This window comes from Oncorhynchus nerka, linkage group LG13 (assembly GCF_034236695.1).
Source record: "Oncorhynchus nerka isolate Pitt River linkage group LG13, Oner_Uvic_2.0, whole genome shotgun sequence".
Lineage (NCBI taxonomy): Eukaryota > Metazoa > Chordata > Actinopteri > Salmoniformes > Salmonidae > Oncorhynchus > Oncorhynchus nerka.
In genome coordinates, this window is record NC_088408.1 from 64915300 (window position 1) to 64987388 (window position 72089).

General features: G+C 43.8%; 2 protein-coding genes across 3 annotated transcripts; both read left to right on the forward strand.

Moving 5' to 3' along the window:
* Positions 1-1721: 1721 nt before the first annotated feature.
* LOC115139864 (folylpolyglutamate synthase, mitochondrial-like) lies at positions 1722-10506 on the forward strand. Of its 2 annotated transcripts, none has more exons than XM_029677708.2 (15): positions 1722-1860; positions 2944-3075; positions 3308-3361; positions 3502-3566; positions 3986-4100; positions 6442-6519; positions 6630-6691; positions 6800-6902; positions 7026-7103; positions 7212-7359; positions 7509-7592; positions 7722-7872; positions 8166-8241; positions 8410-8476; positions 8654-10506. In XM_029677708.2, exons 1-15 carry the CDS (start codon positions 1849-1851, stop codon positions 9034-9036), a joined length of 1608 nt encoding a protein of 535 aa, XP_029533568.1. In that variant the 5' UTR covers positions 1722-1848; the 3' UTR covers positions 9037-10506. The 2 variants fall into 2 exon arrangements, with proteins under 2 accessions (XP_029533568.1, XP_029533567.1); XM_029677707.2 differs by lacking the exon at positions 1722-1860 and adding an exon at positions 1906-2221.
* A 6649-nt stretch (positions 10507-17155) lies between these two features.
* On the forward strand, positions 17156-57950 carry LOC115139860 (protein crumbs homolog 1-like). The gene is made up of 13 exons (XM_029677695.2): positions 17156-17407; positions 22877-23563; positions 23799-23994; positions 24641-24780; positions 26143-26328; positions 26485-26598; positions 51872-52870; positions 53092-53651; positions 53805-53970; positions 54135-54996; positions 55115-55231; positions 55497-55623; positions 55896-57950. The coding sequence occupies exons 1-13, from the start codon at positions 17338-17340 to the stop codon at positions 56115-56117; spliced, it is 4446 nt and encodes a 1481-aa protein (XP_029533555.1). The 5' UTR covers positions 17156-17337; the 3' UTR covers positions 56118-57950.
* The last annotated feature ends 14139 nt before the right edge of the window (positions 57951-72089 follow it).

The window sequence follows — 72089 nt, forward strand, 5'->3', positions numbered from 1 at the left end:
TAACATTTTTGGGTTCTAGTCAGGATTCTAGCAGCCGTATTTAGCACTAACTGAAGTTTATTTAGTGCTTTATCCGGGTAGCCGGAAAGTAGAGCATTGCAGTAGTCTAACCTAGAAGTAACAAAAGCATGGATAAATTTTTCTGCATCATTTTTGGACAGAAAGTTTCAGATTTGTGCAATGTTACGTAGCTGGAAAAAAGCTGCCCTTGAAACAGTCTTGATATGTTCGTCAAAAGAGAGATCAGGGTCCAGAGTAACGCCGATTAATGGGGTGAGACAAGGGCGGATCCCGAAGGGGCCCGGGTCGGGTCCTAATGGTTTGCGCTACAAAGTTAAAATCTATGAAAAGCTACGACTCACGAACACGAGTGACTACTTCAAGCATTTGTTGGATGCATTTTCTGTTTGTTTTGGTTGTGTTTGAGATTATTTTGTGAATTAATCATGAATAATGATGAGTGAGAAAGTTACAGATGCACAAATATCTACCCCCAAGATATTTTTTGGGGGGTATGATATTTGTGCGTCTGTAACTTTCTCACTCATCATTTCACGTTTCATTCAGGATTATCCGCAATCATAGAAACATATACTCTTCTTTACAATAAAAGTGACTCCAAAATGACACAATACACGATTTACCATTAATTTCTATTGGGCACAAAATAATCTGAATCACGACCAAAACAAACAGCAAATGCATCTAACAAATGTGTAGAGTCACAAGTTTGATGTAATCATTGCGTGATATGAATATGAGACTAAATATTTAACTTTTTACAACTTTATGTCACGGTCGTCCTCCTCTTCATCTGAAGAGGAGAGGCGAGAAGGATCGGAGGACCAAAATGCAGCGTGATATGTGTTCATGTTGAATTTTTAATTAAAGAAAGAACTGAACACTGAAACACTATACAAAAACAGTAAACAAAATAACAACCGTGAAGCTAATGCGAGCTGCGCTGAAACAAGCCATCAACATAGACAATCACCCACAAACAAACAGTGCAACCCAGGCTACCTAAGTATGATTCTCAATCAGAGACAACTAATGACACCTGCCTCTGATTGAGAACCATACTAGGCCAAAACATAGAAATACCCAAATCATAGAAAAACAAACATAGACTGCCCACCCAACTCACGCCCTGACCATACTAAATAAATACAAAACAAAGGAATTAAAGGTCAGAACGTGACACTTTAATACACATACAAGGGAATTTGTCTCAATACTTTTGGTTCCCTAAAATGGGGGGACTACGTACAAAGAGTGCTGTCATTTTTAAACAGTTCACCCAATATGGATAAAAATACCCTTCAATTAAATATCACAGTCTGTACTTTAACCTCATAGTCGTTGTATAATTTCAAAGTCCTGGAGTACAGAGCCAAAACAACCAAACATGTGTCACTGTCCCAATTCTTTTGGAGCTCACTGTAAATAAAAACAAATCAGGTTTTTGCTTTGGCTGACTTCATTTTATTATTGGCATTTGTCAATACAACTTCTACTTGTAGCCCTGGTTGTCATGAAAAGAAAATAGTAATTCAAACTTGAACTTCTCAAATATGATGGTCAACCTGGTGTGTTTGAATACTTAGTTCTATCAAGCTTTGTGGGTTAATCACCACCTTACTAAAAAAATCTATCAATAAATTCACCAATAATTGACTTGGCAGAGACTACCACACCATTGCATAATGCCTCGTGCTGCTGCTGACTGCAAGTTTCCTAATCAAGTCTGTCATGGTTCGCTACTCTCTGGTCACAATGTAATTCTTACTGCACACTAAGGACCAGGCAGGACTACACTTCTCAACCTCATCTACTGGGCTTTTCATAATGGATTATGAGGTACGTGGATTGTATCTTACTTACTTTTCTACAAAAGCCTGGGTGACTGAAGGTGCGCTTTCTGTAAGCCCCTTTGACATCACACTTTACGAGGCTGCAAATCGTATGCCAACAATTGGCATGCTGCATGCTGAAAAAGTTGAGAACCTGGCCACTCCACTCCACTCCAGTATTGATGTCTCGGGCCCAAGTGGCATGCCAGTTACACTCACAATGTTGCAGGGACTATAGCAGTCGTCTACTTCATGGCTTCAAGTTCAGCTTCTACTGGGATTTGATGTAGCAGATAGCCTTATTATACAGCTGCTGACATAACACCATGGAAATATCTGTCGCCTTGAGGAGAACTAAAGGTTTTTATGTGCGTATTGTATATTTTGTGAAAAAAATATCAGACAGAGATATATTGTCAGATAATGTGTGAAAGGTAACAGATTTTAGTAGTAGACAATTGATTATTGATTCAAATCGGTCACTTTTTAGTTGCCAGTTCGGTAAATTATTGTACACAGTGAATAGGTTGTTGACATTCACTGCATGCCAGTTGTATCTGGTTCTGATTGGTTGCTACAGTTCCATAGCTGCTGCATTCGAACACATGTTGTGAGACATTCTGCCATTAACTGATAGATCACTCCTTTCTTTATAATTTCTTTCAAATCTTATGAATATGTTATCACATAACAATATGTACTTATTGGTGTGTGTGTGTGTTTGTGGATGCATGTGTGTGTGGTTTGGTTTATTATCCTTGTGTGGACCAGGAGTCCTCACAAGGATAGTAAAGCAAGGAACTTTCAGACAAGTGGGGACATTTCATCGGCCCCCACAAGGAAAAGGGCTATTTTAGGCTTATGGGTTAGGTTTAGGGTTGGGGTTACAGCTAGGGTTAGGGGTTTAGGATTAAGGTTGGGTTTAGGATTAAGGTTAGGCTTAGGTTAGGTTAAGGATTATGGGTTAAGGGTTAAGGTTTAGGTTTAGGTTTAGATTTAAGAATTTGGGAAAATAGGATTTTGAATTGGAATACATTTTTGTGTCCCCACAAGGATAATAAAACAAATGTGTGTGTGTGTGTGCGTGCAGGAAGCAGTGTGTGCTCTGAACACCTTGCAGACCAATGTGAGTGTGTTGGATCAGGTGCAGAGGGAGCGGAGTGAGCTACCTGAGCTGCAGCTCCAGGCCATGCGGGGCTTCCTCCATCGTACAGGCCTCACAGTGAGTGACCAACAGACACACTGAAACCAGCATCTAGACTGCCATCACACAATCTGCACACTCTCAAATATATATATATATATATTTATATATTCTGAGCATCATTACATGCTAATCTCTATTTCCTCACTGGCGACTCCTGTTACTTGATCTGTTGACTGCCTCTCTTGGCCCGTTGACTTATGAGACATAGGGGCCGCTCTCACTACTCCACGGCTGGATGTTGTTTTAGGTAGACAAGCTGGACCACCTCAATATAATCCATGTGACAGGCACCAAGGGCAAGGTAAACATGGTATTTATTGTGTGAAAAAATGACAAGGCTTTTCTCAAATATTATTTTGACATGTGTATGAAGTACAATAATACATGAAATACAACAGAAGTAATGTAAGACTTGCTTACTCTCTCTTTCTGCTCTTTCAGGGATCAACATGTGCCTTTACTGAGAGAATCCTCAGGGACTATGGCTTTCGGACTGGGTTTTACAGGTATAGTATATAACTGAAGTAGACAGGTGTTGGTGTGTTCTCCCTCAGTATGTGCGTTCAAGCTTATGTTTCGTTTGTAGTTTTTTTAACCTGTTGCATCGGGAAGTTCAGTGTCAGGGTTTTTGCACATGGAGAAGCACTGGTATCCCTATACTGAACTTTGACTTGTTACGTCTTTGCCCAATTAATTATTAACCTGTGTTGTTACAAGTGTGCCTGCTTTGAAGTGCTCAAATTATGAAGAAAGCTTAACTGTACTATTGGGAAAATATGGCCAAAATATGACCTGTTGGCTTGCTTGTACAATGCTATGTGAACATTCTTATCACACACACACAATATTATGTCACCTAACATACAGTCAGAGATGTGGTGGCACTCCTACTGTGAACATTATGAATGTCATCTGTTCCTTACAGCTCACCACACCTGGTACAGGTCAGAGAGAGAATACGCATCAATGGACAACCAATCAGCAAAGAGCTCTTCACCAAATACTTCTGGGAGGTGTTTTCCCAGTTAGATGCTACAAAGGTACAGTATGTCTTCATATAGACTCTCAGATAAAAGGTAACGAATTGTACTTAAAGGGGTACAAACACTTGTCATTGTAGTTGTATCCTGTAAGGTGGATCCATTGTAACATTAGTTATACAGTAGGTAGAGATGAAGTCGGAAGTTTACATACACCTTAGCCAAGTACATTTAAACTCATTTTTCACAATTCCTGACATTTAATCCCAGTAAAAAATTCCCTGTATTAGGTCAGTTAGGATCACCACTTTATTTGAAGAATGTGAAATGTCACAATAATAGTAGAGAGAATTATTTATTTCAGCTTTTATTTCTTTCATCACATTCCCAGTGGGTCAGAAGTTTACATACAGTGCCTTGCGAAAGTATTCGGCCTCCTTGAACTTTGCGACCTTTTACCACATTTCAGGCTTCAAACATAAAGATATAAAACTGTATATTTTTGTGAAGAATCAACAACAAGTGGGACACAATCATGAAGTGGAACGACATTTATTGGATATTTCAAACTTTTTTAACAAATCAAAAACTGAATATTGGTTCAGAAATAATATCCTATTGGTGAGCCAACTGGTAAATGCAGAGGGTCTTTTACTCAGTTATAAAGAATTCTTATCACTTTACAAGGTCCCTGTAACACCTAAAGATTTTGCAATTGTTTTAGATGCCATTCCCTCAGGTGTTGCTATGTTATTCAGGAACATGTCAAGACCTGACCCTCAGAGCCTACCTTCTATTGACCCTGTTGACTCATCAGTAGGAAAGATTTGTTTCTCTTTTGGTCCATTCAACAACAGAGCGATACGATCCTTGTTTCAGCAGGATGTTGTACCTATACCTTATGTCATGCCTTACTGGAATGGATTTATTGATAATATCTGTTGGAAAAAAGTTTGGATGTTGCCACAAACATACCTACTTGTTAACAAAATTAAGGAAGTTTCCTTTAAAATTATTCATAAATACTATCCTGCCAACCACTATATGAAGAAGTTTAAGGAAAACATCAACTCAAATTGCTCCTTTTGTAATGACCACCCAGAAACAGTTGTGCATCTTTTTTGGGATTGTATGCATGTAAGAAAACTGTGGCAAGACATCAGTAGGTTTATAATTGAACACATTTATGAAGATTTTACACTATTGTGGAGAGATGTACTGTTTGGATTCTTTACATACAATAGAAATAAGCGGAATCATTTTTATGTAATTAATTTCATTATTCTTTTGGCCAAATTTCATATACACAAATGTAAATTTACAAACAGAAAACCACATTTTCGTATCCTACAAAAAGAAATTGAACTGTATTTTAAGACGGTTAAATGCTCTACTAACAAAAAAGCTGTTAGAATTGTAAGTATATGTATGTCCCTTAAGGTCCTTGTGTAATTGTAATGTGATATTGTACCCCCTAGCTCGATTGTCTATTGTTTGTAATCTATGTATGCTTGTGTTCCCTCATGTGCTTTATGTATTGATTTGTTGTTAATAAAAAAAAATTAAAAAAAATAAAATAAAATAAAAAAAAGCTTTGGTGATGGAGACGAATCGTGTAAGTAGTAGGTACTAAAGTGCCCAAAGAGATGCGTAATTTTATGTTGCTAGTAGATGATAAAATAAGATAGCCAGCTATCTAAGTGTGTACCGGGCCATGCAAAACGAACTGGCCCACTCCGATCTAGCATGGTGTTTGGGGATTGAATAAGATAACTAGTTGGCTAACATTAGCAAGCGACAACAACTCCATCAACACTGCACGTTTTGCAGAAATTAATGGTCAAATATCAATCGGATTAATGTAATTGTTTATTTCTATGTATGTACTGTATATATGTTGTATATATTTTTCCTGCAATTAGTATGATCTGTTACAAACGTCAATTTGTACAATTTGTTATGAATTTGTAAGTGCTTAAGATCCCGATCAATCTCTTTGGACCGCTTAAGCTGGTACAACACCTCTGGTACAACACTTCTGGTACAACACCTCTGGTACAACACTTCTGGTACAACACCTCTGGTACAACACTTCTGGTACAACACTTCTGGTACAACACCTCTGGTACAACACTTCCATATTCAAAATATTGGGTGCAAAAATGTAATTATACTAGATTATTCGCACATGAACAGTACATACTGTATCTCTGAAGGTATCTCTGAAGGTACATGATGTGTATTTTGATCTTTTTGTACCCCAGGGAACAATAATGTACCCTAACCATACCCTTTCTTTCTGAGAGTGTAGTGTTGAAGAATGAACCTTGATGTAGCCCACCAGCCTCAAAGAAACTCTGACCCTTCCCTGTAATGACTGTGTCTCTGCACTGATCCTCAGGACTCCCATGGAGTTAACATGCCGGCCTATTTCCGCTTCCTCACCATCCTAGCGTTCCATGTCTTCCTACAGGAGAGGGTAACATTCACATACCCTGTCACATGTACAGTTTGTTTACAAATGTACTAATAACCAAATCAAGGGTGAACATTGTGAACCATTCTGAGCAGTATCTCTTCATACGACAGGTTGATTTAGCTGTTATTGAGGTTGGGATTGGAGGAGCCTATGACTGTACGAACATCATTAGGTAATTGTGCTGCATATCATAGAGGATGTACTATCAAAGTCAAACATATGATTGATTAGTTACAGAATCTGTTATCACTTCTTTTTCTTTCTGACATTTGACGTACAGGAAGCCGTGGGTTTGTGGGATATCCTCCTTAGGAATTGATCATACAAGTATACTAGGAAACACCATAGAGGAGATCGCCTGGCAGAAAGCAGGCATATTTAAGGTGAGAGTAATGCATGTTGTGTTGGTGAGGTCAACCTACTATATACACTGTGTACAGTACTTACTATCTATAGTCTGTCTGAAGGGGGTGAATGTAGTTGAATAAAGTATTATTCCTCCCCAGCCAGGGGTGCCCGTGTTCACTGTCAAGCAGCCAGATAGGCCCATGACTGTTCTACAGGACAGAGCCAAAGAGATAGGGGTGAGTGACTGGGGCCTTTTCTCCTCCTGAATGTGGATGGATTTGCTATGTGTTTGTTTGAACGTGCTCATATTTCAGATGCTTTTTCTGACCCCCTGTGTTGTGTAGTGTCCTCTGTGGGTTTGTCCAGATCTGGAGCAGTATGAGTCTGGGGCTGGCCCTCTGAGTCTGGGCCTGGCTGGACAACAGCAGCGCTGCAACGCATCACTCGCCCTGCAGCTCAGCAAGACCTGGCTACAGCGCTACAGACAGTCTGGTGTGTGTGTGTGTGTGTGTTATATTATAACTCACAAAGAAGGACAATGTTATTCTAGCTAGTATAGGAAGATATTGCTCAAGATAACAGTACACATTCCAATCGTGATGAGGTTCAGTAAGTTACTGTGGGACTCTACTGACTTTCAGATGATCAGCTTGCTGCCCCGATAGTGGAGAACAGGCTGGTCTCCCAGGCAACAGCCTTTAAGCCCAGCCCCATCATGGTCAAAGGTCGGTAGCATACTCTCACCCATGAAACATCCAGATAATTAAACACCTGTGCCTGAAAGCACAACATGAAAAAGGATCTGTCTCACACTTCCCTTACTTCTCCACTCATCTCCCTCCCTCTGTCTCCAGGCTTGGAGGTGACAGAGTGGCCTGGAAGAACTCAGACTCTGAGACATGGTCCTGTCACCTACTACCTGGACGGAGCCCACACCACGGGCAGCATGCAGGCCTGTGTACACTGGTTCAGCCAGGAGATCCAGCAGGAAGAGAGTAGCAACAGGTTAGTCTCTGCCTGGCCTCTAGGGGGCCCACAGACTTCTCTACAGTGGCCTTAGTTGGTCAAATGATTGTGGAAAACTGTAGGCCTATATGACTGAGAAATAGTAGCATGCACGCAAACATCAGCACACACCATCTCAGAATTTATGTGAGATTTGACACTCATATAGATTCGATACTACATTTTGTGTCAAATTTACTGTCCATTCATTTCACGGTCAGATTTGACTATGTCATTCTTTGATAGACAGCATCTCTGAGTAGGCCTACTCACTGTGTGTGTGTGTGTGACAGGGGCCCTGTGATCCGAGTACTGCTGTTCAACACCACAGGAGAGAGGGACTCTGCTGCCATGCTCAAACTCCTAGAGGTGAGTACTACAGGTCTGGGATCAGATACACAGACACTGCTGTCTGCTGCTCTATTCTGTAGCTCTGGCCAGAATCCAACTTTTGTACAGCACCTAAAGAAGCACAAACAGATCAAACCCTGAAATAGAATAAATGTCTAACATCGTCTCCCTTTGTTGTCCCTGCAGCCATGCCAGTTTGATTTTGCTGTGTTTTGTCCCAACATCACTGAAACTATTACAGAAAACAATGCAGGTGAGTTTACTTTTATGTTTGGGGTTTTAACAGACAGCTGCAAAGAAATATGAAACATGATTACATAACTTGGCTGTGTAAAAAAAATGCTACCACATTCATTGTCCAGCTGTGAGAAATGTATGAGAGGTGTGTGTGCAGTCCTTCACTTTCTTTGCTTGCTCTGCTCTTTTTCAGATCAGCAGAATTTCAATGTATCTGTGGAGAACATGCTGACCCGTTGCCTTGACAACCAGATCAGCTGGCAGAGCCTGAGCGGGACAGAGACTAAGCAGGGGTCTGAGTCTGAGCTGCTGATAAAGGACAGGCTCCCCTTGCTGGCCAAGACCAGGACCCACACCATGGTCTTCCCATGCATCCTCAGCGCCCTCCAGTGGATCAGCCAGGGAAGGGACGCTGTGCTGGCTACTGCAGGGAGCCCTTATCTCCCAGTACAGCCCAGTGTCACGGCAAAAGCAGAACCATTGAGAGAGGCAGCCCAGGTCTCTGTCCTGGTTACAGGTAGTCTACACCTAGTAGGAGGGGTGCTGAAATACCTGGACCCCTCGTTAGCCTCCTAATTAACTATTGGCCCAACAATTGGCCCATCAGTCTGGCTTGGATTTTTGTAGGACATTGAGATACGCTCAATGTTTGACAGGTATTATATTTGAGGTGTTTACAGCTTAGGGTCTTCTTGAATAGATGTGTGCTTCTTGTCCAGTGTGGTGCACTCAATTTGCTCTGTCCTCAGTGCAGGAGCCCTGGGCTTTCATACTACGAAGTTGTGCTGTACTGTGTCAGCAAGTCAAGTTGAATGATTTTCTCAGGGTCATTGAATTACGATTGTTTTGAATTGTATTTTCTCTTTGAATTATCGCTTTGACTAATGTACATAATGAAAATCAAAGCATGTATGAATTTGTACATAGTTGTGAATGAAGACTTTAACAGTACCAGTCAAAAGTTTGGACACCTTCTCATTCAAGGGTTTTTATTTATTTTTACTGTTTTCTACATAATAGTGAAGCCATCAAAACAATGAAAGAACAGATATAGAGTTATGTAGTAACCAAAAAAACATTAAACAAATCAAAATATATTTTGGATTCTTCAAAGTAGCCACCCTTTGCCTTGTTGACAGCTTTGCACACTCTTGGCATTCTCTCAACCAGCTTCATGAGGAATGCTTTTCCAACAGTCTTGAAGGAGTTCCCACATATACTGAGCACTTGTTGGCTGCTTTTTCTTCACTCTGCAGTCCAACTCATCCCAAAACATCTCATTTGGGTTGAGGTCGGCCGATTGTGGAGGTCAGGTCATCTGATGCAGCACCATCACTCTCCTTGGTCAAATAGCCCTTACACAGCCTGGAGGTGTGTTGCATCATTGTTCTGTTGAAAAACAAATGGTAGTCCCACTAAGTGCAAACCAGATGGGATGGCGTAGCACTGCAGAATGCTGTGGTAGCCATGCTGGTTAAGTGTGCCTTGAATTCTAAATAAATCACTGACAGTGTCACCAGCAAGGCACTCCCACATCATCACACCTCCTCCTCCATGCTTCACGGTGGGAACCACACATGTAGAGATCATCCATTCACCTACTACGCGTCTCACAAAGACACGGCGGTTAGAACATAAAAATGCAAATTTGGACTCAACAGACCAAAGGACAGATTTCCACCAGTCTAATGTCCATTGCTTGTGTTTCTTGGCCCAAGCAAGTCTCTCCTTACTGGTATCCTTTAATAGTGATTTCTTTGCAGCAATACGACCATGAAGGCCTGAATCACGCAGTCTCCTCTGAACAGTTGTTGTTGAGATCTGTCTGTTACTTGAACTCTGAGAAGCATTTATTTGGGCTGCAATTTCTGAGGCTGGTAACTCTAGGGCTGCCAGCATCTCAAATATAAAATGTATTTGTTTAACACTTTTTTGGTTAGTATATGATTCCATATGTGTTATTTCATAGTTTTGATGTATTTTTCTATTTTCTATTATTCTACAATGTTGAAAATAGTAAAAAATAAATAAAAAACCCTTGAATGAGTAGATGTGTCCAATCTTTTGACAGGTACTGTATACAAACTAGCCTAGCATTGACTGTTCATAGATACAGACTGCCACATATTCACTGACCTTTTTCCAGAGTTGCACTGAAACAGAACAACATGCCTGTGTGTCTCTGTCTGCATGCCACCTCAGTGAATGAATTCCCGGTAATGTCTTAGGTAAGCTTACAGACAAACACAATCTTAAAAGCTAAATGGACTGCAATATTTTGCCATTAGCATTACCTTCAAAATATAATGAGATGAAGTTTGCTCAAATTCCCTTATCCTGGATGAATCCTTTCATTACTTCAGCATCTGAGGGGGTTAGCACGATGGCCAAGTCTGGGAGAGAAGGGGTTGAAAGTGGGACGTTTGTGTGGGTTCAGGGCCTCGCTCCTGCTTATTAGCCTCTCATCAAGATGACCAGAGACAGAAGGTCATAAGAGAGGAGCCCTACAATCTGCTTCAACTTTAAAGGGACCACATGACTGGAGGCATTTAATGAAACTGTTCTACAAATTAGTAAACATTTTTATGCTAAGCTCAGAGATTTAGCCATACTCTCAGGTGCATTGGATATTGCTGCTGGACTGAACGTTTCAGTAGATTGAAAGCCTTTGTGACAACCACATCGAGAAAAAAAAAACATAATTTACACCAAACAAACAATGAAGCTAAAAAGATGGCCCAACAGGCTGTTATATTGAACATAAATTACAATACATTTAGTCAATAGGAAAATAGAGGCAACAGACGAATTCTGAAGTTTTGATGAGGATACTATCTGGTGCTAGCAAATTGACAGAGGACTCCTTTTCCCCTTCAATGGAATACTGCAGCACCGCTGCTGTTTAAGAAGATTGTACTACTTAGAATCCGATTACAGCAGGTACTCCCAGGACAGGTCCTTGTCTAAAGCCCTGGTAGTGGCAGTGAGTGAACTGCAACGCTGCACTTATACTGTATCAGAGGCTCATTACTCTGTGAGGTGGCAGCACTGCAACTACTGCAGTGACTTAGGAGACAATGGAAAGTTGGTTTTAATGCAGATTTCTTTTTTAATTCAGTGCTGTGGACGCAGTCAGATGAATATGAGGCAACAAAGGTAACTGGTGGATTATCTGTCCATTGGAGTCTGAATGCCCTCCAGTCCTCTGCTCTACCCACATTTAAAATGTGAGTCAAAACTGTGAGCCCAGTAGAGCTGTGGGTCACAAGGCATTGTCAAATAGTTTAGGGTCAGGCTTGAATTGAAGTTCAGCAGCTTCACTAAGGTTGTGCTCAGAGTGCATCTCCAACAAATCAAATTGCAATTGTTTACATGGGCCAATACAACTCATGTAGACTTTACTGTGAAATGCTTGCTTACAAGCTCTTTCGAATAATGCAGAGTTTCCAAATGAAAACAAAAATAGTAGAGGGGAATAAAATAAATAAACAAGAATGGACCTACAGTGTGCTCGGAAAGTATTCAGACACCTTGACTTTTTCCACATTTTGTTACATTACAGCCTTATTCTAAAATGGATGAAGTAGTTTTCCCCCCTCATCACTCTACACGCAATACCCCATAAAGACAAAGCAAAAAACGTCTTTTCTTTTTTTCTTTTTATGTTTGCAAATGTATTAACAATAAACAACTGAAATATCACATTTACATAAGTATTCAGAACCTTTACTCAGTACTTTGTTGAAGCACCTTTGGCAGCTATTACAGCCTCGAGTCTTCGTTGGTATGACGCTACAAGCTTGGCACACCTGTATTTGGGGAGTTTCTCCCATTCTTCTCCGCAGATCCCCTCAAGCTCTGTCTGGCTGCACAACTATTTTTAGGTCTCTCCAGAGATGTTTGATCAGGTTCAAGTGCGGGCTTTGGCTGGGTCACTCAAGAACTTTCAGAGACTTTCCCGAAGCCACTCCTGCTTTGTCTTGGCTGTGTGCTTAGGGTCGTTGTCCTGTTGGAAGGTGAACCTTTGCCCCAGTTTGAGGTCCTGAGTGCTCTGGAGCAGGTTTTCATCAAGGATCACTCTGTACTTTGCTCCGTTCATCTTTCCCTCAATCCTGACTAGTCTCTCAGTCCCTACCCCTGAAAAACATCCCCACAGCATGATGCTGCCACCACCATGCTTCACCGTGGGGATGGTGCCTGGTTTCCTCCATACATGATGCTTGGCATTCAGATCAAAAAGTTCAATCTTGGTTTCATCAGACCAGAGAATCTTGTTTCTCATGGTCTGAGAATCCTTTAGGTGCCTTTTGGCAAACTCCAAGCGGGCTGTCATGTGATTGTACTGAGGAGTGGTTTCCATCTGGCCACTTTACCATAAAAGCCTGATTGATGGAGTGCTGCAGCGATGGTTGTCCTTCTGGAAGGTTCTCCCATCTCCACAGAAGAACTCTGCAGCTCTGTCAGAGTGACCATCGGGTTTTTGGTCACCTCCCTGACCAAGGTCCTTCTCCCTAATTTGCTCAGTTTGGCCGGGTGGCCAGCTCTTTGAAGAGTCTTGGTGGTTCCAAACTTCCATTTACGAATGATAGAGGCCACTGTTTCTTTGGATTCATTCAATGCTGCAGAATTGTTTTGGTACCCTTCCCCAGACACAATCCTGTCTCGGAGGTCTACGGACAATTCTTTCGACCTCATAGCTTTGTTTTTGGACTGTAGGGATGCAGCCAGCCAATATGCTCTCGATGATGCAGCTAAAACTTTTTGAGGATCCGGGGGCCCATGCTAAATCTTTTTAGCCTCCTGAGGGGGAAGAGGTGCTTCTGTGCCCTCTTCATGACTGTGCGGATGTGTGTGGACCATGTTAAGTCCTTAGTGATGTGGCGCCAAGGAACTTGAAGCTCTCGACCCGCTCCACTACAGCCCTGGCGATGTGGATGGGGACGTGCTCTCCCCTCTTTCTCCTGTAGTCGACGATCAGCTCCTTGGTCTTACTGAAGTTGAGGGAGAGGTTGTTGTCCTAGCACCACAATGCTATGTCTCTGACCTCCTGCTTGTAGGCTGACTCATCGCCGTCGGTGACCAGCACTGTGTCGTCAGCGAACTTGGTCACGCAATTGTGGGTGAACAGGGAGTACAGGAGGGGACTAAGCAAACACTCGAGGAAGTCCAGGATCCAGTTGCAGAGGTAGGGGTACAGTCCCAGGGTCCCTAGCTTGGTGATGAGCTTGGAGGGCGCTATGCTGTTGAACGCTGAGCTGTAGTCTATGAACAGCATTCTCACATAGTTATTTCCCCTCTTGTCCAGGTGGGAGAGGGCAGTGTGAAGTGCAATTGAGATTGCGTAATCTGTGGATTTGTTTGGGCTGTACGCAAATTGGAGTGGGTCTAGGGGGTCTGGGATAATGGTGTTGATGTGTGTCCTAACCAGCTTTTCAAAGCACTTCATAATTACATATGTGAGAGCTAAAAGGCAATAGTCATTTAGGCATATTACCATGGCGCTCTTGGGAACAGGGACAATGGTGGTCAGTTTGAAACATTTTAGGATTACAGACTGGGACACGGAGAGAGGTTACATGATCTGGAGAAACAGGGGTTTTCACGCAAGGCATGGTTTTATATTCCTCGAAGCGAGCATTAAAGGCATTTAGCTTGTTTGGGAGATCTGCATCGCTGCTCAACTCATGGCTGGGTTTCCCTTTGTAATCCATCATTGTCTGCTATCCCTGCATATACATATTACGAACGTCGGTGTAATAGGATTCCACCTTCCTCCTAACTTGTCCTTTTGCATGTTTGATGTCTCGTCGTCGCTCGTAGCGGAGGGCTTTCTTGTATGCGTCCATGTCCGTGTCCCGTTCCTTGTAAGCTTTAGCTCTAGCTTTTAGCCCAGTGTGCATTTTGCCTGTAATCCATGATTTTTGATTTGGATACGTTCGTATAGACATTTTGGGGATGATGTCATCTATGCACTTATTGATGAAGCTCATGACTGTCCTGGATAAATCCCGGAACATATCCCAGTCTGAATTTGAAGGCATTCAGTTGTACAACTGACTAGGTATCCCCCTTTCCCTTACTAGCAAAACCGTTTTATAGCTTCGCGTGTGCTTCATCTGACCACTTCCATATTGAGCGCATCACTGATACTTCCATGTGTGTGTGCATACTGTATGTGTGTGTGTGTGTGTGTGTGTGTGTGTGTGTGTGTGTGTGTGTGTGTGTGTGTGTGTGTGTGTGTGTGTGTGTGTGTGTGTGTGCAGGTGTGTGTTTTAGGGAAGAAAGTGCAGAGTGTGTGTGTTGGAGCAGGCAGATAAAGCTCCAGTCTGGGCCTTTATAAGAAGTCTCGTAAATCCTGCGGGTCCCCCCAATCTGTGGGCCGTGTCGGATGACATTTGGCCTGTGAAAGCTCAGCCCCAGAGAGGCCATCGCTCTGTCACTAAGGCTCACTCATGCATGCTTTGATTCCGTCTCAGTGGTAGCAGTAGTAAAGGTGTTAATAGATGCACATTCAGTATGCTGAGAAAGACTGCCTTAAACCCCTATTATCTGCCAATGACAGAATTAGCATTAGCGGCTGCTCATCGCCCCACACCCCTGTAAATGACACACCGTTAAAACCTGCTCGTTATAGCTGCAAGCCAGCACCCAGACACAGGCCTACCTACCTGTTGATTCCTTTTATCATAGTGCCAGTGCCACCCATGTGAAGGGCCAGCCTCTAGATAGAGAGGAAGCAGTCATTGGTTCACCACATTTCCATACAATGCTGCTGTAAAGTGTGTGGTTCAATGGGCTTCCTGTTACAATGGTAATCGAAAAGGCACAGAGGGGATGTCGTGGCATGTCATGTCACATGGCATGTGTGTGTTTTATTCATGGTCTTATGGTCATGTTTGTTTGCCCACAGACTACTTAGCTTAAAGGCTCTTAAAGCCTCTCCTAGATCACTGGCCCAGCATGGCCCGTATGGTATATCACTGGTAAGCTGGAAACTCCATAGTGGGCAGACAGATTTGTTGTGCTGTTAGCACTAATCTGGGTAGTATTTTTGTTTTATGGCATAGGATAACTGCCCTTATCATCGCAATCCTCCATTCCCGGAGCGCCCCGGATTTGTTGTCATAACTTTTCCATAGTACATCACTTCTCTGTAGTAGATATTGTTTCACTACTTTATTATGTCTGATTTTTGCAAGCTAAACGCTAATAAGCTCCTGCCTTATCAGTCGGATAATTCGCTTTTTATGTTAATCCATAACATCGTGTTGACCCTATGTATGACCAATTTTCATAGACTTTGAATAATAACCTAATCAACTTCATATAATTATTCTGAACATGTTTCCCGGGATTTCACCAGTTTCATAAAAATGTGTCTTTTTACTCACACTGGTGAAGATAACCTCATCAATCATGTCTGCCCACAGACCGTGGACCACTTATAACAAACAACAGTTTGTCTGGGGTTGTGCCTATGTCTGAGGACAACCCACCCAGACACAGCTTTAAATCTGATCAGGGTCCTACAATAACATACATCCTCTTAGATAGACAAAGCATCTCCTTTATCTCTCTGAAGATGGCTGAAGATTAAAAATAAGTAACAGAGGCAATGTGAAAGAAAATATTCAAAACGCTCCAATTGCCATAACAACTATAAAGACACATCGTTTTTCAAAGATCAAAATGGATGATCAGTGAAGGGATCTTGTAATTGTTTCCACCATAGAACATCCATTCTAACAGATCAAATATATATTCAAGTACTTGTCTTCTCTTGTTTTCTTCATCTGCCTGTGCTGGCTATTGAGTTGGCCCGAACATCTGACTAACTGCGACAGCCTTTAGGTCCTTCTCTCTCTTTTGTCTTGGTGCTTAATGAAAGTTGCACCTGGGATCCTGCCAGGCAGGAATGTTGAGAGGTGCTCTGCTCAGCACTGACCCCGTCTGTCACTCTGCCACTCCCAGGCTCACAGACTGCAGGTAGGGTTTGTGTGTGGCTGTGTGGGTGGATGGAGATAGACTTATCTCTGACCTGAACAGATGCGTGTTTAATTAAACTCTGTGTCGTTCCAATCCCAGCATGCTGTGGCTAAGCCAGGCCCGGGCTCAGGACTCTGTTCTGAGGGGTGGAGGGCGGAGAGGTGACCCAGCTGCCACGGGGGGCTCTGCTGTCCCGCTAGGTGTTAGAGTGCTCCAGGATAAGCCCTCCACTCACAAAGGACCCGGCTAGCCGTTGATGGACCTTGCGTACACTCATTAAACCTGGACTGGACCTCTCACCACCACTCCTGGGACTGTTGTAAGGCAGTAGGGTAGAGTGATATCAAGGTCTGGCTTAAAATGTTTATAAGAGAGAAAACTCAAATACATTTGAGAGAAAACTCTTGTAAAGTGAGTTCAGTTTCATGGTCTATTTTTGACACATATCAGCAGTTGTTGGTACCCACTGATATATAACTATTTCGATATTGTTTCAGAAAGTTAAATACCATCAAGTAAGAGATGATGAATGAAGAGAAAGATGAACATCAACATTATTAAGTGAGAGGGATAGAGGAAGGAGGGATGTAGTAGAAAGAGAGGGCACTAGAGAGACAGACAGTCCGTGTCAGTGAATCCAAGCCATGTTTTCCTGGCTGCTCTCTGCAGGGGAGATTACTCGGCCTTACTCCAGCCAGGCAAACTCTGTCCCCAGAGAGCTCAGTACTGACTACTGACCAAGCATGGAGGTCCTGCAGCACACTTCCAGCTAACTTCAGAGCAGAGAGCTGATCGGCTGGACCAGTATGCTGGGAGGGGATCCTGTGGAGGAGTGACAGGCAGCAGTTCTCAGGCTGGACGCTGTGTGAGACAGTGGGTCCCTTCACCGCCATGGAGTTTGGGAGGTTTCATTCAAAGTACCAAAAACCTTTGTTGCTCATCATGATGACGTTCAAACTGGGTAGGACTCACTGTCTAGGTGTATCAATGTAGGTTATAAAAGGAACAGAAAACCTGTGTGTGAACTTACATGTGTGAGTATTGATGTGGAAAGTAGTAACGTGAAAATGTGTGTACACCATGTGTGTGTGTGTGTGTGTGTGTGTGTGTGCGTGTGTGTGTGTGTGTGCGTGTGTGTGTGTGTGTGCGTGTGTGCGCATGTGCGTGTGTGCGTGTGTGTGTGTGTGTGCGCGTGTGCGTGTGTGTGTGTGTGAGTGTAGGGGCGATGTGGACAGAGCTGTAATAGGGCATTAGCAAGGCGGGAGGATGTTACAGGAGGACAAGTGGTGGTAGCCAGCTGGCAGACAGGTTGTTGTAGTTGGTGATAATCTGAACATCTCTGAGTGCAGTATCCCTTCAATAAGTTATTGATTATTTAATGATACGGCTGGTCCTATTTAGAAATTCATTTTAAAGAACCAAGAGAGACCTGCCCGAAGTAGGCACCAATCAAACATTTGTTACACATCATACATAACAAAAACAATGGAAACGTATGATATGTCACTGTAATTGACCATCTATTACTAATGTAATACAATAATATAATTGGCTTGAGCACTTATCATGAAGTCATTCATAGATCATAATGAACTATCATAGTGAGATAAATGGCTTGTGATATTATTCCCTGATAACCTATGACAGGAGCAGTTAAGACTTGTAAAGAGAAGAAAACAGTAGGGGATGTGGGGTGTGGTGTCATGGGGTACAGTATGTTTGGGTGGGGGATGTGGGGTGTGGTGTCATGGGGTACAGTATGTTTGGGGGATATATGTGGGGGATATTTTGAACCCCACCTAATGGTGCGTTGACCCATTTTTCCCGCGGCCCTCTGGGAAGTGTCTGAACCTCGTTAAATTGGAAAGACTGACAGGACGGGGTGGCTAGGGTGGATCACATGCAGAGGCCATTGTTTCCCATCACCATGGTGACGGGCTAAGAGTCTGGCCGTAACAGCTTTTTGTCTTAACTTTGAACGGAGGGCCAAGTGTTCTGAGAACTGTGAAAACGAACACAGTACTTTTAGATTGCATGGCTGATGGAAAAAACAACTGCAATATTGGATCAACCATTGTTGATAGAAAATACTGGATATACTATACTATCAATAATAATACGTTAAACCCACATGAAACACAGACATTTACATCTCTGACTAACATCACAGGATAACTATGACTAAACGTGTCAGAATGTGTGCTTTTTAAAGCCAAGTGAGTCACCGCAGTTTAGCCTTTGAGTATGAATACAATTTTGGACAAAGCACAACACTGGCATGGTATGACTGACAGTCCCCTGTGGAGATAAAATAGAATTCCTATGACATTCTTTCACCTTTATTTAACTAGGCAAGTCAATTAAGAACAAATTCTTATTTTGAATGACAGCCTAGGAACAGGGCGTTAACTGACTTGTTCAGGAGCAGAACAACAAAGTTGTACCTTGTCAGCTCAGGGATTTGAACTTGCAACCTTTTGGTTATTAGTCCAATGCTCGAACCACTAGGCTACCCTGCCTCCCCACATGAGTCACGTCATGCCACAAAGTGTGGGTCTCATTTGACTTGGAGTATATGTAAAGATTATGTTTTGGGTAACTTTAGTTTGGTAACTGTTATCATAGGGCAGAGGAAACAAATTATCCTTATTAAGGACAAACATTAAGCATAACAACTATTAATCATCTCCTATCTACCTCGCTGCTTTCTTCCAAACTGTTAGAGGGATGCTCGGACATACTGTTTCATGGCACAGGAAGCAGGAGTGACATCAGCACAGTGGAATGTTTCAGGGATGAGTGGTCTGGCTGCAGCAGGATAGACCAGTCAGAGACCCCCACTGTCTCAGCCAATCACCACGCTGCTGATATGGGGTTCAGGTAGTACCAGCTGTTAGTGTACGCAGTGCATTATAGTGGGTATACAGCACAGTGCATATTAACAGTTTAGGTAGGTACCATGTCTGGACAGAAGTGTCTCTGGGTCTTGGAAATCACAATACTGTATAAATCCTATGTATTATGATGGTTTGGAGGATGAGAGTGTTTACATGTATCCATATTTAACACGAATATTAAGGAAACAGAAAACCTGGTCCTTTACACCATGAGTTAAGGGAAGCTTGTGGGTTGATGGGTTGACAGTAGGAGGAAACTGATGAAACTGCGGGTTGCAACGGATGTTCCAGTGTATCTGGGGGTGTCAGGGGATTAGTGAAGAACATACAGTATATCACAAAAGTGAGTACACCCCTCACATTTTTGTAAATATTTGAGTGTCTTTTCATGTGACAACACTGAAGAAATGACACTTTGCTACAATGTAAAGTAGTGAGTGTACAGCTTGTATAACAGTGTAAATGTGCTGTCCCCTCAAAATAACTCAACACACAGCCATTAATGTCTAAACCGCTGGCAACAAAAGTGAGTACACCCCTAAGTGAAAATGTCCAAATTGGGCCTAATTAGCCATTTTCCCTCCCTGGTGTCATGTGACTCGTTAGTGTTACAAGGTCTCGGGTGTGAATGGGGAGCAGGTGTGTTAAATTTGGTGTCATCGATCTCACACTCCCTCATACTGACTGGTCACTGGAAGTTCAACATGGCACCTCATGGCAAAGAACTCTCTGAGGATCTGAAAAACATAATTGTTGCTCTACTTAAAGATGACCTGGGCTATAAGAAGATTGCCAAGACCCTGAAACTGAGCTGCAGCACAGTGGCCAAGACCATACAGCAGTTTAACTGGACAGGTTCCACTCAGAACAGGCCTCGCCATGGTCGACCAAAGAAGATGAGTGCACGTGCTCAGCGTCATATCCTCATATCCAGAGGTTGTCTTTGGGAAATAGACGTATGAGTGCTGCCAGCATTGCTGCAGAGGTTGAAGGGGTGGGGGGTCAGCCTGTCAGTGCTCAGACCATACGCCGTACACTGCATCAAATTGGTCTGCATGGCTGTCCTCCCAGAAGGAAGCCTCTTCTCAAGATGATGCACAAGAAAGCCCGCAAACAGTTTGCTGAAGACAAGCAGACTAAGGACATGGATTACTGGAACCATGTCCTGTGGTCTGATGAGACCAAGATACACTTATTTGGTTCAGATGGTGTCAAGCGTGTGTGGCGGCAACCAGGTGAGGAGTACAAAGACAAGTGTGTCTTGCCTACAGTCAAGCATGGTGGTGGGAGTGTCATGGTCTGGGGCTGCATGAGTGCTGCCGGCATTGGGGAGCTATAGTTCATTGAGGGAACCATGAATGCCAACATGTACTGTGACATACTGAAGCAGAACATGATCCCCTCCCTTCGGAGACTGGGCCGCAGGGCAGTATTCCAACAGGATAACGACCCCAAACACACCTCCAAGACGACCACTGCCTTGCTAAAGAAGCTGAGGGTAAAGGTGATGGACTGGCCAAGCATGTCTCCAGACCTAAACCCTATTGAGCATCTGTGGGGCTTCCTCAAAATGGAAGGTGGAGAAGTGCAAGGTCTCTAACATCCACCAGCTCCATGATGTCGTCATGGAGGAGTGTCATTTCTTCAGTGTTGTCACATGAAAAGATATACTCAAACATTTACAAAAATGTGAGGGGTGTACTCACTTTTGTGATATACTGTATATGGTGTTTGGAACATACACTAGATATTATAGCAGGGGAAGAAGACTGTGGCTCACAACAAGTGGATGGTGACACACAGCAACCAGTACTGTAGATCTATTGAGTGGAAATGAATGATCAGTGGTCACGAACACTTGTCACGGAGAGCAACAGCCAGAGTGTGCAGGCTTTTGCCAACAATCAGACTCCTGATTCAGCGAATCTAGGTAATGATCAGTTGATTCATTGAATCAAGTGCTGGACTGGATCAAAAGCCTGCCCATCCTACAGATCCCGAGCACTATGGGTGGTCACATTATATTAGGGAAACAGGTGTGAGGTGGAGGTATTAGGGGTGTGACAGGAGGGTTATAGAGGTGTTAAAGGGCCGGGGGCATGGCAGTAATAGGTACAGTGGGTGCTACAGTGGATAGAGGGACAATGTGACCATCCCTTTAAGATAAGCTGTGAGTGAGTCAAGTAAGTAAACAACACACATGTGTTGAGGAGACATATAGTAAAAATCCCTGCTAACACTTTGTTAAATACTGTATAAACTATAGACGTAATAGGAACATGTATTCAAGTATGAAGGCCTTCCACAGTTTTATCCCCCTCATATTCAAATATTTTAGCACTGTACGCTTATTATTTCTACTTATGACAAAAGGAATATTCTTCAACAACTATAGCAGAAAATGTAACCAGCGTCAAACAGTCTGTGATTATTAAACTACCTGTTGCGGTGTGTATTAAGATGACCCAGGGGGTCAAGTTTAGGTTAGATTAGTAGTGTTCACGGTGAAGGGAACTTTCATTGATGAAGCCTCAGGTGACAACTGCTCACACAGTGAGTGTGCAATACGTTTACTCCTAACACCATCTGCTGTGTTCACTTTAAGTCCAGACTAGAGAGAGAGGGAAGCGTTTTTTAAAAGAACGTTTCATTAAGAAAGTGCTCTGTAAGTGCCTCAGAAGCAGAGACAAAGGGAGAGGTCAAAGGTATCTGGTGTATTGGCCTACTAATGGTCTCATAGGAAATAATTGGTAATCTCACTGGTAATACTTCACCAGGGTAATGGACTGGTAATACTTCACCAGGGTAATGGACTGGTAATACTTCACCAGGGCAATGGACTGGTAATACATCACCAGGACAATGGACTGGTAATACATCACCAGGGCAATGGACTGGTAATACTTCACCAGGGTAATGGACTGGTAATACATCACCAGGGTAATGGACTGGTAATACTTCACCAGGGTAATGGACTGGTAATACATCACCAGGACAATGGACTGGTAATACATCATCAGGGCAATGGACTGGTAATACTTCACCAGGGTAATGGGCTGGTAATGCATCACCAGGGTAATGGACTGGTAATGCATCACAAGGGTAATGGACTGGTAATACATCACCAGGGTAATGGACTGGTAATACATCACCAGGGTAATGGACTGGTAATACTTCACCAGGGTAATGGACTGGTAATACATCACCAGGGTAATAGGCTGGTAACACATTACCAGGGTAATAGACTGGTAATACATCACCAGGGTAATGGACTGGTAATACATCACCAGGACAATGGACTGGTAATGCATCACCAGGGTAATGGACTGGTAATACTTCACCAGGGTAATGGACTGGTAATACTTCACCAGGGTAATGGACTGGTAATACTTCACCAGGGTAATGGACTGGTAATACTTCACCAGCGATTTTATCACCACAGTTTTCATGAAGTTAAAGTTTGAGATTGCTTTCATATTTTGAGCTTTCTCATTCATGATAAATACTGAGTTTATTTTCTTTCTTGCCTACAGGTATACTGTGCACAGCAGAAGCAGACAAGTGTCTGTCGGGCCCGTGTCAGAATGGCGGTACGTGTCTCGACCAAATGGGCAACTACACGTGTCTCTGTCCCAGATGGCCAGTCCGCTATATGGGCAAGGACTGTAGGGAGCTGTATGACCCCTGTGTCCACGATGCGCCATGCGCCAACTGTACCAGCACACTGGGCACAGAGGTCTACACCTGCCACTGCCCCGACAACTTCGCAGGGACCAACTGCACACTCAACATCAAGTGTGAGAGCAACCCATGTAAGGGTGTCAGGTCCCATTGTGTGGACAGGGTGGATAGCTACACCTGCCACTGTCCCCCTGGCTATGGAGGAGATCACTGCCAGGCGAGGGACTGCACTGAGGAGCCGTGCCACAACGGTGCCACCTGTGTTGACACATCGGATGGGTACCAGTGCCAGTGCGTCCCAGGCTTCCAGGGCAGGGACTGTGAGGAGAACTTGGATGACTGTAAGTCACTCCCTTGTCAGAACGGAGCCATCTGTAAAGATGACGTCAATGGATACCAGTGCTTTTGTGTGCCTGGTTTCCAAGGCTACCACTGCGACCTGGACATTAACGAGTGTGTGTCGCGGCCGTGCAAGAACAATGGGACCTGTGTCAATGAGGTGGACCGCTATGAGTGCAAATGTCTGCTAGGGTTCAAAGGTGAGACAGTCTCTCTGTTTGGGTCAGTGCCACGTATCCTGCTGTCTTTAGAGTGTGAGGGAATTACCCTCTCTCTTTAACTCAGTGTCTTTAGTTCAGAGTTCACTACTTTGCCAACCTCATATAGACACTACAAAGTTTTAATCCACCATGTTCAATGTTTCTCTCTAAGCTCTGTAGTTGTTCTCATAGTGAAACCCATCATATATGAACCTGTGTCTGCGTTGTGTGGCAGGGGTGAACTGTGAAGTGGAGATCGATGAGTGTGAGGAGCAGCCCTGCCAGCATGGAGCCACCTGCCACGACCGTGTGGGCCTGTACACCTGTGAGTGTGTTTCCGGGTACGAGGGCCGTGACTGTGAGCTGGACATTGATGAGTGTGCCAGCGGGCCGTGTCTCAACGAGGGAAACTGTACAGACCTGGTGAACAGGTAAGGTGTCTCCAACTCTCTCTCCTCTCATTGGCTGAATCAGCTGCTTAACCCCAATGTGTCAGTGAGCAGCATGTCAGCCGAGGGATTCCTTCCCGACAGTAAAGTTTAACAGGGCAAGGATAAGGATTACACCGCTTATTCGGATGGTAATTAATCATGCGGTTGGGAAGTGGGGAAAACCTGATAGAGAGCTTCATCAGACCTGGGTGGTGTATCTTGTTAATACAGAGATACGTTAGATTGAACCAATTACATTTGTTCATAAAAAAATACCACATAGGTGGCCTAAAGTGGTCTAGTGGTCTAAGCTTCTTTGAATCCGACCCACTGCTAGTTCACCACCGTCTCTCCTCTATCTTTCCTCTCTACCTCTGTCCTATCCAATAAAACTAAAAACATCAAGAGTGGGACTGCCCCACAACAACAACACAAAATGTGTGAAGGTGGAATTCCACTTTCCATAAGAAAAAATGCCTGTAGATCAGAAATGATTCAATGTTGGAAACCTCACAGTTAAGACTGTTTAATGTTTCTACTGACTGCACTGAGGTCCCAGTGCGTTTTCATGCTTCAAAGATGTCCCAGTCTCACTGAAATGAGTAGGATATAAGGAGCCTCTCTAAGTCTCCTCCTCCTCACTCAGCTATGAGTGTGACTGCAACGGGACAGGCTTCACAGGAGAGCAATGTGAAGTGGACATCTCAGAGTGTGCTTCGGACCCCTGCCAGAATGGAGCCACCTGCCTAGAGGGGGTCAACCAATATGACTGTGTCTGCTGGACAGGTACACACACACACACACACACACACGCACACACACACACACACGCACACACACACACTTCTCACCAAATGAGGGAGTAACAGTCAGCTGTCTGTCATACAGTATCTGCCAAGCCTTCTCTGCACCACAGGAAGTATTACACACGCAGCAAAGGAGGCTGGTGGGAGGAGCTATAGGAGGACAGGCTTACTGTAAAGACTGGAATGGAATGAATGAAGTGGTGTCAAACACAACAAACAAAATATAGAAACCCCATGTTTGACCCTGTTCCATTCATTCCATTTCAGCCATTACAATGAGCCTGTCCTCCTATAGCTCCTCCCACCAGCCTCCTCTGACACGCAGTGATTGTTGTACAAGAATATTTGATACGCTGTCTGGCATAAAAACAGAGAGAGAGTGAGAACATCCTAGGTGTCAGGAGTATTTTGAAAAGAAAAGCTGCAGGCGTTTCCATGTAGCCTTTTACAGGCAGGCAAAACCCTTATCTTGGTAAGATTTGGTTCGTGGAGTTTCCCAGACGTAAATCACAGAGATAAAGGGTCAAAGGTATGATACAAGCCTGTATGAGACATAGCGAGAGACCTATTGAGAGACCTGTAAAGTGTAGTACTGACCGTGGTGTTACACCACACTGCCATCTAGTGTAGAACTGGTGCAGCTGCAGGGCCATGAGCAATAGGAAAACAAAGATGATCATCAGTACAGAGGATGGAGAGCACATTATCAACACCACCGTTCAAAAATGTTGGGGTCACTTAGAAATGTCCTTGTTTTTGAAAGAAAAGCAATTTTTTTGTCCATTAAAATAACATCAAATTGATCAGAAATACAGTGTAGACATTATTAATTTTGTAAATGGCTATTGTGGCTGGAAACGTCCGATTTTTTTATGGAATATCTACATAGACGTACAGAAGCCCATTATCAGCAACCATCACATTGTGTTAGCTAATCCGAGTTTATCATTTTAAAAGGCAGATTTATCATATCACAAATAACTCACCCCCCCTGTTATAATAAAGGTGTGTGTGTTGCAGGTTATGAAGGGAAGTACTGTTTAAAATAATGGTGTGTGTGTTGCAGGTTATGAAGGAAAGAACTGTTTAAAATAATGGTGTGTGTTTTGCAGGTTATGAAGGGAAGAACTGTTTAAAATAATGGTGTGTGTTTTGCAGGTTATGAAGGAAAGAACTGTTTAAAATAATGGTGTGTGTTTTGCAGGTTATGAAGGAAAGAACTGTTTAAAATAATGGTGTGTGTGTTGCAGCTTATGAAGGGAAGAACTGTTTAAAATAATGGTGTGTGTGTTGCAGGTTATGAAGGGAAGAACTGTTTAAAATAATGGTGTGTGTGTTGCAGGTTATGAAGGGAAGAACTGTCAGGTGGATATTGATGAGTGTGAGCTGCAGCCCTGTGAGAACGGAGGAGAGTGTTTCCAGCGCTCAGAGCTGCTGCACTACGGGGTGCTGTCTGGACTGGATGACAGGGAGTTCAACTATGAGGAAGCAGCTGGGTTCCTCTGCCACTGTCAGCCTGGGTTTGCTGGTAAGGCAAAGCACTGAAATTCATAGTTGGTGACCTCCCACCCCACTTTAAGTATAGGATCTGATTGAATAGGAATCCTCTGTAATTGCAGTCGATGTTCATTTGACTTGAGGGTAAGTAATGGAGTAAGTACGTAATGTGTCCTGTCTCTTGCAGGTGAGAGCTGTGAAGAGAATATAGACGAGTGTGAGTCTGCTCCATGTCAGAACGGAGGGAGCTGTGAGGACCTGGTCAACTCATACCAGTGTGACTGTCCACCTGGGTTCACAGGTAAGACTGTCTGTCTATTTCACTGCTCTTAATATACTGTATATCAGAAGATACAATAGATAGAAGAAATCAATCCCATGCAGTGATATACAAAATATCTCTTTGGATTCACTTGCCTAGCAGTGAGCAAAACAATAATAGGTTAATCCTGCCCCTGCTGATCATTCCAGCTTGTACTGGTCTGCTTGGACATTAGACATCAGTCAAAACAGAGATAAGGAAAAGCAAAGGAAAAGTAAAGGTGGGCTGGAAAACCACCCATGAATAACTCTGAATAACAGATATATTAACTCTGAATAACAGAGTTATTAACTATGAATAACAACTGAAAATGAACGCTGCTGCTACTCTCTGTTTATCATATATGCATAGTCACATTAACTATACATTCATGTACATACTACCTCAATTGGGCCTACCAACCAGTGCTCCCGCACAGTGGCTAACCAGGCTATCTGCATTGTGTCCCACCACCCGCCAACCCCTCTTTTACGCTACTGCTACTCTCTGTTCATCATATATGCATAGTCACTTTAACCATATCTACATGTACATACTACCTCAATCAGCCTTACTAACCGGTGTCTGTTTGTAGCCTCGCTACTTTTATAGCCTCGCTACTGTATATAGCCTGTCTTTTTACTGTTGTTTTATTTCTTTACCTACCTATTGTTCACCTAATACCTTTTTTGCATTATTGGTTAGAGCCTGTAAGTAAGCATGTCACTGTAAGCTGTTGTATTCAGCGGCACGTGACAAATACACTTGGATTTGATTTGATTTGAGAGTATATCTCCAGTTCTTTGGGTGAGTCTCTGTGCACAGTGGCTTTGACAGAGAGGGTAGGTGTCCATACGGAGGGGCATGACAGTAGAAGAACAACAAAGACCATAAAACCTGGTGCCATATGTCCGTCGTTGCGGCTGGGTATTTAACAGGGGGTCTTTCCTCTAGTTTTACCAGGGGGAGAGAGAGATTACCACAAAGCCGCTTAAGTCCCATGAACCACTAATTAATAAAAGCGAGCTTGAAAGACCCTCTCATCACAAAAACAAAACCTGTTATCAATTCAAACATAAGGTATTGCGATACTCTTCGTCCTAGGCTATTTGCACAGTAAGCATACTTCCGTATACTGTAACCAGGCACCCGTCAAAATAGAGGGGAATAACACATAGGTGCACAACAAGATCATATGACTACATATTCTCTGGGAGTTCTCTTCGCACGTACAGATAGAGTACCCAGAAACTGGTTAAGCTAATTCAATTGAGCCCCCCCTCAACCCAGCCACCTTTGACCCCCCATTTCAACCTATGTCATACTGAGGTTACTCCAGCATAGTCAAGCTCAGTACAGCCCCTCTGCTCAGAAGCCCATCTCCTGTGATTAGAATGCCGTCTGCCACTAGCCGGCATCCATAACATCGATCAGGAGTGACTGCAGCCCAACATTCCTGTTGTCAGCAGTGACAGGAGCCAGCTGGGTGGTAGGCTTAGAGCCCTGGCTGGGCCTGGCTGCCGAGGGGAGGCTGTATGCAGGCATGAGGGAGGGAGGGAGAGAAGTAGGGTGGGCTTGGGCTCGACTATTCACTTCTGCCTGCCTGGTACAAGTGTACGGACTGTGTGTACGTGTGTGTGTGCATGTGTGAGAGAGAGGGTGCACAAGTTTGATCTCATCCATGGGACCTGTTTGGCTATATGTGTATATTTACGGCTCTGGGAGAATAAGGGGGCTACTGCTACTACTGTTGCTAGCTGAATGGTGTGAGCCATGGGGACTGACAGGTAACACTCAAAACGTACTGTGGAGAGAAGGGCTGCTAGGACAGGCTGTGTGTTTATGTGGGGGAGGTAGAGGGCTGGAGGAGGGCAGAAGGAGATGTTCTTGTTTTTAACTTGTGGAGAGAGGAGTTTTAGAGGATTTTGCTGATGTGTAAACTTTCATTGCTTACTAAGCATATTGTAGTCCCATTGATTTACTATATACCGTGAATAATCTAGCAACATACTTCAAAGCATTTGTTTTTTTAATACAATTTGACTGTGAACAGAGAGAAGTAGAAACTGGGCTCTCATCCATACCGATATTTAAACTTTCATCAGTCATTTCCTCATTAGTAAAAGGTATAGTCTAGTCAAGTGCTTCCTGGAGAGCCGCGTGCTTGCCAGTGTACTTCCATATCTGATTAACTCATTTGGTTTGGTTAGGGAGACTCTGATAACTCATTTGGTTTGGTTAGGGAGACTCTGATAACTCATTTGGTTTGGTTCGGGAGTCTCTGATAACTCATTTGGTTTGGTTAGGGAGACTGATAACTCATTTGGTTTGGTTAGGGAGACTGATAACTCATTTGGTTTGGTTAGGGAGACTGATAACTCATTTGGTTTGGTTAGGGAGACTCTGATAACTCATTTGGTTTGGTTAGGGAGTCTCTGATAACTCATTTGGTTTGGTTAGGGAGACTCTGATAACTCATTTGGTTTGGTTAGGGAGACTCTGATAACTCATTTGGTTTGGTTAGGGAGCCTCTGATAACTCATTTGGTTTGGTTAGGGAGATTCTGATAACTCATTTGGTTTGGTTAGGGAGAATCTGATAACTCATTTGGTTTGGTTAGGGAGACTCTGACAACTCATTTGGTTTGGTTAGGGAGCCTCTGATAACTCATTTGGTTTGGTTAGGGAGATTCTGATAACTCATTTGGTTTGGTTAGGGAGCCTCTGATAACGCATTTGGTTTGGTTAGGGAGATTCTGATAACTCATTTGGTTTGGTTAGGGAGCCTCTGATAACTCATTTGGTTTGGTTAGGGAGACTCTGATAACTCATTTGGTTTGGTTAGGGAGACTCTGATGACTCATTTGGTTTGGTTAGGGAGATTCTGATAACTCATTTGGTTTGGTTAGGGAGACTCTGATAAATAATTTGGTTTGGTTAGGGAGACTGATAACTCATTTGGTTTGGTTAGGGAGTCTCTGCTAACTCATTTGGTTTGGTTAGGGAGACTCTGATAACTCATTTGGTTTGGTTAGGGAGACTGATAACTCATTTGGTTTGGTTAGGGAGACTCTGATAACTCATTTGGTTTGGTTAGGGAGACTGATAACTCATTTGGTTTGGTTAGGGAGACTGATAACTCATTTGGTTTGGTTAGGGAGACTGATAACTCATTTGGTTTGGTTGGGGAGACTCTGATTAACTCATTTGGTTTGGTTAGGGAGACCCTGATTAACTCATTGGTTTGGTTAGGGAGACTCTGATTAACTCACTGGTTTGGTATGGGAGACTCTGATAACTCATTTGGTTTGGTTCGGGAAACTCTGATAACTCATTTGGTTTGGTTAGGGAGAATCTGATAACTCATTTGGTTTGGTTAGGGAGACTCTGATAACTCATTTGGTTTGGTTAGGGAGACTCTGATAACTCATTTGGTTTGGTTAGGGAGACTGATAACTCATTTGGTTTGGTTAGGGAGACTGATAACTCATTTGGTTTGGTTAGGGAGACTGATAACTCATTTGGTTTGGTTAGGGAGACTCTGATAACTCATTTGGTTTGGTTAGGGAGACTGATAACTCATTTGGTTTGGTTAGGGAGATTCTGATAACTCATTGGTTTGGTTAGGGAGACTCTGATAACTCATTGGTTTGGTTAGGGAGACTCTGATAACTCATTTGGTTTGGTTAGGGAGACTGATAACTCATTTGGTTTGGTTAGGGAGACTCTGATAACTCATTGGTTTGGTTAGGGAGATTCTGATAACTCATTGGTTTGGTTAGGGAGATTCTGATAACTCATTTGGTTTGGTTAGGGAGACTCTGATAACTCATTTGGTTTGGTTAGGGAGACTCTGATAACTCATTTGGTTTGGTTAGGGAGCCTCTGATAACTCATTTGGTTTGGTTAGGGAGATTCTGATAACTCATTTGGTTTGGTTAGGGAGAATCTGATAACTCATTTGGTTTGGTTAGGGAGACTCTGATAACTCATTTGGTTTGGTTAGGGAGCCTCTGATAACTCATTTGGTTTGGTTAGGGAGATTCTGATAACTCATTTGGTTTGGTTAGGGAGCCTCTGATAACTCATTTGGTTTGGTTAGGGAGATTCTGATAACTCATTTGGTTTGGTTAGGGAGCCTCTGATAACTCATTTGGTTTGGTTAGGGAGACTCTGATAACTCATTTGGTTTGGTTAGGGAGACTCTGATAAATCATTTGGTTTGGTTAGGGAGACTGATAACTCATTTGGTTTGGTTAGGGAGTCTCTGATAACTCATTTGGTTTGGTTAGGGAGACTGATAAATCATTTAGTTTGGTTGGTTAGGGAGACTGATAACTCATTTGGTTTGGTTAGGGAGACTCTGATAACTCATTTGGTTTGGTTAGGGAGACTCTGATAAATAATTTGGTTTGGTTAGGGAGACTGATAACTCATTTGGTTTGGTTAGGGAGTCTCTGATAACTCATTTGGTTTGGTTAGGGAGACTCTGATAACTCATTTGGTTTGGTTAGGGAGCCTCTGATAACTCATTTGGTTTGGTTAGGGAGATTCTGATAACTCATTTGGTTTGGTTAGGGAGACTGATAACTCATTTGGTTTGGTTAGGGAGTCTCTGCTAACTCATTTGGTTTGGTTAGGGAGACTCTGATAACTCATTTGGTTTGGTTAGGGAGACTGATAACTCATTTGGTTTGGTTAGGGAGACTCTGATAACTCATTTGGTTTGGTTAGGGAGACTGATAACTCATTTGGTTTGGTTAGGGAGACTGATAACTCATTTGGTTTGGTTAGGGAGACTCTGATAACTCATTCGGTTTGGTTAGGGAGACTGATAACTCATTTGGTTTGGTTAGGGAGACTGATAACTCATTTGGTTTGGTTAGGGAGACCCTGATTAACTCATTGGTTTGGTTAGGGAGACTCTGATTAACTCACTGGTTTGGTATGGGAGACTCTGATAACTCATTTGGTTTGGTTCGGGAAACTCTGATAACTCATTTGGTTTGGTTAGGGAGAATCTGATAACTCATTTGGTTTGGTTAGGGAGACTCTGATAACTCATTTGGTTTGGTTAGGGAGACTCTGATAACTCATTTGGTTTGGTTAGGGAGACTCTGATAACTCATTTGGTTTGGTTAGGGAGACTGATAACTCATTTGGTTTGGTTAGGGAGACTGATAACTCATTTGGTTTGGTTAGGGAGACTCTGATAACTCATTCGGTTTGGTTAGGGAGACTGATAACTCATTTGGTTTGGTTAGGGAGACTGATAACTCATTTGGTTTGGTTAGGGAGACTGATAACTCATTTGGTTTGGTTAGGGAGATTCTGATAACTCATTTGGTTTGGTTAGGGAGACTGATAACTCATTTGGTTTGGTTAGGGAGACTCTGATAACTCATTGGTTTGGTTAGGGAGATTCTGATAACTCATTGGTTTGGTTAGGGAGATTCTGATAACTCATTTGGTTTGGTTAGGGAGACTCTGATAACTCATTTGGTTTGGTTAGGGAGACTCTGATAACTCATTCGGTTTGGTTAGGGAGACTGATTACTCATTTGGTTTGGTTAGGGAGACTGATAACTCATTTGGTTTGGTTAGGGAGACTCTGATAACTCATTTGGTTTGGTTAGGGAGACTCTGATGACTCATTTGGTTTGGTTAGGGAGATTCTGATAACTCATTTGGTTTGGTTAGGGAGACTCTGATAAATAATTTGGTTTGGTTAGCGAGACTGATAACTCATTTGGTTTGGTTAGGGAGTCTCTGCTAACTCATTTGGTTTGGTTAGGGAGACTCTGATAACTCATTTGGTTTGGTTAGGGAGAATCTGATAACTAATTTGGTTTGGTTAGGGAGACTCTGATAACTCATTTGGTTTGGTTAGGGAGACTCTGATAACTCATTTGGTTTGGTTAGGGAGACTGATAACTCATTTGGTTTGGTTAGGGAGACTGATAACTCATTTGGTTTGGTTAGGGAGACTGATAACTCATTTGGTTTGGTTAGGGAGACTCTGATAACTCATTCGGTTTGGTTAGGGAGACTGATAACTCATTTGGTTTGGTTAGGGAGACTGATAACTCATTTGGTTTGGTTAGGGAGACTGATAACTCATTTGGTTTGGTTAGGGAGATTCTGATAACTCATTGGTTTGGTTAGGGAGACTCTGATAACTCATTTGGTTTGGTTAGGGAGACTGATAACTCATTTGGTTTGGTTAGGGAGACTCTGATAACTCATTGGTTTGGTTAGGGAGATTCTGATAACTCATTTGGTTTGGTGAGGGAGACTCTGATAACTCATTTGGTTTGGTTAGGGAGACTCTGATAACTCATTTGGTTTGGTTAGGGAGCCTCTGATAACTCATTTGGTTTGGTTAGGGAGATTCTGATAACTCATTTGGTTTGGTTAGGGAGAATCTGATAACTCATTTGGTTTGGTTAGGGAGACTCTGATAACTCATTTGGTTTGGTTAGGGAGCCTTTGATAACTCATTTGGTTTGGTTAGGGAGATTCTGATAACTCATTTGGTTTGGTTAGGGAGTCTCTGATAACTCATTTGGTTTGGTTAGGGAGACTCTGATAACTCATTTGGTTTGGTTAGGGAGACTCTGATAACTCATTTGGTTTGGTTAGGGAGACTGATAACTCATTTGGTTTGGTTAGGGAGACTCTGACTGATAACTCATTTGGTTTGTTTAGACTAAATCATTTGGTTTGGTTAGGGAGACTGATAACTCATTTGGTTTGGTTAGGGAGAATCTGATAACTCATTTGGTTTGGTTAGGGAGACTCTGATAACTCATTTGGTTTGGTTAGGGAGAGCCTCTGATAACTCATTTGGTTTGGTTAGGGAGACTGATAACTCATTTGGTTTGGTTAGGGAGACTCTGATAACTCATTTGGTTTGGTTAGGGAGACTCTGATAACTCATTTGGTTTGGTTAGGGAGACTCTGATAACTCATTTGGTTTGGTTAGGGAGACTCTGATAACTCATTTGGTTTGGTTAGGGAGACTCTGATAACTCATTTGGTTTGGTTAGGGAGACTGATAACTCATAACTTTTGGTTTGGTTAGTTTGGTTTGGTTAGGGAGACTGATAACTCATTTGGTTTGGTTAGGGAGACTCTGATAACTCATTTGGTTTGGTTAGGGAGACTCTGATAAATAATTTGGTTTGGTTAGGGAGACTGATAACTCATTTGGTTTGGTTAGGGAGTCTCTGATAACTCATTTGGTTTGGTTAGGGAGACTCTGATAACTCATTTGGTTTGGTTAGGGAGACTCTGATAACTCATTTGGTTTGGTTAGGGAGAGATAACTCATTTGGTTTGGTTAGGGAGACTGATAACTCATTTGGTTTGGTTAGGGAGTCTATGCTAACTCATTTGGTTTGGTTAGGGAGACTCTGATAACTCATTTGGTTTGGTTAGGGAGACTGATAACTCATTTGGTTTGGTTAGGGAGACTGATAACTCATTTGGTTTGGTTAGGGAGACTGATAACTCATTTGGTTTGGTTAGGGAGACTGATAACTCATTTGGTTTGGTTAGGGAGACTCTGATAACTCATTCGGTTTGGTTAGGGAGACTGATAACTCATTTGGTTTGGTTAGGGAGACTGATAACTCATTTGGTTTGGTTAGGGAGACCCTGATTAACTCATTGGTTTGGTTAGGGAGACTCTGATTAACTCACTGGTTTGGTATGGGAGACTCTGATAACTCATTTGGTTTGGTTAGGGAGACCCTGATTAACTCATTGGTTTGGTTAGGGAGACTCTGATTAACTCACTGGTTTGGTATGGGAGACTCTGATAACTCATTTGGTTTGGTTCGGGAAACTCTGATAACTCATTTGGTTTGGTTAGGGAGAATCTGATAACTCATTTGGTTTGGTTAGGGAGACTCTGATAACTCATTTGGTTTGGTTAGGGAGACTCTGATAACTCATTTGGTTTGGTTAGGGAGACTCTGATAACTCATTTGGTTTGGTTAGGGAGACTGATAACTCATTTGGTTTGGTTAGGGAGACTGATAACTCATTTGGTTTGGTTAGGATAACTCATTTGGAGACTTAACTCATTTGGTTTGGTTAGGGAGACTGATAACTCATTTGGTTTGGTTAGGGAGACTGATAACTCATTTGGTTTGGTTAGGGAGACTGATAACTCATTTGGTTTGGTTAGGGAGATTGATAACTCATTTGGTTTGGTTAGGAGACTGATAACTCATTTGGTTTGGTTAGGGAGACTCTGATTAACTCATTGGTTTGGTTAGGAGAGACTCTGATTAACTCATTGGTTTGGTTAGGGAGACTCTGATTAACTCATTTGTTTGGTTAGGGAGACTCTGATAACTCATTTGGTTTGGTTAGGGAGACCCTGATTAACTCATTGGTTTGGTTAGGGAGACTCTGATTAACTCATTGGTTTGGTTAGGGAGACTCTGATAACTCATTTGGTTTGGTTAGGGAAACTCTGATAACTCATTTGGTTTGGTTAGGGAGAATCTGATAACTCATTTGGTTTGGTTAGGGAGACTCTGATAACTCATTTGGTTTGGTTAGGGAGACTCTGATAACTCATTTGGTTTGGTTAGGGAGACTCTGATAACTCATTTGGTTTGGTTAGGGAGACTGATAACTCATTTGGTTTGGTTAGGGAGACTGATAACTCATTTGGTTTGGTTAGGGAGACTCTGATAACTCATTTGGTTTGGTTAGGGAGACTGGTTTGGTTAGGGAGACTGATAACTCATTTGGTTTGGTTAGGGAGACTGATAACTCATTTGGTTTGGTTAGGGAGACTGATAACTCATTTGGTTTGGTTAGGGAGACTCTGATAACTCATTTGGTTTGGTTAGGGAGACTGATAACTCATTTGGTTTGGTTAGGGAGACTCTGATAACTCATTGGTTTGGTTAGGGAGATTCTGATAACTCATTGGTTTGGTTAGGGAGATTCTGATAACTCATTTGGTTTGGTTAGGGAGACTCTGATAACTCATTTGGTTTGGTTAGGGAGACTCTCATTTGATAAACTCATTGGTTTGGTTAGGGAGACTGATAACTCATTTGGTTTGGTTAGGGAGACTGATAACTCATTTGGTTTGGTTAGGGAGACTCTGATTAACTCATTGGTTTGGTTAGGGAGACTCTGATTAACTCACTGGTTTGGTATGGGAGACTCTGATAACTCATTTGGTTTGGTTAGGGAGACCCTGATTAACTCATTGGTTTGGTTAGGGAGACTCTGATTAACTCACTGGTTTGGTATGGGAGACTCTGATAACTCATTTGGTTTGGTTCGGGAAACTCTGATAACTCATTTGGTTTGGTTAGGGAGAATCTGATAACTCATTTGGTTTGGTTAGGGAGACTCTTTGGTTTGGTTAGGGAGACTAACTCATTTGGTTTGGTTAGGGAGACTCTGATAACTCATTTGGTTTGGTTAGGGAGACTGATAACTCATTTGGTTTGGTTAGGGAGACTGATAACTCATTTGGTTTGGTTAGGGAGACTGATAACTCATTTGGTTTGGTTAGGGAGACTCTGATAACTCATTTGGTTTGGTTAGGGAGACTCTGATAACTCATTTGGTTTGGTTAGGGAGACTGATAACTCATTTGGTTTGGTTAGGGAGACTGATAACTCATTTGGTTTGGTTAGGGAGATTCTGATAACTCATTGGTTTGGTTAGGGAGACTCTGATAACTCATTTGGTTTGGTTAGGGAGACTGATAACTCATTTGGTTTGGTTAGGGAGACTCTGATAACTCATTGGTTTGGTTAGGGAGATTCTGATAACTCATTTGGTTTGGTTAGGGAGACTCTGATAACTCATTTGGTTTGGTTAGGGAGACTCTGATAACTCATTTGGTTTGGTTAGGGAGATAACTCATTTGGTTTGGTTAGGGAGATCTGATAACTCATTTGGTTTGGTTAGGGAGACTCTGATAACTCATTTGGTTTGGTTAGGGAGACTGATAACTCATTTGGTTTGGTTTGGATAACTCATTTGGTTTGGTTAGGGAGACTCTGATAACTCATTTGGTTTGGTTAGGGAGACTCTGATAACTCATTTGGTTTGGTTATAAGACTGATCATTTGGTTTGGTTGGTTAGGGAGACTGATAACTCATTTGGTTTGGTTAGGGAGACTCTGATAACTCATTTGGTTTGGTTAGGGAGACTCTGATAACTCATTTGGTTTGGTTAGGGAGACTCTGATAACTCATTTGGTTTGGTTAGGGAGACTCTGATAACTCATTTGGTTTGGTTAGGGAGACTCTGATAACTCATTTGGTTTGGTTAGGGAGCCTCTGATAACTCATTTGGTTTGGTTAGGGAGATTCTGATAACTCATTTGGTTTGGTTAGGGAGACTCTGATGACTCATTTGGTTTGGTTAGGGAGATTCTGATAACTCATTTGGTTTGGTTAGGGAGACTCTGATAACTCATTTGGTTTGGTTAGGGAGACTGATAACTCATTTGGTTTGGTTAGGGAGTCTCTGATAACTCATTTGGTTTGGTTAGGGAGACTCTGATAACTCATTTGGTTTGGTTAGGGAGACTGATAACTCATTTGGTTTGGTTAGGGAGACTCTGATAACTCATTTGGTTTGGTTAGGGAGACTGATAACTCATTTGGTTTGGTTATAAACTCATTTGGTTTGGTTAGGGAGACTGATAACTCATTTGGTTTGGTTAGGGAGACTTTCATTTGGTTTGGTTAGGGAGACTGATAACTCATTTGGTTTGGTTAGCTCATTTGGTTTGGTTAGGGAGACCCTTGATTTAACTCATTGGTTTGGTTAGGGAGACTCTGATAACTCATTTTGGTTTGACTCTGATAACTCATTTGGTTTGGTTAGGTTGATAACTCATTTGGTTTGGTTAGGGAGACTCTGATAACTCATTTGGTTTGGTTAGGGAGACTCTGATAACTCATTTGGTTTGGTTAGGGAGACTCTGATAACTCATTTGGTTTGGTTAGGGAGACTGATAACTCATTTGGTTTGGTTAGGGAGAGATAAACTCATTTGGTTTGGTTAGGGAGACTCTGATAACTCATTTGGTTTGGTTAGGGACTGATAACTCATTTGGTTTGGACTGATAACTCATTTGGTTTGGTTAGGGAGACTGATAACTCATTTGGTTTGGTTAGGGAGACTGATAACTCATTTGGTTTGGTTAGGGAGACTGATAACTCATTTGGTTTGGTTAACTCATTTGGTTTGGTTGGGGAGACTCTGATAACTCATTTGGTTTGGTTAGGGAGACCCTGATTAACTCATTTGGTTTGGTTAGGAGACTGATTAACTCACTGGTTTGGTATGGGAGACTCTGATTAACTCATTGGTTTGGTATGGGAGACTCTGATTAACTCATTGGTTTGGTTAGGGAGACTCTGATTAACTCATTTGGTTTGGTTAGGGAGACTCTGATTAACTCATTGGTTTGGTTAGGGAGACTCTGATTAACTCATTTGGTTTGGTTAGGGAGACTCTGATTAACTCATTGTTAGGGAGAATTTGTTTGTTAGGGAGACTCTGATTAACTCATTTGGTTTGGTTAGGGAGACTCTGATAACTCATTTGGTTTGGTTAGGGAGACTGATAACTCATTTGGTTTGGTTAGGGAGACTGATAACTCATTTGGTTTGGTTAGGGAGACTGATAACTCATTTGATAACTCATTTGGTTTGGTTAGGGAGACTCTGATAACTCATTTGGTTTGGTTAGGGAGACTGATAACTCATTTGGTTTGGTTAGGGAGACTTTTGGTTAGGGAGACTGATAACTCATTTGGTTTGAACTCATTTTGGTTTGACTCTGTAACTCATTTGGGAGACTCTGATTAACTCATTGGTTTGGTTAGGGAGACTCTGATTCATTGGTTTGGTTAGGGAGACTCTGATTAACTCATTGGTTTGGTTAGGGAGACTATTAACTCATTTGGTTTGGTTAGGGAGACTGATTAACTCATTGGTTTGGTTAGGGAGACTCTGATTAACTCATTTTTGGTTTGGTTTGGTTAGGGAGACTCTGATAACTCATTTGGTTTGGTTAGGGAGACTATAACTCATTTGGTTTGGTTAGGGAGACTCTGATAACTCATTTGGTTTGGTTAGGAGACTGATAACTCATTTGGTTTGGTTAGGGAGACTGATAACTCATGATAACTCATTTGGTTTGGTTAGGGAGACTGATAACTCATTTGGTTTGGTTAGGGAGACTCTGATAACTCATTTGGTTTGGTTAGGGAGACTGATAACTCATTGGTTTGGTTTGGGGAGACTCTGATAACTCATTTTTGGTTAGGGAGACTCTGGGTTTGGTTAGGGAGACTCTGATAACTCATTTGGTTTGGTTAGGGAGATTCTGATAACTCATTTGGTTTGGTTAGGGAGACTCTGATAACTCATTTGGTTTGGTTAGGGAGACTCTGATAACTCATTTGGTTTGGTTAGGGAGACTCTGATAACTCATTTGGTTTGGTTATAACTCATTTGGTTTGGTTAGAGACTCTGATAACTCATTTGGTTTGGTTAGGGAGACTCTGATAACTCATTTGGTTTGGTTAGGGAGACTCATTCATTTGGTTTGGTTAGGGAGACTCTGATAACTCATTTGGTTTGGTTAGGGAGACTCTGATAACTCATTTGGTTTGGTTAGGGAGACTCTGATAACTCATTTGGTTTGGTTAGGGGTTAGGGAGACTGATAACTCATTTGGTTTGGTTAGGGAGTCTCTTTGCTAACTCATTTGGTTTGGTTAGGGAGACTCTGATAACTCATTTGGTTTGGTTAGGGAGATTGATAACTCATTTGGTTTGGTTAGGGAGACTGATAACTCATTTGGTTTGGTTAGGGAGACTCTGATAACTCATTTGGTTTGGTTAGGGAGACTGATAACTCATTTGGTTTGGTTAGGGAGACTCATTTGGTTTGGTTAGGGAGACTCTGATAACTCATTCGGTTTGGTTAGGGAGACTGATAACTCATTTGGTTTGGTTAGGGAGACTGATAACTCATTTGGTTTGGTTAGGGAGACCCTGATTAACTCATTGGTTTGGTTAGGGAGACTCATTAACTCACTGGTTTGGTATGGGAGACTCTGATAACTCATTTGGTTTGGTTAGGGAGACCCTGATTAACTCATTGGTTTGGTTAGGGAGACTCTGATTAACTCACTGGTTTGGTATGGGAGACTCTGATAACTCATTTGGTTTGGTTCGGGAAACTCTGATAACTCATTTGGTTTGGTTAGGGAGAATCTGATAACTCATTTGGTTTGGTTAGGGAGACTCTGATAACTCATTTGGTTTGGTTAGGGAGACTCTGATAACTCATTTGGTTTGGTTAGGGAGACTGATAACTCATTTGGTTTGGTTAGGGAGACTGATAACTCATTTGGTTTGGTTAGGGAGACTGATAACTCATTTGGTTTGGTTAGGGAGACTCTGATAACTCATTTGGTTTGGTTAGGGAGACTGATAACTCATTTGGTTTGGTTATGATAACTCATTTGGTTTGGTTAGGGAGACTGATAACTCATTTGGTTTGGTTAGGGAGACTGATAACTCATTTGGTTTGGTTGGGGAGACTCTGATAACTCATTTGGTTTGGTTAGGGAGACCCTGATTAACTCATTGGTTTGGTTAGGGAGACTCATTTGATTAACTCACTGGTTTGGTATGGGAGACTCTGATTAACTCATTGGTTTGGTATGGGAGACTCTGATTAACTCATTGGTTTGGTTAGGGAGACTCTGATTAACTCACTGGTTTGGTTAGGGAGACTCGGATTAACTCATTGGTTTGGTTAGGGAGACCCTGATTAACTCATTGGTTTGGTTAGGGAGACTCGGATTAACTCATTGGTTTGGTTAGGGAGACTGATTAACTCACTGGTTTGGTTAGGGAGACTCTGATAACTCATTTGGTTTGGTTAGGGAGACTGATAACTCATTTGGTTTGGTTAGGGAGACTGATAACTCATTTGGTTTGGTTAGGGAGACTGATAACTCATTTGGTTTGGTTAGGGGGAGACTGATAACTCATTTGGTTTGAGACTGATAACTCATTTGGTTTGGTTGGGGAGACTCTGATAACTCATTTGGTTTGGTTAGGGAGACCCTGATTAACTCATTGGTTTGGTTAGGGAGACTCTGATTAACTCACTGGTTTGGTATGGGAGACTCTGATTAACTCATTGGTTTGGTATGGGAGACTCTGATTAACTCATTGGTTTGGTTAGGGAGACTCTGATTAACTCACTGGTTTGGTTAGGGAGACTCGGATTAACTCATTGGTTTGGTTAGGGAGACCCTGATTAACTCATTGGTTTGGTTAGGGAGACTCGGATTAACTCATTGGTTTGGTTAGGGAGACTGATTAACTCACTGGTTTGGTTAGGGAGACTCTGATAACTCATTTGGTTTGGTTAGGGAGACTGATAACTCATTTGGTTTGGTTAGGGAGACTCTGATAACTCATTTGGTTTGGTTAGGGAGACTGATAACTCATTTGGTTTGGTTAGGGAGACTGATAACTCATTTGGTTTGGTTAGGGAGATTCTGATAACTCATTGGTTTGGTTAGGGGGACTCTGATAACTCATTTGGTTTGGTTAGGGAGACTGATAACTCATTTGGTTTGGTTATAGAGACTCTGATAACTCATTGGTTTGGTTAGGGAGATTCTGATAACTCATTGGTTTGGTTAGGGAGACTCTGATAACTCATTGGTTTGGTTAGGGAGATTCTGATAACTCATTGGTTTGGTTAGGGGGACTCTGATAACTCATTTGGTTTGTTTAGGGAGACTGATAACTCATTTGGTTTGGTTATAGAGACTCTGATAACTCATTGGTTTGGTTAGGGAGATTCTGATAACTCATTGGTTTGGTTAGGGAGACTCTGATAACTCATTGGTTTGGTTAGGGAGATTCTGATAACTCATTGGTTTGGTTAGGGAGACTCTGACAACTCATTTGGTTTGGTTAGGGAGATTCTGATAACTCATTTGGTTTGGTTAGGGAGACTCTGATAACTCATTTGGTTTGGTTAGGGAGATTCTGATAACTCATTTGGTTTGGTTAGGGAGACTGATAACTCATTTGGTTTGGTTAGGGAGACTGATAACTCATTTGGTTTGGTTAGGAGACTCTGATAACTCATTTGGTTTGGTTAGGGAGACTCTGATAACTCATTTGGTTTGGTTAGGGAGACTGATAACTCATTTGGTTTGGTTAGGGAGACTCTGATAACTCATTTGGTTTGGTTAGGGAGACTCTGATAACTCATTTGGTTTGGTTAGGGAGACTCTGATAACTCATTTGGTTTGGTTAGGGAGATTCTGATAACTCATTTGGTTTGGTTAGGGAGTCTCTGATAACTCATTTGGTTTGGTTAGGGAGACTCTGATAACTCATTTGGTTTGGTTAGGGAGACTCTGATAAGACTAAACTTTGGTTTGGTTAGGGAGACTGATAACTCATTTGGTTTGGTTAGGGAGACTCTGATAACTCATTTGGTTTGGTTAGGGAGACTCTGATAACTCATTTGGTTTGGTTAGGGAGACTGATAACTCATTTGGTTTGGTTAGGGAGACTGATAACTCATTTGGTTTGGTTAGGGAGACTGATAACTCATTTGGTTTGGTTAGGGAGACTCTGATAACTCATTTGGTTTGGTTAGGGAGACTCTGATAACTCATTTGGTTTGGTTAGGGAGACTGAGACTCATTTGGTTTGGTTAGGTTATAACTCATTTGGTTTGGTTAGGGAGACCCTGATTAACTCATTGGTTTGGTTAGGGAGACTCTGATTAACTCATTTGGTTTGGTTAGGGAGACTCTGATAACTCATTTGGTTTGGTTAGGGAGACTCTGATAACTCATTTGGTTTGGTTAGGGAGACTCTGATAACTCATTTGGTTTGGTTAGGAGACTCTGATAACTCATTTGGTTTGGTTAGGGAGACTCTGATAACTCATTTGGTTTGGTTAGGGAGAATCTGATAACTCATTTGGTTTGGTTAGGGAGACTCTGATAACTCATTTGGTTTGGTTAGGGAGACTATAACTCATTTGGTTTGGTTAGGGAGACTCTGATAACTCATTTGGTTTGGTTAGGGAGACTGATAACTCATTTGGTTTGGTTAGGGAGACTCTGATAACTCATTTGGTTTGGTTAGGGAGACTGATAACTCATTTGGTTTGGTTAGGGAGACTGATAACTCATTTGGTTTGGTTAGGGAGACTATAACTCATTTGGTTTGGTTAGGGAGACTCTGATAACTCATTTGGTTTGGTTAGGGAGATTCTGATAACTCATTTGGTTTGGTTAGGGAGACTCTGATAACTCATTTGGTTTGGTTAGGGAGACTCTGATAACTCATTGGTTTGGTTAGGGAGATTCTGATAACTCATTGGTTTGGTTAGGGAGATTCTGATAACTCATTTGGTTTGGTTAGGGAGACTCTGATAACTCATTTGGTTTGGTTAGGGAGACTCTGATAACTCATTTGGTTTGGTTAGGGAGACTCTGATAACTCATTTGGTTTGGTTAGGGAGACTCTGATAACTCATTTGGTTTGGTTAGGGAGAGATAACTCATTTGGTTTGGTTAGGGAGACTATAACTCATTTGGTTTGGTTAGGGAGACTGATAAATCATTTTTGGTTAGGGAGTTTGGTTTGGTTAGGAGACTGATAACTCATTTGGTTTGGTTAGGGAGACTCTGATAACTCATTTGGTTTGGTTAGGGAGACTCAACTTTTGGTTTGGTTAGGGAGACTGATAACTCATTTGGTTTGGTTAGGGGAGACTCTGATAACTCATTTGGTTTGGTTAGGGAGACTCTGATAACTCATTTGGTTTGGTTAGGGAGACTCTGATAACTCATTTGGTTTGGTTAGGGAGACTCTGATAACTCATTTGGTTTGGTTAGGGAGACTCTGATAACTCATTTGGTTTGGTTAGGGAGACTCTGATAACTCATTTGGTTTGGTTAGGGAGACTCTGATAACTCATTTGGTTTGGTTAGGGAGACTCTGATAACTCATTTGGTTTGGTTATTTCATTTGGTTTGGTTAGGGAGACTCTGATAACTCATTTGGTTTGGTTAGGGAGACTGATAACTCATTTGGTTTGGTTAGGGAGACTGATAACTCATTTGGTTTGGTTAGGGAGACTGATAACTCATTTGGTTTGGTTAGGGAGACTGATAACTCATTTGGTTTGGTTAGGGAGACTCTGATAACTCATTTGGTTTGGTTAGGTTTGGTTAGAGACTGATAACTCATTTGGTTTGGTTAGGGAGACTGATAACTCATTTGGTTTGGTTAGGGAGACCCTGATTAACTCATTGGTTTGGTTAGGGAGACTCTGATTAACTCACTGGTTTGGTATGGGAGACTCTGATAACTCATTTGGTTTGGTTAGGGAGACCCTGATTAACTCATTGGTTTGGTTAGGGAGACTCTGATTAACTCACTGGTTTGGTATGGGAGACTCTGATAACTCATTTGGTTTGGTTCGGGAAACTCTGATAACTCATTTGGTTTGGTTAGGGAGAATCTGATAACTCATTTGGTTTGGTTAGGGAGACTCTGATAACTCATTTGGTTTGGTTAGGGAGACTCTGATAACTCATTTGGTTTGGTTAGGGAGACTGATAACTCATTTGGTTTGGTTAGGGAGACTGATAACTCATTTGGTTTGGTTAGGGAGACTGATAACTCATTTGGTTTGGTTAGGGAGACTCTGATAACTCATTTGGTTTGGTTAGGGAGACTGATAACTCATTTGGTTTGGTTAGGGAGACTGATAACTCATTTGGTTTGGTTAGGGAGACTGATAACTCATTTGGTTTGGTTAGGGAGACTGATAACTCATTTGGTTTGGTTGGGGAGACTCTGATAACTCATTTGGTTTGGTTAGGGAGACCCTGATTAACTCATGGGTTTGGTTAGGGAGACTCATTAACTCACTGGTTTGGTATGGGAGACTCTGATTAACTCATTGGTTTGGTATGGGAGACTCTGATTAACTCATTGGTTTGGTTAGGGAGACTCTGATTAACTCACTGGTTTGGTTAGGGAGACTCGGATTAACTCATTGGTTTGGTTAGGGAGACCCTGATTAACTCATTGGTTTGGTTAGGGAGACTCGGATTAACTCATTGGTTTGGTTAGGGAGACTGATTAACTCACTGGTTTGGTTAGGGAGACTCTGATAACTCATTTGGTTTGGTTAGGGAGACTGATAACTCATTTGGTTTGGTTAGGGAGACTGATAACTCATTTGGTTTGGTTAGGGAGACTCTGATAACTCATTTGGTTTGGTTAGGGAGACTGATAACTCATTTGGTTTGGTTAGGGAGACTGATTTGGTTTGGTTAACTGATAACTCATTTGGTTTGGTTAACTCATTTGGTTTGGAGACTCTGATAACTCATTTGGTTTGGTTAGGGAGACCCTGATTAACTCATTGGTTTGGTTAGGGAGACTCTGATTAACTCACTGGTTTGGTATGGGAGACTCTGATTAACTCATTGGTTTGGTTAGGGAGACTCTGATTAACTCACTGGTTTGGTTAGGGAGACTCTGATTAACTCACTGGTTTGGTTAGGGAGACTCGGATTAACTCATTGGTTTGGTTAGGGAGACCCTGATTAACTCATTGGTTTGGTTAGGGAGACTCGGATTAACTCATTGGTTTGGTTAGGGAGACTGATTAACTCACTGGTTTGGTTAGGGAGACTCTGATAACTCATTTGGTTTGGTTAGGGAGACTGATAACTCATTTGGTTTGGTTAGGGAGACTCTGATAACTCATTTGGTTTGGTTAGGGAGACTGATAACTCATTTGGTTTGGTTAGGGAGACTGATAACTCATTTGGTTTGGTTAGGGAGATTCTGATAACTCATTGGTTTGGTTAGGGGGACTCTGATAACTCATTTGGTTTGGTTAGGGAGACTGATAACTCATTTGGTTTGGTTATGGAGACTCTGATAACTCATTGGTTTGGTTAGGGAGATTCTGATAACTCATTGGTTTGGTTAGGGAGACTCTGATAACTCATTGGTTTGGTTAGGGAGATTCTGATAACTCATTGGTTTGGTTAGGGAGACTCTGACAACTCATTTGGTTTGGTTTGATTCTGTAACTCATTTGGTTTGGTTAGACTCTGATAACTCATTTGGTTTGGTTAGGAGATGGTTTGGTTAGGGAGTCTGATAACTCATTTGGTTTGGTTAGGGAGACTCTGATAACTCATTTGGTTTGGTTAGGGAGATAACTCATTTGATATAACTCATTTGGTTTGGTTAGGGAGACTCTGATAACTCATTTGGTTTGGTTAGGGAGACTCTGATAACTCATTTGGTTTGGTTAGGGAGATAACTCATTTGGTTTGGTTAGGGAGACTGATAACTCATTTGGTTTGGTTAGGGAGATAACTCATTTGGTTTGGTTAGGAGACTGATAACTCATTTGGTTTGGTTAGGGAGACTCTGATAACTCATTTGGTTTGGTTAGGGAGACTGATAACTCATTTGGTTTGGTTAGGGAGACTCTGATAACTCATTTGGTTTGGTTAGGGAGACTCTGATAACTCATTTGGTTTGGTTAGGGAGACTGATAACTGATTTGGTTAGGGAGACTCTGATAACTCATTTGGTTTGGTTAGGGAGACTCTGATAACTCATTTGGTTTGGTTAGGGACTCTGAGACTCTGATAACTCATTTGGTTTGGTTAGGGAGACTCTGATAACTCATTTGGTTTGGTTAGGGAGACTCTGATAACTCATTTGGTTTGGTTAGGGAGACTCTGATAACTCATTTGGTTTGGTTAGGGAGACTCTGATAACTCATTTGGTTTGATAACTCATTTGGTTTGGTTAGAGACTGATAACTGATAACTCATTTGGTTTGGTTAGGGAGACTCTGATAACTCATTTGGTTTGGTTAGGGAGACTGATAACTCATTTGGTTTGGTTAGGGAGACTCTGATAACTCATTTGGTTTGGTTAGGGAGACTCTGATAACTCATTTGGTTTGGTTAGGGAGACTGATAACTCATTTGGTTTGGTTAGGGAGACTCTGATAACTCATTTGGTTTGGTTAGGGAGACTGATAACTCATTTGGTTTGGTTAGGGAGACTGATAACTCATTTGGTTTGGTTAGGGAGACTCTGATAACTCATTCGGTTTGGTTAGGGAGACTGATAACTCATTTGGTTTGGTTAGGGAGACTGATAACTCATTTGGTTTGGTTAGGGAGACCCTGATTAACTCATTGGTTTGGTTAGGGAGACTCTGATTAACTCACTGGTTTGGTATGGGAGACTCTGATAACTCATTTGGTTTGGTTAGGGAGACCCTGATTAACTCATTGGTTTGGTTAGGGAGACTCTGATTAACTCATTTGGTTTGGTTAGGGAGACTCTGATAACTCATTTGGTTTGGTTAGGAAGACTCTGATAACTCATTTGGTTTGGTTAGGAGATAAATCTGATAACTCATTTGGTTTGGTTAGGGAGACTCTGATAACTCATTTGGTTTGGTTAGGGAGACTCTGATAACTCATTTGGTTTGGTTAGGGAGACTGATAACTCATTTGGTTTGGTTAGGGAGACTGATAACTCATTTGGTTTGGTTAGGGAGACTGATAACTCATTTGGTTTGGTTAGGGAGACTCTGATAACTCATTTGGTTTGGTTAGGGAGACTGATAACTCATTTGGTTTGGTTAGGGAGACTGATAACTCATTTGGTTTGGTTAGGGAGACTGATAACTCATTTGGTTTGGTTAGGGAGACTGATAACTCATTTGGTTTGGTTGGGGAGACTCTGATAACTCATTTGGTTTGGTTAGGGAGACCCTGATTAACTCATTGGTTTGGTTAGGGAGACTCTGATTAACTCACTGGTTTGGTATGGGAGACTCTGATTAACTCATTGGTTTGGTATGGGAGACTCTGATTAACTCATTGGTTTGGTTAGGGAGACTCTGATTAACTCACTGGTTTGGTTAGGGAGACTCGGATTAACTCATTGGTTTGGTTAGGGAGACCCTGATTAACTCATTGGTTTGGTTAGGGAGACTCGGATTAACTCATTGGTTTGGTTAGGGAGACTGATTAACTCACTGGTTTGGTTAGGGAGACTCTGATAACTCATTTGGTTTGGTTAGGGAGACTGATAACTCATTTGGTTTGGTTAGGGAGACTGATAACTCATTTGGTTTGGTTAGGGAGACTCTGATAACTCATTTGGTTTGGTTAGGGAGACTGATAACTCATTTGGTTTGGTTAGGGAGACTGATAACTCATTTGGTTTGGTTAGGGAGACTGATAACTCATTTGGTTTGGTTGGGGAGACTCTGATAACTCATTTGGTTTGGTTAGGGAGACTCTGATTAACTCATTGGTTTGGTTAGGGAGACTCTGATTAACTCATTGGTTTGGTTAGGGAGACTCTGATTAACTCATTGGTTTGGTTAGGGAGACTCTGATTAACTCATTGGTTTGGTTAGGGAGACTCTGATTAACTCATTGGTTTGGTTAGGGAGACTCTGATTAACTCATTGGTTTGGTTAGGGAGACTCGATTAACTCATTGGTTTGGTTAGGGAGACCTTCACTGGTTTGGTTAGGGAGACTCTGATAACTCATTTGGTTTGGTTAGGGAGACTGATAACTCATTTGGTTTGGTTAGGGAGACTCTGATAACTCATTTGGTTTGGTTAGGGAGACTGATAACTCATTTGGTTTGGTTAGGAGACTGATAACTCATTTGGTTTGGTTAGGGAGATAACTCATTTGATAACTCATTTGGTTTGGTTAGGGGACTCTGATAACTCATTTGGTTTGGTTAGGGAGACTGATAACTCATTTGGTTTGGTTATAGAGACTCTGATAACTCATTGGTTTGGTTAGGGAGATTCTGATAACTCATTGGTTTGGTTAGGGAGACTCTGATAACTCATTGGTTTGGTTAGGGAGACTCTGACAACTCATTTGGTTTGGTTAGGGAGATTCTGATAACTCATTTGGTTTGGTTAGGGAGACTCTGATAACTCATTTGGTTTGGTTAGGAGACTCTGATAACTCATTTGGTTTGGTTAGGGTTTGGTTAGATTCTGATAACTCATTGGTTTGGTTAGGGAGACTCTGATAACTCATTGGTTTGGTTAGGGAGATTCTGATAACTCATTGGTTTGGTTAGGGAGACTCTGACAACTCATTTGGTTTGGTTAGGGAGATTCTGATAACTCATTTGGTTTGGTTAGGGAGACTCTGATAACTCATTTGGTTTGGTTAGGGAGATTCTGATAACTCATTTGGTTTGGTTAGGGAGTCTCTGATAACTCATTTGGTTTGGTTAGGGAGACTCTGATAACTCATTTGGTTTGGTTAGGGAGACTCTGATAACTCATTTGGTTTGGTTAGGGAGACTCTGATAACTCATTTGGTTTGGTTAGGGAGACTGATAACTCATTTGGTTTGGTTAGGGAGACTCTGATAACTCATTTGGTTTGGTTAGGGAGACTCTGATAACTCATTTGGTTTGGTTAGGGAGACTCTGATAACTCATTTGGTTTGGTTAGGGAGACTCTGATAACTCATTTGGTTTGGTTAGGGAGACTCTGATAACTCATTTGGTTTGGTTAGGGAGACTCTGATAACTCATTTGGTTTGGTTAGGGAGACTCTGATAAATCATTTGGTTTGGTTAGGGAGACTGATAACTCATTTGGTTTGGTTAGGGAGACTCTGATAACTCATTTGGTTTGGTTAGGGAGACTCTGATAACTCATTTGGTTTGGTTAGGGAGACTGATAACTCATTTGGTTTGGTTAGGGAGACTCTGATAACTCATTTGGTTTGGTTAGGGAGACTCTGATAACTCATTTGGTTTGGTTAGGGAGACTGATAACTCATTTGGTTTGGTTAGGGAGACTCTGATAACTCATTTGGTTTGGTTAGGGAGACTGATAACTCATTTGGTTTGGTTAGGGAGACTGATAACTCATTTGGTTTGGTTAGGGAGACTCTGATAACTCATTTGGTTTGGTTAGGGAGACTGATAACTCATTTGGTTTGGTTAGGAGACTCTGATAACTCATTTGGTTTGGTTAGGGAGACTCTGATAACTCATTTGGTTTTTGGTTTGGTTAGGGAGACTGATAACTCATTTGGTTTGGTTAGGGAGACTCTGATAACTCATTTGGTTTGGTTAGGGAGACTCTGATAACTCATTTGGTTTGGTTAGGGAGACTGGTTTGGTTAGGGATAAACTCATTTGGTTTGGTTAGGGAGACTCTGATAACTCATTTGGTTTGGTTAGGGAGACTCTGATAACTCATTTGGTTTGGTTAGGGAGACTGATAACTCATTTGGTTTGGTTAGGAGACTGATAACTCATTTGGTTTGGTTAGGGAGACTCTGATAACTCATTTGGTTTGGTTAGGGAGACTGATAACTCATTTGGTTTGGTTAGGGAGACTGATAACTCATTTGGTTTGGTTAGGGAGACTGATAACTCATTTGGTTTGGTTAGGGAGACTCTGATAACTCATTTGGTTTGGTTAGGGAGACTCTGATAACTCATTTGGTTTGGTTAGGGAGACTCATGATAACTCATTTGGTTTGGTTAGGGAGACTCTGATTAACTCATTTGGTTTGGTTAGGAGACTCTGATTAACTCATTTGGTTTGGTTAGGGAGACTCTTTGATTAACTCATTTGGTTTGGTTAGGGAGACTGATTAACTCATTGGTTTGGTTAGGGAGACTCTGATTAACTCATTGGTTTGGTTAGGGAGACTCTGATTAACTCATTGGTTTGGGGAGACTCTGATTAACTCATTGGTTTGGTTAGGTTTGGTTTGGTTAGGGAGACTCTGATTAACTCATTGGTTTGGTTAGGGAGACTCTGATTAACTCATTTTGGTTTGGTTAGGGAGACTCTCATTGGTTTGGTTAGGGAGACTGATTAACTCATTGGTTTGGTTAGGGAGACTCTGATTAACTCATTGGTTTGGTTAGGGAGACTCTGATTAACTCATTGGTTTGGTTAGGGAGACTCTGATTAACTCATTGGTTTGGTTAGGGAGACTCTGATTAACCCATTGGTTTGGTTAGGGAGACTCTGATTAACTCATTGGTTTGGTTAGTGAGACTCTGATTAACTCATTGGTTTGGTTAGGGAGACTGATTAACTCATTGGTTAGATTAGGGAGACTTTGATTAACTCATTGGTTTGGTTAGGGAGACTCTGATTAACTCATTGGTTTGCTTAGGGAAACTCTGATTAACTCATTGGTTTGGTTAGGGAGGCTGATAACTAATTTGGTTTGGTTAGGGAGACTGATTAACTAATTGGTTTTGTTAGGGAGACTTATTAACTCATTGGTTTGGTTAGGGAGACTCTGATTAACTCATTGGTTTGGTTAGGGAGACTCTGATTAACTCATTGGTTTGGTTAGGGAGACTCTGATTAACTCATTGGTTTGGTTAGGGAGACTCTGGCTAACTCATTGGTTTGGTTAGGGAGACTCTGAGAGTTAGGAGACTGATTAACTAATTGGTTTTGTTAGGTTTGAGACTTATTAACTCATTGGTTTGGTTAGGGAGACTCTGATTAACTCATTGGTTTGGTTAGGGAGACTCTGATTAACTCATTGGTTTGGTTAGGGAGACTCTGATTAACTCATTGGTTTGGTTAGGGAGACTCTGATTAACTCATTGGTTTGGTTAGGGAGACTCTGGTTAACTCATTGGTTTGGTTAGGGAGACTCTGATTAACTCATTGGTTTGGTTAGGGAGACTGATTAACTAATTGGTTTTGTTAGGGAGACTTATTAACTCATTGGTTTGGTTAGGGAGACTCTGATTAACTCATTGGTTTGGTTAGGGAGACTCTGATTAACTCATTTGTTTGGTTAGGGAGACTCTGATTAACTCATTGGTTTGGTTAGGGAGACTCTGATTAACTCATTGGTTTGGTTAGGGATACTCTGATTAACTCATTGGTTTGGTTAGGGAGACTGATTAACTAATTGGTTTGGTTAGGGAGACTCTGATTAACTCATTGGTTTGGTTAGGGAGACTCTGATTAACTCATTGGTTTGGTTAGGGAGACCCGTAGGCTCCTGTTGAATCTCACAGTGTGGCTGTGGGACAGTCCTGTGTGGCAGAGAAATACATAACCATACCCCTATCCAACTTGAAAAAACGAATGGTGTGTTATGTTGTCATTCCAGGTATGCACTGCGAGGTAGACATTGACGAGTGTGAGAGCGAGCCCTGTCAGAACGGCGGGTCCTGCAAGGACGCCGCCAACTCCTACACCTGCAACTGTGTGACGGCGGGTCCAGGGGAGGAGCCATGGGGTGGCCATAACTGTGACATCCGTCTGATTGGCTGCAGGGAACACCTGTGTGAGAACGGAGCCACGTGTGTGCCCATCCTAAGCCAAAAAGAGCACAGTGGGGAAGATGGGGATGAACAAGAGCATGACCACACCTGCCTCTGTCACCCTGGCTTCACTGGGAAGCACTGCAGCATTCCCACCACCTTCTCCTTCAACAGAGAGGGGTATGTCCTTATCCAGCTCCCTCCTACAGCTAACAGGACCAGTAGAGGGATTGACCCCCAGCACCACCACCACCACTATGGGATCCACGTCCAGCTGCGCTTCAGGACCACCCTGGCTGAAATGCTGCTGTTCTACAGAGGGGCTGAGGACTACAGTGTGTCCCTGGAGATTGTGGGGGGCCATATCCATGCTAGAGCTGGATCAGGGAAGGAGCTACAGGCCACCTACCATCTCCCTGTCAATGACGGAGACTGGCATGAGGCCAAAGTGACCATGGATGAGAAGCTGGTGCTGATGGTGAAAGGACCAGGCTGTGACAATGACGGGGGTTGCACAGTGGAGGACGAAGGACACAACCAACTGATCTTCTTCCAACCTGGATCATTCCCCCAGGTCTATGTGGGTGGGGCCCCCCAGAAGTATCTGGACAACACAGAGAGTAGGAAGGGTTTCATTGGCTGCATGGAGGATCTACAGGTTGACCACCAGCTGCTACTGCCTCAGGATATCTCTCCAGAGCACGTCCAAGACATGGAGCTGGGCTGCAACAAGACCGACTGGTGTCATCCTGATCCTTGCCATCATCGTGGGCATTGTATTGACCTGTGGACTAGCTTCAGCTGTGAGTGTGATCGACCCTATCACGGCTCCATGTGTGAAGAAGGTAAGAACTGTTATACCTTTTAAAACTTTACTTTGCTTTACATTTTCAAATATTGCTTTTCAAATTATGACAACTGCAGACACCAGGCGCTGACAATGTATTGTCATTTAAAGGGGGTTACGTGTGTCTCCTCAACTTACAGCCAGTTCCCTTCAGCTACACAGGTTTGTACAGGTTTTGTTGTTCACACTGAAAGTATTGCTTTTTTTTGCTTGCCTCAGAATATCCCTCATGGACATTCAGTAATGAAGACACTGTGAGCTATGCTGCCTTCAACATCAACCAAACGGACGGGGAGAACTTCAACATCTCCTTCTTCCTGCGCTCTCTGAAGCCTAGCGGCCTGCTCCTCCAGCTGCGGAGAGGGAGGAGGGCCTACCTCTCCCTGTACCTGCGGGAGGGAACCCTGGTCTTCAACAGCCCCCCCACCACCCTGTTCTCTAACGGTACCTACATCACCAGCGGACAGAGGGAGCTGGTCACTGTGGTGGTACACCAGGGTCAGGTAGGGTTCAGTCAGGGTGGGACACAGTTATCCCTGGGGCGGGTGAGGATGGAGCATGGGGACGTGGTGTACATGGGGGGTCTGCCACCGGGGGAGTCCACTGCCCCCTGGGGAGGTCACTTCAAAGGCTGCTTACAGGACATCACTCTGGACCACATGCCCCTGTACCTTCACCTCCCAGAGGAGGAGTGCCACACCCACGAAGCGTTCCAGTGCTACATCCCAAAACAATCGGAGAACATGTTGGATGGCTGTGTCAGTGATGAGGCATGCAAGGTAACGTCAATAACACCTTTACACTTAAGATATGTTTTGCTGTAACTGTAGGAAACTGGTTCAAGAGCTGTCTAGATTTCTCAGGTGAGGGTCCTGACAAAGACTTTTCAGTTCACTCTTTGTAACAGACACTAATATCGATGTCTTCCTCAGGCTGGTCCCTGTCAGAACGGAGGAACGTGCACAGTCACCTGGAATGACTTTGAGTGTACCTGTCCCATGAACTTCTCTGGCAGGCGATGTGATACACGCGTGTGGTGTGTCAGCGACCCCTGTGTCGTGGGCAGCCAGTGTGTGGATCTAGTTGACGGTTACGAGTGTGAGTGGATTTTTTGGGATCGTATACATTATCTCTCTCCCTTTCTCTCTACTACAATATCTTTCTCGGCACAGACACATACACACAAACAAAATAGCGAACACCTTACCAAAAGGTGTGTCACTGTATTCAATAGCCTTATTAATATACTGCTGTTCCACCAGGCCTCACTAACGCCACCTTTGAGAGCAACGCTCTGCAGTTCACAGCTAATGGCTCGCTGGTTGCCACGGTGACCAGTGTCTCCATGGATATACGTACTCGGGAGGAGAACGGCGTGCTGCTGCGGGCCACTAACGGAGCAGAGGTCTTCTGTCTGGGTTTGCTCAACTCCTCCCTGCTGGTCAAACTACTGAGCGGCAACAGCCTGGAGCTACAGGCCTTCACCAGCGACCTGCCCATCTCAGACGGGGCCTGGCACCAACTCCACCTGGCCATGACAGACCCCCTGCAGCCTGTGTCCCGCTGGCGCCTCACTGTGGACGGGCGCAGGGCTGGCAGCACCATGGGCACGGCCGGGCACCTCAACTTCCTCAACAACACCACCGTGTGGCTGGCAGAGAACTACACAGGCTGTCTGGGAGAGGTGAGGGTGGGAGGAGTCTACCTACCTCTGTTGGACAACCAAGATGCCCCCCAGGCAGCCCGGTTTATCAGACAGGGGGGGCAGGAGAACAAGATGGGGTGTGTTGCTACTGATGTGTGTCAGTACCAGCCCTGCCTCAACCAGGGCACCTGCCAGGACCTCTGGAACCTGTTCAACTGCAGCTGTTCCCCGGGCTGGGAGGGAGAGTTCTGCCAGAGGGACACAGACGAGTGTGCCTCAGGCCCCTGTGCCCACGGCACCTGCACAGACCTGCTGGCAAACTACCAGTGTGAGTGTCACAAAGGATGGGGGGGCAGGGACTGTGAGGAGGAGGTGGATGACTGCCTGGAGCACAGCTGTTTGAACGGGGGCTCCTGCCTAGACGGGACGGGTACCTACCAGTGTGTCTGCCCCCCTGGATACACCGGCCGCCGCTGCCAGTGAGTACCACAAACTATAACCAGGGCATGTTCCTGTTCAAAAATCACTGTGTGTGTGTGTGTCTACGTATTCAGCATGTATAGACGTTGTAATGACTGTATTTTGTGTATCCTACAGATGGAGATTCCCTCCGCAGCAGTGTGATGAAGAGACGCAGTGTGACAACGGTGGGGTCTGCGTGGATGGGATCTGGGGTACCAACTGCACCTGCAAACCTGGCTACACTGGAGACTGGTGAGATCACTAAACTATCAAATTTTCCATAGAAAATACATGGGCCGCGTTCCCGGAGACTAACATTTTATTGGACTAAGAAGGACTAAAAAGCATGCTAAATGGACTAGGCTTAACCTGTGTCCGGTAGCCCGGACCTATAAGTCTACAGTTTAAAAGCTGAGCATTTCAGTGGGACTGTAAAAGGCTCCTATTGTATGGACAGAGAGCTGTCGTTCCTGCTGGGGTGTCAGTGTCGTGTTGACCCCCTGGTGTTCTCTCCCAGGTGTGAGGCAGAGATAGATGAGTGTGAGTCCAGACCCTGTCTCAACGGTGCTACCTGCCTGGACCGACTCAGCAGCTTCCAGTGTGTGTGTGTGCCGGGCTTCAGCGGCACACAGTGTGAAAGCAATGTAAGGCACCTTATATCTCCACTGATCACACTCAGTAACTGACCGTCCGTGCGTGACGACATACTGTCAGTACATTTATTACAGTAGACTGTGTAGTGATAATATACGTTGAGTGTCAAAAGCTTTTACACAGACCAGATTGGATCAAAGAGGCTGATGTAATTAAAACAATTTAAGCTGCAGTTTGTCTAATCTGAGTAATAAGGTACTAGTAAGTAATAACAAGGTCATAATAAGTCATAGTTAAATGTCCTGCTCTCACCCCTCTGTAGAGACAGGAGCAGAGGCAGCGTGTGCCCTGGCTGGTGGTGGCCATCCCTCTGGCCAGCCTGTGTGTGCTGCTGGCTGTGGTGGCCCTGGTGTTCATGGTGCTGACCGCACGCAAGAAGCGCCAGTCGGAGGGCACCTACAGCCCCAGCGCCCAGGAGGTGGCAGGGGCACGGCTGGAGATGGGCAGTGTACTCAAAGTGCCCCCCGAGGAGAGGCTCATATGAGCCCCACACACAACAGCAACACACACTACCTTCACTCGGCTACAGGTTGGACACCTAGCCTCCCTGGCTCAGACACACAACTAGACACAGGCGAGGACTGGTCAGACTCACTAAGAGGTATCCAGCGTGTGACAGGTCACCAGTGGTGTGGACATGTGCCCTCACAGTGATGCCACCGCCACACTGCTGCTGCTGGGTCATGGGGTTGGGGGTGATTCAACCCGGAACTAATCTCTTTATAGAAAGAGGTGACGTGGTCTGTCTGAGCCGCAGAGAAGGGCAGGATAGAGGATGAAAGAGCTCTCGTCTCCCCAGGACTTGAGCACTGCTGTCCGGTTGAGTCTAATCAGCTAGTCCCCTCCCTGGAGCGATGAACCATACTGGACTCCAGTGTCTCTCTATACAATAGCTACCCGTGTACATTCTGTACCCCACATTGATTATGTGTGAGTTCACTCTAATGACCATTTTGATGGTAAAACATTGTATTTTTCTCTGGATGTGCAGTTGACAATTAACAGGCAATGCACTATACCAATAATGTTCTTTCCGACTCCGTGTAAATACTGTAATGGTCTTATTTCTAAATCTATGATGTGTTTTTTGTTCATGTCATTGTCTTGTGCAAATGTATGAGGTGCTCCTAAAACTCAAACTCATAGAAAGTGGATTGAGACCACTTAAATGCTATCAGCCATCTCAAACTCTGATGCCACAGTATTCAGACAGGATACATTTACCCAAACCTACACTCCTGTCAGTCTCTTAATCTATCCTCACCAGAGCCACTACTTAACCAGCCAAGGGATCAATGGACGTTTTCACTGTCCACCGGAGGTGCTGAAGCTAGATATTGTGCTCTAGTTCTTTTCTGTAACTATGGATGATGTACCACATGCTTATACTGTAACTAAGCTGAATGAAAGCAACACCTAATTAGCTTGAAATGAAGTTTATGCAACCCCACACTAAAGGCAGGTCATTGAAAGATAGTTAATTGTCATGAATTGACTTCCACATGACTTTATGAATGAGTTTGTATGTGCCTTCCTTACAGAATGGATGGAATGCTGAGAAACACAACATTTGACTCTTGTACATTCTACATTGGATATGCTATCTATCTATATGTTGATGTTTGTGTGGCCCTATCTAAAATATAGTTGACTGGAGGGAACTATGTGTTGTCTCAAAGGAAAACTCACTGTGATGACCGTGTTGACGTCTGTGGGGAGTGCTGTAGAGCAGTATGACAGACCGACAAAGAGACAGAGCAGGTTTCTGTTTGAGCTCGGTCGGTCCTCCCCCTCCCTGTCCTGCAGGGCTAGGTGATGCAGTACGATCCAGGGAGACATGTACTGACAATTCACTGATGTTAGCGCTGCTCCAGTGTTGGATTATACAGAGTACATTCCAGGGTTGGGATCAACTGCAGTCAATTCACAAAGTGAACATTGCCCAGTGAATTGTCAATTGAAAACGGAATTGACCCCAACCCTGGTACACTCTGGATTCGCATCTACAACAGGGGATAGATTGGACTGATCTGTATTTGAGTTCTGAATAGTATGGTAGGAGCTTACACTGGACGCACCTCGTCTCAGGCAGTACCAACTACAGTGTAACGAACAGCAAGGTATGCTGGGTAGGCTACACTGGTATGTATAGGGAGTATTCTGTGATTATTCTGGAAAATGTGATTGGGTAGCAACACTGTAACATGATGCAATTGTAAACAGTGTGATTTATTCAAAACTCTAAAGTTTCTATTGGATGTCAACAGTTAAACTGATGCAAAAGAGAATGATAATTAAAGCAACACCATGGAATGAATGACTGGACTTGCTGTGCATGGTTTTGTTTGTAACTAGATCAACTGCGGTAAGAATTGTATCTGACAAAGGATAGCAAGTCAACACAGTTACCCTATAAGTGTTTGACTATCTGTTTGTTCAATAGAATTTGCAATTCGGTGTCTTTCACAATGCTTCTGAAGGGATCTCCTCCCACAGTCCCGTAGGAGCGTTCTGTCTGCGTACCACGAGGGAAGGAAGGAGTTTATGTTTGCAACTCCCACATAGAATTGAAAAATAAACTGAATAGAAATACAGTATCTCACCAGACGACTTCTGTTTCTTCTCATAACATAACACACCCACGGGCTGGAAATCTCTCTCTCTCTCTCTCTCTCTCTCTCTCTCTCTCTCTCTCTCTCTCTCCTCCCTCTCTCCCGTAAGAATACTGTATGATTCCAGTTCTGTTATTAGCTCACTGATCCAAGGGAATGTGAACTGGCCTGTGATATTGAAACAGAGGGACCCATCCGGTCCAAGACGAGAATTCAAAATGAAATATTCTCTGCTGAGATGATATGAGAACAAATGAGGGAAGGACACTAGAATGATTTCCCTCATCCTTCTGGAGTAGAAAAAAACCAAGGCTCTTACTGTCCCTCCCCAGGAGTGGGGCACAGAGGGTCACAGCCAGGATAAGGGCCAGACATAGAGGGGAAGCCTGAACAATACAAGCACTTCAACACCAAGAGAGAGAAACCCACAGGAGGGAGTGTTGAGCTAAGAAGAGATATTTGGGAAGAACTAGTTTTGCTGCGTATATAGCACAGGAGGCTGCTGAGGGGAGGACGGCTGGAACGGAAACCATGTGTTTGATGTATTCGATACCATTCCACTCATTCCACTCCAGGCATTACCACGAGCCCATCCTCCCCAATTAATGTGCCTTCCTGTGATATGCAGTATTGCAGTTTGCTAGAAAAAAATACACAAAGAGTCGCACACTGGATATACAAGCTCCCAGTAATGTATTTGGTAAACCACCAGCGTTTCAGCATCACTGTGGCATCCTGAAGAAAACAGAGTGACGCCGAAACGTCGGCTTGGTTTACCCAACACTGGTAGCTTGTATGTACAGTGTGCAACACTCTTCATTTATCTCTAAAGAATACAGTTTACTCACCGTTAGTCAGCACCTCTACCAAGTTCTGGGGGGTGTGCTTCAGCCCATGCTTTTTATTAGAGTATATAGTGTTGCTGACAAAGGTGCTCAGGTTACGATGATGTGATAAAGTGGGAACAATTACGGTCTGAATATTTCAGCCTTAATATAATTCAGTTTACAGATAATCATTTAATACACAGTATTTCTCTCTTCCTCTTTCTCTCACTCTCTCACTCTGCACCCCCATCCCTCCTTCCTCACTCCCTGGCCTCTTTGAAGATTAAATGGTGAATTCCTTTGTGTCTTTGTCAGACTCCCACCCTCAGAGCAGTGCAGTGGTGGTCAGTGCTTCTCTCCCTAATGAACAGAACTAGAGAGGGATGGAACACTGGCTGGCTTCCTCCCTGATCCACAGTGTGGGGGTCGGAGGAGACAGGAATGCTGGGCTGGAATCTACACACACACACACGCACGCACACATACACACACTCGGCAGGTCTAATTTTGTGTACCCCTCCCAACAATAAAACAGGGTAGAAAATATACTTACCTAGATATGGTGTGATCTACTGTACTATATAAAACATATTTACTTTACTTTACCTTAACATAACCTCTTGTGAACAGACAAGCTATGTAAACAAAAATGGTACAGTATACAGTTTAAGTCGAAAGTTTACATACACCTTAGCCAAATACATTTAAACTCAGTTTTTCACAATTCCTGACATTTAATCCTAGTAAAAATTCCCTGTCGTAGGTCAGTTAGGATCACCACTTTATTTTAAGAATGTGAAATGTCAGAATAATAGTAGAGAGAATTATTTATTTCAGCTTTTATTTCTTTCATCATATTCCCAGTGGGTCAGAAGTTTACATACACTGAATTATTATTTGGTAGCATTGCCTTTAAATTGATTAACTTGGGTCAAATGTTTCAGGTAGCGTTCCACAAGCTACCCATAATACGTTGCGTGAATTTTGACCCATTCCTCCTGACAGAGCTGGTGTAACTGAGTCAGGTTTGTAGGCCTCCTTGCTCGCACACACTTTTTCAGTTCTGCCCACAAATGTTCTCTAGGACTGAGGTCAGGGCTTTGTGATGGACACTCCAATATCTTGGCTTTGTTTTCCTTAAGCCATTTTGCCACAACTTTGGAAGTATGCTTGGGGTCATTGTCCATTTGGAAGACCCATTAGTGACCAAGCTTTAACTTCCTGACTGACGTCTTGAGATGTTTCTTCAATATATCCACATAATTTCCCAACCTCATGATGCCATCTATTTTGTGAAGTGCACCAGTCCCTCCTGCAGCAAAGCACCCCCACAACATGATGCTGCCACCCCCGTGCTTCAAGGTTGGGATGGTGTTCTTCGGCTTGCAAACCTCCCCCTTTTTTCCTAACGATGGTCATTATGGCCAAACAGTTCTATTTTTGTTTCATCAGACATTTCTCCAAAAAGTACAATCTTTGTCCCTATGTGCAGTTGCAACCACAGTCTGGCTTTTTTATGGTGGTTTTGGAGCAGTGGCTTCTTCCTTGCTGAGTGGCCTGTCAGGTTATGTCGATATAGGACTCGTTTTTACTTTGGATATAGATACTTTTGTACCTGTTTCCTCCAACATCTTCACAAGGTCCTTTGCTGTTGTTGTGGGATTGATTTGCACTTTTCGTACCAAAGTATGTTCATCTCCAGGAGACAGAACGCGTCTCCTTCCTGAGCGGTGTGACGGCGGCATGGTCCCATGGTGTTTATACTTGCGTACAATTGTTTGTACAGATGAACGTGGTACCTTCAGGCATTTGGAAATTGCTCCCAAGGATGAACCAGACTTGTGGAGGACTACAATTTATTTTCTGAGGTCTTGGCTGATTTCTTTTGATTTTCCCATGATGTCAAGCAAAGAGGCACTGAGTTTGAAGGTAGGGCTTGAAATACATCCACCTCCAATTGACTCAAATGATGTCAATTAGCCTATCAGAAGCTTCTAAAGCCATGGCATATTTTTTTGAAATTTTCCAAGCTGTTTAAAGGCACATTCAACTCAGTGTTTATAAACTTCTGACCCACTGGAATTGTGATACACTGAATTATGAAATAATCTGTCTGTAAACAATTGTTGGAAAAATGACTTGTGTCATGCACAATGTAGATGTCCTAACCGACTTGCCAAAACTATAGTTTGTTAACAAGAAACATGTGGAGTGGTTGAAAAACGAGTTTTAATGACTCCAAACTAAGTTTATGTAAACTTCAGACTTCAACTGTATATGTCATGATACAAAGGGATGCGTGAGATCAGCAACGCAAGTTTCGGTGCTGGGGTTTTTGTCACTGGTTATTTGGACAAATCACGATTTTGCAGGTGTTAGCATCTTCCAAATTTGGAAGGGGAGGGGACATTTGGCCCATAGACTTGCCTGTAACTTGCAAAGAGAGAGGGCGGAGCTCTTCGTTCTGGTTCTGATCCTCGTTCCATCTTTTGTGTCACGTATGGACACAGAACTTAGCATCTGACTAATTTCACAAGATTTTAGTTCTGGGTTAACCAATTTTCACGTGAACCTTTTTCGTAACGAATTCCTTACAGTAGATATACCAGAACATCTTTCACAGAGTCCAAAACCATTTCTACACAATGTTTTTAGCTTAGTGAAGCCTGATAAAAACCATTTACTGTGAACTCTACACAATTTGTGAAAATAGATTATTTTTCTTTTCTAATAAACATGCATTTTTCCTCAAGGGGTACTCATACTACAGTAAGTATGCGGGAAGAGGGAGGAAGTGAGTGCTTGGGAAATAAAGATGTACTGTAAAGTAAACAAAAACATTCCTGCACCCAGATGAGCCCACTGTTCTCCCCTCCCCCTCTCTTCTCCTCCTGAGCCCTGAGAGATGGGTGCATGGTGTGCAGGGGCCCACTCCCCCAGCGTTGGCGTGTGACAGCCCTGACAGACGAGGGCTGTTCCTGGGTAAGTATCATGTCAGGAGGAGGCGGCGCGCGGCGGGAAGCGCTCCACGCGGCGGTGTCAGCCATCATGGTGCCAGCTCTCTCTCTAATGAGGAAGACAGCCGACTCCTGCTCTTTCCCACGTGTCAGGAATCTCTGACAAATCAGCAGCGCATCACTCCGGCCACAAATGATACGTTGACAAATGCAAATATTTCACTTTTAATTGACACTAAGAGATGGAGATGATACCGCTGCCAGGGCTTCTGAGGAGACAATGCAGTGGAGCAAATGGGAGGGAGGGAGAGAACTAGAGAGAGAGAATGGGGGGGAACGAGTGTGATGGAGAAAAAAGAGAGAGAGGGGGAAGCAGGGATGTAAAGAGCTATAGAGAAAAGAAGATGTAGGAATAAGCTGGAAGGATTTTTTATATTTGCACAGGATGTCATTCTCTCTGCATTATGCACACGTGGTTGAGGAGGAGAATAAAGGCAGGCTAAGATTAGAGGTGTGTTTCTGAGGCTTGTCAGCCCACTGTGACAGCCTCGTGTGGGAAACGCTGCTCTGTATTGATGTAGCAGCAGGCTTACAGCTGATTGGCTGTACAACAACTAAACCAAACCCTGCCAAACATTAGCGACTAATTTAGCCAGGTGTGCCTCCCCTTCAGTACACAAAGGTATGTCTGTGCTCTGGCCGACACTGGGTGAATTATGGATCACTTCATATGGTTATTGCTTCCTGTGTGGACACTCATAATTGGCCCATTATTTGAGCATTTTACTTTTCAGCCGGTAATAACAGGTGTACAATATTATGTGTTTTAGAAATCAAGCTTTTCCAGAATCATAGCATTGCCATGTCTTTAATTGAGCAGTATATCTGTCAATTCAGATCATTGTGCTCAATTCCTCAATGAAATCCCATTTGGTCTGTGTCCAAAAGACTGATTTTTCAACTCTTATCTATGGTACTGGTCTGCTGAGGCTGTTTATTAATGAGCAGAAATGTCCCTTTCTCACCACTAGAGAGCAAGAGCAAGCTACAGCTCTGTACTGAGGAGGAGGGGGACAGAAGGAAAGGAGAATACAGTAAGTATGGATCTGTTTATTCCACATTTTGGAGTTTGCTCATCAGATCAATTTAAATGGATAAACCTCACATCCTCCCCAGCTCTCATGAATAAAGCTGTGGCCCAGAGTGCAGCTCGCCCTGTCTCTGGAACCATGCAGACTGCCTGCGTTTCTGAAGCTCCACACTCACAGACACCACACCACACCACACCACAGACAGACAGACAGACAGACAGACAGACAGACAGACAGACAGACAGACAGACAGACAGACAGACAGACAGACAGACAGACAGACAGACAGACAGACAGACAGACAGACAGACAGACAGACAGACAGACAGACAGACAGACAGACAGACAGACAGACAGACAGACAGACAGACAGACAGACAGACAGACAGACAGACAGACAGACAGACAGACAGACAGACACAGACAGACAGACACCACACACACACACACAAACGACATAGTAGTCTTCCCTCCAAGGATAATAGTTACAGGTCACTATGGAACATAATTAGATATCTAGCTGTCAGGCAGACTCTTGGATACTAAATTGGACGAGCGGGTTTGAATGATACAGCCGAATAATGATTCAATTGCATACTGTCTGTTCTGTGAAAAACCCTGTCCCCTTTTCACCTTAAAGTGTCTATTAGAATTGAAAGCAGATGTACCTCCAATATTTCCGGATTCTTACGAGTTCAGCCTGAATCACTTGACTGGAGGGTATATTTCTCATGGAAGCAGGAGTTTAAGAGGACTAAGTTTCGTGTGGAGACTTGGCTGTATATTTACTCTGCTGATGAGTATTTCATAATTGTTAGCGTTGGTGTAGAGCTATGTGAATGGAATGCTAATATGTACCCGAGGGTAGGCCTGATAGAGAGAGAGACATAACTCATTACTGTAATTAGACCTGCAGGAGAGAAGAGAGGAGAACATCCCCCAATAGCTCATGATCAGATCCAGAAACACACACACCTCATACACACTCTCTACCATCACAGAGCACCTCATACCCTATGCATTGCCTAACCACCCCTCCAACATTGCATCCCAGTCGCCCTAAAGTGCCTGAAGGGTACATAACAATCTACATCGCCCAAAACGTCATCCACATCACTCTAAGGTCCTCTCAAACCCACATCTTCCTCACAGCTCAGAGGCAGAGATCATTGTTGCAGACAGAGTTTCTCGTGGTGATAGGCTGTAGCACCAGACCAGACCCAGAGGTGGACAAACCAGAGGTCAGGGAGAACAGAGCCACCACACTGAGGTCAACACCAGAGGTCACATGTGGGCCATGCTGGGCCCTGGGCCTGAGGCTGGAGGGTTGGTTGGAAGGTGGAGGGGGAGATCAAAGCCTGATGCTGTTTGTCTGAACTTGAAACGGGGGGATCTTGGGAGGAAGAGAACAACAGAGCTAATTAGGCAAAGGGAGAGGAGAGGAGCTGACAGTGCCCAGTCAAATGGCTCGGTGCCAGCAAACAAAGGCAGTGGTGTAGTGTTGCATGGCATGGGCGCGATAGATGGGGCACACCACTTCATTAATGACCGACTGGAGCTGAGGGGAGGAAGAGAAGGAGGGAGGGTGGGAAAGAGTGAGAAACGCAGGGTGAGACAAAGGGAGGGAGAGTGGAAGGGAAGGGGGGAGGAAGCAAGGAGAGTGGAAGGAATGAGAGAGAGAGAGAGTGGGAGAGAGGGAAACAGGCAGAGAGGAAGCGAGGCATGCAAGGAGAGTGGAAAGCAGGCAGGCAGGGAGGGAGACAGGGCAGGAGACAGGCAGGGAGGGAGGAAGACAGGGAAGGAGACAGGCAGGAAGGGAGGAAGACAGGGAAGGAGACAGACAGGCAGGGAGGAAGACAGGGAAGGAGACAGGCAGGGAGGAAGGAAGACAGGGAAGGAGACAGGCAGGGAGGAAGGAAGACAGGGAAGGAGACAGGCAGGGAGGGAGGAAGACAGGGAAGGAGACAGGCAGGCAGGGAGGAAGACAGGGAAGGAGACAGGCAGGGAGGGAGGAAGACAGGGAAGGAGACAGGCAGGGAGGGAGGAAGACAGGGACGGAGACAGGCAGGCAGGGAGGAAGACAGTGAAGGAGACAGGCAGGGGGAGGAAGACAGGGAAGGAGACAGGCAGGGAGGGAGGAAGACAGGGAAGGAGACAGGCAGGGAGGGAGAAAGACAGGGAAGGAGATAGGCAGGCAGGGAGGAAGACAGGGAAGGAGACAGGCAGGGAGGAAGACAGGGAAGGAGACAGGCAGGGAGGGAGGAAGACAGGGAAGGAGACAGGCAGGCAGGGAGGAAGACAAGGAAGGAGACAGGCAGGGAGGGAGGAAGACAGGGAAGGAGATAGGCAGGCAGGGAGGAAGACAGGGAAGGAGACAGGCAGGGAGGGAGGAAGACAGGGAAGGAGACAGGCAGGGAGGGAGAAAGACAGGGAAGGAGACAGGCAGGGAGGGAGGAAGACAGGGAAGGATATGGCCAGGGAGGAAGACAGGGAAGGAGACAGGCAGGGAGGTAGGAAGACAGGGAAGGAGATAGGCAGGGAGGGAGGAAGACAGGGAAGGAGACAGGCAGGGAGAGAGGAAGACAGGGAAGGAGACAGGCAGGTAGGAAGACATGGAAGGAGAAAGGCAGGGAGGGAGGAAGACAGGGAAGGAGACAGACAGGCAGGGTGGAAGACAGGGAAGGAGACAGGCAGGGAGGAAGGAAGACAGGGAAGGAGACAGGCAGGCAGGGAGGAAGACAGGGAAGGAGACAGGCAGGGAGGGAGGAAGACAGGGAAGGAGACAGGCAGGGAGGGAGGAAGACAGGGAAGGAGACAGGCAGGGAGGGAGGAAGACAGGGAAGGAGACAGGCAGGGAGGGAGAAAGACAGGGAAGGAGATAGGCAGGCAGGGAGGAAGACAGGGAAGGAGACAGGCAGGGAGGAAGACAGTGAAGGAGACAGGCAGGGAGGGAGGAAGACAGGGAAGGAGACAGGCAGGCAGGGAGGAAGACAAGGAAGGAGACAGGCAGGGAGGGAGGAAGACAGGGAAGGAGATAGGCAGGCAGGGAGGAAGACAGGGAAGGAGACAGGCAGGGAGGAAGACAGGGAAGGAGACAGGCAGGGAGGGAGGAAGACAGGGAAGGAGACAGGCAGGGAGGGAGAAAGACAGGGAAGGAGATAGGCAGGGAGGGAGGAAGACAGGGAAGGAGATGGCCAGGGAGGAAGACAGGGAAGGAAACAGGCAGGGAGGGAGGAAGACAGGGAAGGAAACAGGCAGGCAGGGAGGAAGACAGGGAAGGAGACAGGCAGGGAGGGAGGAAGACAGGGAAGGAGACAGGCAGGGAGGGAGGAAGACAGGGAAGGAGACAGGCAGGCAGGGAGGAAGACAGGGAAGGAGACAGGCAGGGAGGGAGGAAGAGTAGCAGAGACACATGCAGAAGGAGAAATCAAAGTGTGTTTAATTGAGCTGAGGCTGGAGGGCCAGTCGTGGAACCAGCCTGGCAGGGTGTGAATACTTACACCTGCCCTAGCCCAGCCACATCTGACGAGACCACTGTGTATCAAATCAAATCCAATTGTATTAGTCACATGCGACGAATACAACACCTTACAGTGAAATGCTTACTTACGAACCCCTAACTAACAATGCAGTTAAATAAAAAATACGGATAAGAATTAAAAAGAAAAGTAACAAGCAATTAAAGAGCAGCAGTAAAATAACAATAGCGAGACTACATACAGAGGGGTACCGATACAGAGTCAATGTGGGGGGCAGTTGAGGTAATATGTACATGTAGATAGAGTTATTAAAGTGACTATGCATAGATGATAACAACAGAGAGTAGCAGCGGTGTAAAAGAGGGGGGGGGGGGGGTAAATGTAAATAGTCTGGGTAGCCATTTGATTAGGTGTTCAGGAGTCTTGTCTTAGGGTAGAAGCTGTTTAGAAGCCTCTTGGACCTAGACTTGGCGCTCCGGTACCGCTTGCTGTGCGGTAGCAGAGAGAACAGTCTATGACTAGGGTGGCTGGAGTCTTTGACAATTTTTAGGGCCCTCCTCTGACATCAGGTCCTAGATGGCAGGGAGCTTGGCCCCAGTGATGTACTGGGCCGTACGCACTACCCTCTGTAGTGCCTTGTGGTCGGAGACCGAGCCGTTGCCATACCAGGCAGTGATGCAACCAGTCAGAATGCTCTCGATGGTGCAGCTGTAGACCCTTTTGAGGATCTGAGGACCAATGCCAAATCTTTTCAGTCTCCTGAGGGGAAATAGGTTTTGTCCAGGCCTCTTCACTACTGTCTTGGTGTGCTTGGGCCATGTCAGTTTGTCACTGATGTGGACACCAAGGAAGTTGAAGCTCTCAACCTGCTCCACTGCCCACTGCTCCACTGCAGTGTGTGTGTGTGTGTGTGTGTGTGTGTGTGTGTGTGTGTGTGTGTGTGTGTGTGTGTGTGTGTGTGTGTGTGTGTGTGTGTGTCTTACATGCGTGTATTATGACTGTGAGTGTATTAAAACTCAAGTCAGGTCAAGTCAGATTCTTGATACAGTATATTATATTCAGAAACCTGTTAAATTATTGACCACTCTGACCAGAGCTTTGCTAGGGCTGTGGTGGTCATGAAATTGTGGCCGCAGGTTATTGTCATGCAAATAACTGCTGGTCTCGCGGTAATTGACCGTTAATATACATAAACATGTTTAGCATCTCCAGACCTCCAGGCATAAAAGCCTCTGATGCGCACCTCTGGAACATCTACATTGAAAATAGTTGAATAAATCCACTTAAAATACAGCACCACAATAAATCCATTATTTATTTTAGGCAGGGAGAAAGAAACATGATGATACGAAGAAAATGTATTTCAGAAGAAGAACCCCCCCCCCCCCCGCCCCCGGTGTAGGCCATCAATTTGTTCTTAACTGACTTGCCTAGCTAGATAAAGGTTACAAAAACAATAACTTCAAATGGCTGCTTCATAGGTGACCCGCCTACATCCATCCACCTGCAACAAAGACTCCAAACAGTGGTGAATAGAAAGAGACATTTGTTACACAAAACACCAAAAAGTGTAATGACAAATATGGCTTTTGCCATCAGGCCAGAGTGTATGCGTCCACTGGTGCGTTTTGGTGGGAGCCACTCATCTCTGCCTTGGCAAAATGTCACTGTTCTCCTAGTAGACCCACATCGTTTTTGAGTGAAAGCTACACCACCTGTTTTTAAGTCCATTCGCTCATTTTTCATGCATCTGACATGAGGTAATGATAAAAAGTGCCGTAATGGCCTAAAGTTTTCTTGACTATTTGCTTTAATTCATGTAAATGGCTCACGTTTTATCTTGGCTGTAACAGCTACATGGTTTATGTCAGATGTTTTTTTTTTTGACGGAACGTTGGCGGCGCGCCGAAGTCAATTTGAATGGCGAAGGTGGTTGTCTGATCCTGCCTAAGGCCCTAAGAAGAACCCAATATGAGTTGACCTACTGCATGTTATCTGACTATGCACCATGCCATAGGCTGTAGGCCAGTTAATTCAGCAGACAAGATATGTTTATAAGTCCCGTGCCATTATTTGACATGATATGATTTAATCATAAGAATAATATAATTGAACGTAGCTGAATAAAATAGAAAGGATATTTTCCAATTCCGGAGCAAGCGCGCATATGAATGGGCCTAATTTGAAATAGATTTTAGCCTATATGCTAGATTTAGAGTTATTGGGCAAATTTCGTAGTGAATGATACAAACCTTAGAATGTCTTAGAAATGTAAACATATATATGAACTGCAGGATGCGACTATAGGCTGTTGACTATTTGAAAAAGCTTGCGCTCTGTTCTTTGCCACAGGGTGCACACCCTGTTCTCTCAAGTGATCATATTTTCACCCATCCGACTATTCTCAATGTATTCTTGTCTTTACTGATATGTCAAATGTGTCTCGATTTAGAATGGCCCGTTATGAAAGGGGTAGGAGCAGGGTCAGGGAAAAGAACATGCGTCATCCATATGCACTGGAATTGTGAACGGAGGACACTTTCCAGCAGTTTAAATAACGCAAGTAGGCTACTCCGATTTTATAGGGAGCAGCTGAGAAATATGCCTAAATATAGCAACAGCTGGGATCCTCCTCTTTCTAGTGGCTACCATCAATACTCTGCTTTTACACGAGATTACATGTAGAAATGTCTGGTCGTATAAGAACACTTGCTTCACTTCATGCATCAATCACTGTTTGAGGAGGATGCAGCCTCTCACTCCACCACAGATGATATTCTGTGCAAACTCCGTATGTCATGGGCTCTCCAACCATGTTCCCGCAGCTACCCAGTGCTTCATTTGGGAAACCTTTACAGCTGGCACAATGCATTCGGGCAGGTAGCGTTCTCCTGGCATCCACCAAACCCAGATCTGTCCGTCAGACTGCTAGAAGGTGAAGCGTGATTCATCACTCCATAGAACGCATTTCCACTGCTCCAGAATCCAATGGCGGCGAGCTTTACACCACTCCAGCCGACGCTTGGCATTGTGCATGGTGATCTTATGCTTGTGTGAGGCTACTCAGCCATGGAAACCCATTTCATGAAGCTCCTGACGAACAGTTCTTGTGCTGACGTTGCTTCCAGAGGCAGTTTGGAACTCAGTAGTGAGTATTGCAACCGAGGACAGATGATTTTTATGCGCTGCGCGCTTCAGAATTCGGTGGTCCCGTTCTGTGTGCTTGAGTGGACTACCACTTCACAGCTGAGCCGTTGTTGCTCCTAGACTTTGCCACTTCACAATAACAGCACTTAAGTTAAGTGGGGCAACTCTAGCAGGGCAGATATTTGACGAAGGAGAGAGGGCGGATTTTTAACCAAATGAGAAAAGGCACGTCTATCCCCTCCCTCCTTCTATCTCTCCCTGCCTGTTCCTCTGAAAGTGTTCCATCCTTCCTCCTCTCCTCTCACCTGCTGAGGCAGACAAAGAGCCAGTGCTCTGAACATGAAAGGATTCATACATATTGAAAACACAGCAGGTCTGTTCCCGCCCTCATTTATAATCCATATTCCTTAAGAGCTTCCAGAACAAAATGCTTGTTAGATTTTTGCCTTTTATATTCATTAGAATGCATTTTCTGCCAAGCCAGGTCCATAAAGTGTACAGGAATAAAGAAATGACTATGGGCACCCATTAACTATGGGAATAATCAAATCAGCTTCTATAAAGAAGAGGTAATGCATCTATGCTCCAGGGTGGCTTTGGGTCAGCAAATCACTCTCCACCATGCCGACAAAGGAGAGGGACTGACCCTGATCCAACGCCACTGCATTATTCATATCTTTCTTATGAGGAAAGAAAGAGACACAAGAGTGTTTCAGCATTCAGCCTTTAACACAAGGCCCTGGATTTATACAAGTATGACAAACTAAGATGTTGGTCATTGTTATCTTCCAAAAGAAAATGAGTCTAAGATCTTGGATGACTGAACTACATCATAGTTTGATGGCATCTACAGGATAATAACAGCGTAAGCTTTAAACTTCTGCAAACAGACAAAGTCCCACACTCAAACTGAGAGGAGGAGAAAAGGAGGAGGGAGGAAAAGGAACGCCAGATAAAATAAAGACTTGGAGAAACTAGTGAAGGGAGGCCTGAGCTCATTCTCTCTCTCTCTCTCTCTCTCTCTCTCTCCACCTGCCTCATGGCTATGTAGAATCTGTCAGGTTTGGGAGGGGAGATGTCTCAGGATGTCTCCTGTGTGTGTGTATGTGTGTGTGTGTGTGGGGGGGGAGCTGATTAACAGAGCGCAGAGCAGCGTGGCGAGGAGCGCGGGCCGAGACGCATGCAGCCCAAACAGAAACCCACTCCATGCAAATGTGTTTGTCACTCTGACAGTATGTCTCAATTAAGGCCCATAGCCGAGCTGAGCAAGTCCCTCCTCACCGAGGCTTCTGTCTGCAAGCTGCCTGCTTCACTGACCCCCCCCCCCCCCTTACACACACTCACACACACATCCTTTAAGGCTGGTGAAGAAATGAAAAGAACAAAGAAGAAAAGGAAAAACTGGAGAAGAGAAGAAAATCCTTCAGCCGCCTGACAGCAGGAGAAATTCTTGAGAAGCACTAGAAAATTGACAACTCCTGTAGCACTGTGAGGTAAGATAGTAATGGTAAGAGTGGTCAGAGCAATGCAGCGATGACAACTTTAACTATAACGACAACAATGATGGAAAAACAATCAAACTAAATCCCAGATAAACCCCCGCTGTCATCACCCACTCTGGACGCTGCTGCTGCTACAGGCTGCTGGGTTTGACGTCTACTGTGGCAGATCGCTACCGGAGCGTGATTTACCCAGGAGGACACACATATATGTACACACACACACACACACAGACACACACTCACACACACACATCCCTTCTAAGCAGGGATGGAGGTAGATTTGGGCAGGGCTGATGGGTGATGTGGCTGTGATGCCTGGGTGCAGGTGTTTAATTAATCTCCAGACACGTCAGAGAGCGAAGGGACAGCAGAGCTGAGTGGGCTCTCCACGGCAGGCTGACAGACAGGGAGAGGGGAAGGAGAGGGACAGAGCTGCTGTCGCTGCCTGCAGCGGTTTCTGTGTAGCACCCAGAGGACAGATATGACACCTCATGTGATCTCCACACATTAGGACTGTGAGAGCCTGTTACATGCCTATCAGCTTGGCTCTATAGGGTGAGCACACTGAAGACTCCCAGATTTGAAGGAGCTGGAGGTGTGGGGGAGCAGGAGGTTGGTGTGCTGTCTAGTCTCTGTGTGGGTGGTTACAGGATGCTGCTCGGAGCTCAGTTCTGTCAGAGCGGGAGCTGGAATAAAGATCTCACCTGGCCGTCAGGCTGCCTGCACCTCCCTGTCTGCACTTCCCTCTCAGCACCCCCCTGTCTGCACCTCCCTTTCTGCACCTCCCTTTCTGCACCTCCCTTTCTGCACCTCCCTGTCCGCACCTCCCTGTCTGCACTTC

Excerpts from the sequence above, each read along its gene's own strand:
- LOC115139864 (XM_029677707.2), top strand. The coding sequence starts at position 2,180 with ATGGAAATATCTGTCGCCTTGAGGAGAACTAAAGGTTTTTAT. Across the intron at positions 2,222-2,943 it reads GGAGAACTAAAGGTTTTTAT|GAAGCAGTGTGTGCTCTGAA; the intron begins GTGCGTATTGTA and ends GTGTGCGTGCAG. Across the intron at positions 3,076-3,307 it reads TCCATCGTACAGGCCTCACA|GTAGACAAGCTGGACCACCT; the intron begins GTGAGTGACCAA and ends ATGTTGTTTTAG.
- LOC115139860 (XM_029677695.2), top strand. The coding sequence starts at position 17,338 with ATGGAGTTTGGGAGGTTTCATTCAAAGTACCAAAAACCTTTGTTGCTC. Across the intron at positions 26,329-26,484 it reads CTGTCAGCCTGGGTTTGCTG|GTGAGAGCTGTGAAGAGAAT; the intron begins GTAAGGCAAAGC and ends TGTCTCTTGCAG. Across the intron at positions 26,599-51,871 it reads CTGTCCACCTGGGTTCACAG|GTATGCACTGCGAGGTAGAC; the intron begins GTAAGACTGTCT and ends TTGTCATTCCAG.